The sequence below is a fragment of the Egretta garzetta genome, unplaced genomic scaffold (assembly GCF_000687185.1).
Source record: "Egretta garzetta isolate BGI_Z169 unplaced genomic scaffold, ASM68718v1 scaffold43, whole genome shotgun sequence".
Lineage (NCBI taxonomy): Eukaryota > Metazoa > Chordata > Aves > Pelecaniformes > Ardeidae > Egretta > Egretta garzetta.
The window spans coordinates 878,313-950,401 of NW_009259047.1; the positions used below are offsets into that span (position 1 = coordinate 878,313).

At 39.2% G+C, this 72,089-nt stretch overlaps 1 protein-coding gene across 1 annotated transcript; it reads right to left on the reverse strand.

The window, feature by feature from the left end:
* Window positions 1-9,359: 9,359 nt before the first annotated feature.
* HS2ST1 (heparan sulfate 2-O-sulfotransferase 1) lies at window positions 9,360-31,603 on the reverse strand. The gene is made up of 7 exons (XM_009635102.2): window positions 31,594-31,603; window positions 31,065-31,303; window positions 23,130-23,215; window positions 18,801-18,939; window positions 15,087-15,184; window positions 13,720-13,877; window positions 9,360-12,645 (listed from the first exon to the last, which is right to left on the reverse strand). The coding sequence occupies exons 1-7, from the start codon at window positions 31,601-31,603 to the stop codon at window positions 12,419-12,421; spliced, it is 957 nt and encodes a 318-aa protein (XP_009633397.1). The 3' UTR covers window positions 9,360-12,418.
* Window positions 31,604-72,089: the final 40,486 nt, after the last annotated feature.

Genomic DNA, 72,089 nt, shown 5'->3' on the forward strand with positions numbered 1-72,089 from the left:
GCCAAAGTAATTGCACACGTCAAAAGGAAAAGGCAACGCATGGCTTTCGTCCGCTCCCGATAACGATCAGATAGGGCTCTTCCTGTCTTCTCCAGCAGCCCTTCCTCCAGCATAGCATGCAGAGGAGGAAGAAAATACAGCTTTGAAGGCCAGGTAATGGCCTAATTAAAGCAGAATTCCAACTCCAACGCCGCAGCCCTGCCCTTTTAAAGCACAGCGCTGGGTCAGGCTGTCAGTTGTGGTTTAGTGCACCGGTGCTGTTAGCACACCCCTAGTAACATGCTCTTTGGCTTAACGTGGGTCATTTGACATGCAGGTTTCTAAATAATTGCAACAAGTGCAAAGAGACGCGTGTTAATTTTAAAGCAGTCATTGCCCTGCAAAGGGCGCCTACCCCCAAGCCCCTCTGGAGACAGGGAGAGCTTTCAGGGGCCATGAGAGCAAGTCTCGCCTTTAAAAACCAAACCGCAGAGCGTGTGATCAGGGACAGGGAGGAGAGAGTACAACAGCCTTTGCAGCAGTGGTTGGGCAGAGGTTAAACCTGTAGCTCGCCCAGAGCCCCAAAAAGCGTGCGGTGGTCCTGTGGGCATGGAAAGCCCCGAGGGCATCACTCTCTAAAGCAGATGTGATGCTACAGCCCTCAGCTTGCACAGGCACGTATTTACGGCCCAACAGTATTTCTTTAGAGCGTAGGGGAAGGTAATATTCCTTTTGACAGTGTTACTGCATGGCAAGGGCACAGGTGCTCTTGGGCATGTTTTTAGTTAAACATAGGCCTGGGTGTATAGCAAAAAAATAAAGGTGGGTTTTTTTTCCCGCATGATCTCAGTCCAGTATCCTCATGCTTTCATTTTGTATGACTAGTCCTTGCTGCAGCAGGGGAAGATGCTTGCTGGCTTTTTTGAAATGAAGCAAAAATAACCTGTCTTTACCCTGTTAAGTAAAGATTAGTAGAGTTTGGGCAAGACAGATGTTGGCCTGGGAACACAAGTGGGTAGGTCCTATATAATACGATGTTTTCTACATCTCCCCAGTTCTTCCCACTGGCTGCGTACTTCACCACAAGGCTATCTGAAATGTTCGCTTAGACAGGGCTCTGAAACACCACTGTTCTCACTGGCTACAGGTGCCTAAAAGGATCAGATCACCTTCTCTGATCTTTTTTCCTTGGTTTTTAAAGTGGCTAACACAGCAGCCAAACGAAGGCGGCAATCGTGGCATTTCTTTTCTCCAATCATGCAAAAGCTCAGAAGCAAGAATCAGACTTAGGGGACGAAAAGCAGGCGCAATTGCTGCACTTTAATCCCCTAACACTGCCAGCACAGCCAGCTGTGCCTGTTCTGACCCTTCTCCAAATGAGTCAAAGGAGTTCATTCCAACTTTCAGAAAGCTGTTGTATGTCGCTTTATTTCCCACTTCAGGGCTAGGATTCATTTTGGAGTCTCAAAGAACAACATCTTGTACCCTGATACGGCTTCAGCCAACAACAGCAAGTTTGAGGGATTCATAACTCACGACCAGTGCTGCAGATACAGTGCTCCCCATCCACCCACACCTGTTCTTTGACCCTTCCCAGTGCCCGAAACCTGACGGGCAACTACAAAAATTAAATTCTGTATTGAGACATAAATTACTCTTTTATTACATTAAAATGCTAGAGGTTAGCACACATTAATTGGGAGCATTAGTCATGCCAAGGCAGAAAGTTATATGGGAAGAAGATTAGCAAAGAGACATAGGAGGAGCCCTTGAAGGGCTCAGGAGGTCTCAGCTGAATTCCTGGCTCCTCCACAATGTTCTTGCATAGCCGTAGGCAAGTCACCTGTACCAACATCCTGCTACATTTGCAGGCACCGCTCTCCTGCTTTAGGAGTGCAATGAAAAGCCCAATCTTGCTGTTATCTCGGTGCGAATTGGTATCAAAACACCTCAGCAGGTGTACCCACCAGGTCAAGGCCCTGTTCCTCAAAATTGTTCCCGTTTGCTGTACCCGGTGGCTGGCAGCAGCGTTGTTGCTGCAGCAGAAATGGGCATCCAGCTGGGCCATTCCCTGCCCTGCACAGGGCATCCCTGCCGAAGTGCTGCCAGGCCCACACCGCAGCTGGGCGAGGGGCGAGCCTGCACGCAGGCAGCCGGAAGGCTCGAAAGATGCAGTTTCTTGGGACAGATAAATCCCACCTGTGTTTCAGTGCTGTACCTCTGATAGAGGATAACAGTACCAGATTTTCTAACAACATTGCAAAGGATAAGAGAACTCCATTCAATGCTATCTGGTAACAATCAGATATCATGGCAGCCACATGCAATACTGCTTACCAACACAGGCTTCCTTTTGATCTGCAGCACTATTGGTTTACGTGCCAATAAAAATATTTATGTGCGGTAATACTAACAACAGCTTTTACACCGTTATCTACAAAGAACAAGCATCTATACTGCTCCCAAGCAGGAAAAGAAAGCTCTTACCTGATAGAGGGACTTTTCTCTACTGATGAGGATGACGACAGATGCCCTGATGCTGGAAAGACGGGAAGCGCAAGATGCAGGAATTCACCTCCTCCATCTACGTTAGCCTGCTTGCTTCACGCGTGCAGGGTGAAAACATCTGTCTCTGGTGAGTAACTGTGGGGAAGTTGCTTTAACCTCTCAGTTAGGCTCTATGTCATCTGGCAGACTGGAAAATATTCCTAAAACCGGACACCAATACTCTACAACTAACCTTCCTGCTGCCTTCCGATAGGCAAGTCTTTGCCCAGCAGCTAGTTTTGCCCATCACCTGCATATTCTTCAAAGAAATTGAGGACATGAACAAAATTTGCTAAGAAATCTTATTATTTGATGCATTTATAGACAGCTGATGTTTTGGTAGTTGAAGCCTAGAAACAAATCTGCAGAACCCTCAGAAACACTCCTAATCTGAAGGGACGTTCGGAGACTGGAATCCTATCGGCTTTGAAGCGGTGTGGGTGAGTTTTTACCCCAGCTTTGGGCAGGTGGAGGATTTGGCTTTGTGTTTCAGTTACGTTCCTTAAACATTGTTTCTCAAAAATCTTTTTTAAGATTTTGTTCCTGTCCTGTTTTTTATGGTGGTGACATCAAATGAAAAACAGCTCTGTATTCCTTGAGGGTTCCCCTTCCCACTGCCTGGTTTGGGCAGAACAGCAGTATGGGGTTTTTTTTGATTTATATGGAAAGAGGAAACCACCCTGGGCAAAAAGTCTACAGTCAGCAGAAGCAGCACTTTGTCTTCAAAGACTCAGACACAAGACTCCCAAATGATTAATGTTCCTAATACACATTTTTCTTGCAGATGTGATTACAGAAGAGAATATGAAGAGGAAACGATTTAAAAAAAAAAAAAGTTAGAAATGTATTTTCATAACAAGGAGCAACAGAAAACAATTTTCTGGGTGGTTTTAAAAGAATAAAGCCAACAATTACAAACTCAGATGCCAAACAGTGGATGGATGTTAATACCTTGGCACCAAAACTAGATATTCTGCTTTCCTACAAAATTATTGATACTTGCTCAACCTGAAAAAAACCAACCCATAAACAATTTATTATGTAACTACATACTAACATAAATACCTAAATTCAGGCTCCACATCTGTAAAACTGACAAATGGTGTTATCACAACACGCAGTTTGCATTGCTTTAACCCTGGAGTATCATAGACTCCAAGAAATTTTAGAATATCCTGTATGGCTGCGATACCCAGGTCCCCATTTCCTTGTCTTCTGCGGTACCTTTGGAGCGAGGCAGCAAGACTCCCAGTTATCAATCATTACTTTAATTTGGATAAACAAAATGAGATTGGCACAGGGGAGAGTCTGCCAACACAGCATGAAGAGAAAAGCACATGCTTTGGGATCTGAACACATCTTTTTCATGCATATGAGAAAACGCAAGAAAAAGAATGAGTTTAAATCAAGACGTGTAAGCAAAACATAAAATGATGAAATACATTTGAACAACCAACTCCGCATCTATCATGAACCATGACATCGGGGTTTCTCCCTCCTCCCTCAGTCACAAGGTACACGGATTGTCTTGGAAAACACCACTGTTAAAGGAGCAATAAGCTTTAATATCAGGATCTTTCATTGCAGAAAGCTCTTTTAAGTTTGTTTCCTAGATAGTAGAACCAAGTAAAACCCAAACCTGACTGCTCAACAGATGCCGAGAGGCCATTTCAGATACACAAAGAAAAGGGGTTTTGAAAGCGCATTCGAGCGACCACCCGGGCATGCTTTGCTCCGACTACTGACAAGGTGTTCAAACTTCCAAAGCTGTCTTTGAATGACTTTTTGGCTTTATAATTCACTCTCCATTTATCTTGGTATGATCAAGCAATGAGAATTATGACTACGTATGTGTAGACACACATGCACACATACATATATTTAAGAGGACATTCCTGGATGGGTGAGGTGGGGAGGAGGGGTATGGAACTAAAGTAACACATGAGCCAGCCACAAAGCTTTTGTTAATAAAACCTGTTGATTGCAGCCCGATTCTCATCTTGTCAGGCACTTGTCCTGCACAAAGATTAAAAAAAAAAAACCAAACCCCACACCAGTTAAATATCCTTGCTGGAGTAAGCGACTGTTAGCTACACCGGGTAAATACACCCAAACCGTTGCACGCACAGTCACGAGCATGCAGAAGCTAAATCAGCACAACAGGCGAGTACCACCTCCGGCACACGGGACAGGGACCTCTATTGCCACCAGACTCTCAAAGGTGATCCTGAGTAAACACCACATTTGATAAACTCCGTGCCGGAGCGTGATCTCACGTCCTACAACAATACCTGCAAGATAAGACTTGTCCTGTGGAAGGCTTGTGAAGGAATGAAACCTTTTGCGCTATCTCACCGAGCCAGCTGAGAAAAGGAAGAGGCTGAACACAGATGTCACACACTCTCACACATTTTTCCTGCGGGGGGGGGTGGGGGGAGGGAAAAAAGGGGGCACTGACAAAGAATGTTTGCTGGGGTGGGTGTGGCACCGATGTTTTCCTGTTTTGCTCTGGTTTTAAACGACAAAAAAAATCCCTGTTTGCCTGAAGAAAAAATACCCCAAACCTTTGTTGAAAAGTTTCATGGAAAAGCAACGTTTACAGCAATTTTTGCTAAAAGTAAACCTCGGGTTTCCAACCATCTCCCCGAAGTAGCCTTTAGTATTAACAGATGTCTGGTTGGAATCAGCCTGAGCCAGTGAACTCATTCTGAACGGACACCAAAAAAAGCGCACAATTTTTGCTCCACATATTCTGAGCATAAGATGCTTTCTCCCAGACTTCATGGATTTGACTTCTATCATGCAGTTCCTGACTATTTTCTCTTCAAGAAGCAAGGATCTCAAATGCAGAGCAGACAAGCCTCCCATTCAATGTAATCTGCTTTTCCAGATCTATAGCTTTGCTATAAGTAGGGCTGGAGCAAAGTGCTAGAAGTAGGTATTTGGTCTGGGGTTACGAAGAGGAGAGCTTTCATTTGCTGGTCTGCAGGCCTTGTTTATAGAAGCAGTGGCCTTGATGGCTGCAACTTTGAATTCATTCAGCCAAGGGAAGGCACTGAAGACCCAAAGCAGATAATTAGGCCAAAGACAGCCAGTGTAGCTGCTAACCTAAGGAATTACTGCCATCTCCTATAGCGGTTTATATTTTGCCTGCACTTTGCGTTCTTTATGCACGTTAGCGCCGTATCAAGTGCTCTGCGCAACGTTTGCCCTCCCGTTCACTCCTCGCCACACGCTGCGCCGAGGCGGCCTCGACAGAGCCAGCCTGTAACTGCACACGTCTCTAGCAGTTAAGCATTCCTTCTCCCCTTGCCAATTCTCCAAGTCACGCAACATTTTAGAAGTTATTAAATTCTAAAAAAAGGAGATTAAGGATGCCAAATTCTATTCTGCGCTAAAAATGGCAATCAATATTTGTCAAGACAATAACGTCTTTAGGGCCAGAAGACAGTTATTCTCTAGACTCATTTTTTTTCTTTTTTTGGTAAAGAGACAGTTTATAATATTTTCCAGTAACTGCTGCATCAAACCCAGAGTTCTGGTTGAGTTAGAGCATTTAAATTATCCTCCCAAATTAGGTATGTTTCTCTCTCAAAACAGAACAGTGTTTTTCCGTACTATTACTGAATTTACATTTGAAATACAACGCTTTTTTAGTTGAGAAACACAGATGAGTTCAATAGCAGGGGGAAACAACACACGCACATATACAGCAAGGTAGCGAAGCATTTCTTAAAGCATCAGAGGAATGCAAAACCTGTATACTTGAACTATAACCACAATTCCCAGGCATCACCATTTTAATCTATTTTGTTCCGAGATACGTTTTTTTTTTTTTTCCAGTCGGAGGATGGGTAGTTTTCTTTGTGCAACTCTTTTGACAGTCCTGTTTATTATGAGAAGTTAATTTCTGTGTGCAGCAAATCTGAGAGTGGATTCAGGACCAGCCTTGTAAACGTGCAGAAAATGGGCAGAGAATGTTTATCACAGTATTTTCCATTTTTATGAGGATGCAGTTGGTTATTATGACAAGGTGAAAGGTCTCAAAGCCTTCATTTTTAGGCCACAGGTGTTCTTTGTAGAGGTTTTTTTTAATAAAGAGTATTATTAGTCCTTTAAATTAGCTCTTATTGAAAGTTACCACATCTGCGTTATGTGGTAATGAAGCCGGGGGGAGGTCATAGCAGGGGACTTGTGCTTGAAGAAAACATCTGGACATTGCTTTGACATTCACTAGCAACTTCTTGTATTTTATTAAGAAGTAAGGAAATTATACTGAAATCAAATGCAAGATTCAAACAATAAATAAAATGAAAAATACAGGACCTGGGGAAAAAAAAAATCTAGCTTTGAACAAAAAGCCCCTTTCCCTTCTTTCACTCCCCTCCCATGAATTCCAAGTGATGAGATTAATTACCTGTGCAAATGGCACCATCAGTTAAAAAACCAAAACAAAACACATTCAAGCAGTATTTAACATGTATCTGAAACGCCACAGCCATTCTGTCTTTCACAGGAGAAGCTACTGCCATTTTAAAGAAAGCATTTTTTGCATTGTAACTTTTTTTTGGCTGTCATTTTGTTTACTACATCATTTCAGAAAGATGTGCAGTGACCTTCGGAAGTCCTGAACCTTTATATCGGCAATTTTTTCCTCCACTTCCCCCTGGCTGATACAAGCAGAGAGACTTTGTTTCCTGTGCATGACTGCACCTATCACTTCCACCGATGGAAGTAAGAAGAGTCTACCTGCAACGAAGCGGGGATTTAAAAGCCATCACAATCCTCCAGTGGAAGTTGCTGAGTAACTGCATGGCAGTTCTTAATCATCAAGGCTGACAAATAAAGATTTAAGAATTATCGCATTAAGAAACTTGGCCGGGTGAGAGGAGTGTTCAGCTCCATGGTGGATGCGGCTAGGAATGTGGTTAGGGCAGCGGTTACGGCATGCGTCAGAAATCCTAAACAGAGTAGCGTACCCATGTTCACTCCATTTGCTTGTTTTAAGTGCTCGCTTACAAATGCAAAGGACATTTCCATTCTACTCAAGTTCCTCCACCATACTCATCCCTGCACAAACTGAGCGTCTCCCAGCACCGCAGTGATCGGTTGGGTCCGTTGCTCCCTCAAGCAGGGAAGTGCGTACGTGTCGAGGCGTTGTTTTAATGCCAGGTTGCCATTCTTACAGATCTCAATGTTAAGAAATTTTCATGGACTCTTTCAGCACAGCGCATACCCTCTGCAAATTTACTGCATTTCTGGCCAGAAAGCCCAATGCAAATTCTAAAGGCCTATGAATATATTTGGTTATAGCTATATGAAATTACTGCAGACAAACCACATCCCAGCTCGCCCCTCCCCTCCAAAATCCCAATAGCTGCAAACGAAGTTCACAACACCGCGTAACATCTTCTAGAAACAGAGCATTTCATGTGAATGTGACACGCAAATATTAAGAAAGGACACCAGGCTTCTTTTCTTTCCCCTTCCCACTGGGTGTTTTATTTTATAGCATTTGCATTAGGTAATCAACTGAAACACTTCAACAACAGAAAGCTGGCAGCATAGTAAGGAAAAATGGAGATTATTTCTCAAACAGCTGTGACAAAATGGTTTCAAGTTGGAATAGTATTGCACAAACGAATCAATTTACGGAGGGTGAGTGGGAGCGAGCATCTTCAACATGGATTGTGAGGAAAAAAGGCACTATTTAGCTGTGTGTGTGTTTAAAAAGAAAAAAGTCATGAGACGCACAATCCATGTTTTTCAAAATTACATTCAGTACTGCTTTAGAAATGCTCACAAACCTGTCTCTTTTTACAGAAGCTACAGAAAGCTGCTGATGTAAATATCAGACAGAACAAGTGTATGAACATTTATAATTATGCTCCAGAAAAGTCTCAGGAAGAGGGCTCTTTCTATAAATACTGCTGCAAAGGTTACATAGCTGCACAGGCTTACAGTAAAGGAAGCATCCGTGCAACTAAGCTGCCTTACAGTTCCCTTCAGTTTAATCTCTAGTAGTCATAAAACATGCTCTAATTTTGAAGAGCTAAATTGGCAGTGCACTTGAATCAGGCTTTTCCACTGACTGCTTAAGCAGCACAGTCCATCCATATACTTTTTGTCACATACACGTTTAGCAACGCCAGGTAAGCTTAATGGAAAAATTTAACAGAATTGTAACAGAAAATAACTGAATTTTCCCTGATATAGAACTGCTCTGAGACCATAAATAAGCAAATGTTTATCCCTGGAAAGTAAAAATAGAGAAGTATATTCAGAAAAACTAAGTACCCAGAAAAGGCATTTCAAATGACCAGGATGGGCTGCTGCTTCCTCTCCCGGATTGTATAGCTATAAATTTTTCTTGCCTGTTTGAAAATGAAGCCATGATCAGCGTACCGTTAATAGAAAGGCTGCTTGAAAATCAACCCAGAGCAAGCGGGAATATGCACATAGGACGTTCTGCGCCCCAGCCTTGCGTCTGCTTATAGACGCGCTAACAACGTAAGAGTGAAATTCCTGTTGCGTGGCTGCAGAATTGTTATGGGAAGGAGCTAAAACCACTGTTGCTCTCCTGTCAACACTGCCCAGTGTATCATGAGTGCTCCAGGCGTGCTGTGGTTATGGCTATGTAGCTACCAGCACAGCTGGACCTACCGCATGTACGTTGACGCCAAGAGTTTCAACAGGGCTACAGTTTTGCACAAAATCTGGGTGTTAATTTTGTACAAAAAGTACAGAACAGTGTAACAAAACCTACTCTCAACTATATATATATATATATATATGAGCATTTCAGCACCTTGCAAACAAACTTAGCCCTGCAAAAAGCCAATCTCGCTCCTGTGCGGAGACTGCAGTGACTTCAGTTAAAAGATCGGTGTTCAGGAGGCTGCATAGTAAGTTTACTGATCATACAACCTGCAACAACAACAATCCACGTATTGCTGCTTTTCGCTGTAAGTCATTAAGGGAAAATACACAAGATACATTCCATTTATATACTGTAAAATAGTTTTAATACCAACAATTTGGATTGTTTCCATTTCTGAATGGAAGATGAAAAGAGCAGGTTATTGAAAAATCTGTAAAGCTCCTTTTCCTAAACTGTCTTTTAGGAAATCCAAGTTTGATAGTTCTGAATTCAAAGGATTCTAAAAAGTTCACAGTTGACTTAATGGTTGCACTAGATATAAAAGTCTTGATTCCTTCTGTGTTCCACAGATAGTAACGGTTTCAGAGTACGTCTGGAATGAATACCTCTCCAACCATAGTTAGCATTTTTAAAAAAAGATTCCTAAAACTCTTGTTTCTCTCAACCCTGACAGTTCATAGCAAAGAAGAGGCAATGATATCTGATTAAATAAAATGTGCTTTCTTATATGAACTATGAAAAATATATTGCTCTTTTAAAAGTAAAATAAATTGCATTGTTCTATTATTTTTGTTACTGAAGACTCATAATTAAGAAATTCTAAATCCTGGAAGGAAAAAAAACCCAAAAAACCCCACAACTTTTAAAATTGCTTACGGAATAGAAGAGGTTCCTGTAGACCCTACTGAAATCAGCAAAAGTTTTTGCTTATTTTTTCCTTGTCAATACCGAAGCATTTGCCTACACACCTATTTCATTACTTAGATGAGTACTTTATGGTTTTATTTAGTAAACTTTTCTGCTCTCTTAGAGGTGCTCTTCTGACAAACCTGAAGGAGACTCAAGAAGGTGAACTGATGGGAATTATTCGGAAGGAAAACAACACAGTCAAAATAATATCTAACATAAAACTATCACTGAGTGGATAATCTTTCCTGGGATTATAAATGCTCATTTTGTTTCAAAAAAGTTACAGCTTTGTTATGGAAGTTTCTAGATCTCCGTTAGCTACTTCTTGTGTACGACTCCTCAGTTCCTTTTTTTCAGCTAGGAAACATGTCTTCATGTGTGAACCAACACATCCTATTCCCAAACATGTTGGCATTATTAATGACGTCAACAGACAAGAACTAGGACAGGAAATCTTATGCGTGGTTCATGCTATATAAATGGTAAGCTATCAGAAGGAACTTCCCTGATTGTTTGGGAAGAACAAAGAGAGATCTATTTTTAAAATTCAAAGGGAAAAATCCAAGAAAACAAAGCAAATGCAAGAGGTACTTGATAGTCTCTCATTATCCTCTCTGTAATTGGGCTGTTGCTTTTGGCTGCAGACATCCAGTTCACAGACCATTTTCCATTTCCTTTGTTTTCATTACAAGAACAAGCTGGTTAAAGAAACTCCACTTGGTAATTTTAAACTAAGCTTTCAGCATCATCCCTTAGGAATTTAAACCTTTACCACCGTTCCTTACTTTGTCTCCTCAGTGCCTTCCCCATTAAAGCCTGTGAAAAGCACTTTAAGAAAAGGCAGGTGTAAGATGTGTAAATACTCAGATCTTTAAGAAAGTTCAATAGGAAACCAATTCTTGTAGTTCTCCACTGCCATTTGCTATAATGCAGTGGCCCCAAGCATCTGTTCTCAAATTTCAATTTACTGCATCTACCAGGTGTTTCACATGGTTAATAATGGCAACTCACGAATTTACAATAGTCACATAAGGCAGTTACATACATACACTTATGTCCATCAAGTTCACTGCATCTTTCTCAACCAGACTACACATGACATTTTTCTTCTTTTCCTCTTACCGTAATAAAAGGATGAAGACTACATTTCTGTAAAGAGAATCCCTGGACAACATTCTGGTATTGAAGTCAGAGAGGTCACCGAAGTGCATTTCAGCAATGTCCAACAGTTAACTCAACTGGGAAGTAGATGTGATGTTTTTCACTTCACACATAACAGAACTGGTGCAAAACCCCCACTTTAAACTAGTTACTTTAAACCTTTTGGTCCAAATACATAAAATAAGCAGTATTTACAGCATTTTACTCCTTTTGTAAATGCAATGCTTTAAAACACGTTATAAAGCACCTTAGTAAAAATATTCTACAGGTAAAAGTATCGAAGTAGTAGGAAAACCCTAACCATACCACAGCTCACTAATGGAGTCATAATATGGATTCACCAATACCTCAGTTTACAATTATTACAAAGAATCCATGGAGAAACTTAATACTGAATTTACGATTTCATATCACTGTGGAAGGATCAACTAGAACTGCAGACAATACCAACTTTCTTTGTAGTTTTCCCAACCTCAATCAGTGGTGGTGGGGATAAAAACCAAAACAAAACCCCCACTGCTCTGATTCTTTAACTTTTTACAACGTTAATGTGGAAATGATCTTTTAATACTAATGATTAGTTGTAATTTTTTAATAAACCACATATATAAATGTGGGCAATTTCAGCAGCAGCAGCATTTCTCAGCAGAACATGATTAACCGTCCCAATTAATATCATGTGACATGATTCACAAAAACAAAGCACAGATGTCAACCAGTTATTAACACTACTCGTATACAACCAAAATTTCCATGTTGAAAGCTGGGAAAAATGATTTCCTCTTCACAGAAGTATAAATGAAAAGAAATTGCTCTGAAAATTGAAAAGAGCATCAACAGAAGCATTTTTTGTTTGTTTATATTTTCAACTAGAACTGCTGTGTATTAATTGCTCCGAATTAAAGTGTAGATTTCTTCAGGTAAAGGATATTAACTCCCACTGAAAGTATTAGTTAGATAAAAGAAATGAAGCCTTTGCTTCTGGATTACCAACATAATTAGCCAGTATCCAACGCCCTCGAGGTGATCCACAGCCCACTTTTTCTCAGATCTATAAGGAAACGTCTTGGATGTCTACAAGCAATCTAGTTTCCATGGCTGAGGACTAAGATGACGATGTGACCAAAGATTTAGGTCCATAAATCTAACAGTATAGTGTTCTTAGTTTGATTTAGGGTAAATCTTTTCGTAGAAAAAGTTTTGAGCCAGAATATACAATTCTCCATCTTTTTCCCGAACTGCATGTGCTCTGACAAACTGAAATTGCTCCAGTGCAAATTCATAGAACTCATTCTCCATTTTCCAGATTTCGGACTGTTGTAGCTTGGCAATAGTTTCTTTTGTGGGAAGTTTTTTCTCAGTTGTTTTCCTAAGATGAGACTTCTTTCCTAAATGCAAAATGAAAGCAATAACTTCACTTTAAAGTTCACGTGACTAAAAAATGTTTACAGTCCTTTTATTTACAGAGTTTTACACTCTCAGCATGTTGATAAACTGCATCAGAAGTGACAGAATTTAATCCAGAATTTATTAACATAACATGCAGGGTTGGAAAATTGCAGTCTCTCTTGCTAAATGTTAATGAATTTTGCATCAGTTCTTTCAATTCTTTCTCCTTACTCTAATAAAGCCAGGGAATGAACACTTCATTTAAGGAACACGATTACTCTACATAATGTACTTGGAGCAAGATTGGTCTTTCAAAATTAATTATTTAGATGTTAATCTGGTATCAAATGTTAGGAATTTTACAAACTGCAGAGACTTCTTTCGTGAGACAAAGATGACCAAAATGACAACAGCATTTTCCCTAAAAAGTGCCGTCTGTTGCTTTATTATAAACCTGTTAATGCTAAACATCTAGGCTCCACACCTCAGACTCTTTTCTCTCTCTATTTGCAGACAGAAGCCCTGCTAAGATGGACCTTTTCTTCTTCATAAGTTGCACAGCCAGCTCCCGGAGACTGAGCTACTAGCTACATAACAAATGTCTTATCACAACCCCAGGAAGATAAATGTGTACTTGGGCTTTTGTATCCCTTGGGCCTTTTTGCACAGCCAACCAGGTTCCATCAAGCACCATTCATTTCAGCAGGGCTTCTGAGGAAACAGAAATCTGCTACTACCAGCCATTTCACAGAACTGAAGCCCCTGCAAGACCTTTCAAAACTGTTATGATAAATATGTCACAACTTTTTAAGTGTGGTATACCTACACAACTGCCTTTACCCCAACCTTAAATATTTACAATTTGTGTAAGGCAGGAAGGTACTTGGGCTACCCTCAAAAATTTGTACTGAGAGTCTTCTGAAGAGTTTGTCTCTTCTGTAGGAACATTAGCTGAGAGGCAAACCTGGCAGAGACTTAAAACTATTCATCTAGGTCTAAAGAATTCACATTAAAAAAAAGTGCTAAGAGGATGAAAAATGCATGAAATCCATGGAAATCAACCATTTAAATACCTGTCCGGTACAGTTCTGTAGCACCCCTGAAGAACCGGGGCAAAGCTGCCTCCAATAACATGATAAAGTCTTCAAGCTCTTCAGTAACTCCCACTAGGAAGTATTCATTAATCAGATTGTATTTGGCTTGGTCCAAAGCCCATCTGCTTCCCACATTCCTAAAATGACAGAGAACAATTACAGCAAGCTCTGATGTCAGCCAACAATCCTTGGTCCCTAGATGGAGATTACTTCATAACAGGACGTTTGTATAGGAAAGGCAAGACTCATTTCAAGCTATAACGGTTCCTAACTTCATTTCCCTTTCCAGTTTCTCACCTCTGTGTTCTTATCTAAAAATTTGACTCTACTAGTCATTTCGACTAATAACTCATCCACAAAAACCCCATGTGTGTATGTGGTTACTGTCTCTATTAATGTGGGGTTTGGAGTATTTATATTTCTTAATGTCAATACTCAAGCTTCACTTTAGATACCAGAAATGGTTCTGGTAAGAACACGCCTTCCCTTTTGCATTCTACAAGCATAATTCTGAACTAGAAAGTCATTCGATATAATGGGAGGACTTCCCAACTGAACAACAGACAGAAATTAAACTGACATTTTTTTCTTCCTTTTTATAGCTCTAAACAGGGTGAAAAGATAGGTTCAGATTTTGTTCTCTCTCTGCTTCTCCACCTGGCCCAGGTGTAGATAGGTCTGACCAAAAGCCATGGAAAGAGGAGCTCCCAAGTGGCCATTTACTTTGCTTATGTTTGGATGAACAGTACCTTTGACAAACAACTGTCCTTGATTTCACTCAGAGTCCTTCAAATCATCTATGTCCTTTTTCCTCTTTTTAGTTTGCTAAAGAGATTTTTAAAGTCTGTGCTACTGTTATAAAACATGCTGCATTGACAGATGGACACAATTTGCTTTTGCTTCAGTTTCTACTAAGTAGCATTGACTACTGGATGTCTGGTAAAGGTTCACTAAGATAAATTTATCCTGATCTCAATTATTTTATTCTCCCCAGAAACTCTAGGAGCTTGAACAAAGTATCTCCATTCAGAAAGACAGATAGCCTGACTTAAGAGAAAAATGTCGAGACTCCAAATCTACAAAAATTATTTTTGAAATTGAAAACATGTGTTTTCCCTCATAGCACTGCTGATACAGCATCCTAACATATTGCTTGTTTAAAGAACTGCAAGACTGTTTCACTAAAATGCATCTTCAAAAGAAAATACATTACTAAAGTACCTGTTGCTTCACTCTGCCCAGTCCCTCACACTTTCCCCAACTGTGCTACATATTCAAATTTGTTAGGATTAGATTTTAGTGCTGACGTACTTAACTAACACCTTAAACTATGTTTATCTCCCTACCAGCATTCGGAGCTGTGGCCACAGAAGAACGGAATTTGAAGCCAAAGTTTCTCTGGAGCACAGTCTGAACCTCCAGCTGCCACACATTCATCAAAGGTCTGGAACAAAGACAAAATTGAGCTGAGCTTTCAAATCTAGTATACGTATCAAACATATCAACCTGGTTAGTTGCTAAATGTAGTGGGGACAGAAAAACATAAGATACAATGTGAAAGAAAAAAAAAAGCAGTTTTTTCAAGTCTTGCTTTCACAGTGTTATTGGGAGGACTTATTTGTCTCACTTAAAATAGTATTTGGACAGTCTTTTATGATGAGAACTAATGAGCAATTTGATCTTACCCGATATGTTTGATATACCTTTGATATAACCTTGGTAAAGGCTATATGTCAAAACAAGCAAAACCAGTCAATAAGTGTCGGTATCACTATTTTTCCCTTACAAAAGAAGTCACTAAAGATACAGCATCAAATGCCATCGGTATTTGTGTGATACTGGAACAGCTGGATCTTTATACCATAGAACATTGTGCATTTTGTGGTTTAGATTAAACAATGTTCTATTACATTTTAAATATTATGACAAATAACTGCCATTTCAGAGGCCAATTTGGTTTTGGCAATCAGAAGACGTGAAAGCAAATTGTTCACTGCATAACAGAATATTCCATACAACATCGCTCTACATGGATATTGTGCTGCAGCAACACAGAGGTTCAACTGCAGCAACACAGTTACAATAAGAACTCCATTAGCATTGGAAAGAATTTGTAAATATTCTACCCAGTCACCATAAAGAAATATTTATGATATTTCTAATCAGGATACAAGACATGTATCTAGGACAGATTTTTTTAAAAAATATTTAGTAACAAGTGATCACTGAGGCAACTTTTTAGACTGTGTCTTCTGTAGAATTATAAGTTTCTGTCCAAAATAGCTATGTAAAAATACATTTGCTTAATTATTTGGTGTTAGAACAAGGACAACATCCTTTGCTTTTATTTTGAGGTGAAGGTCTTGAGATAATCTGAAAAATTTACTGGTATCAGGCCAAGGCAGGGATTAACTTGTGGTGTCCTGGTCCACATTGCACTGAGTTTAGAATAGCTCGTACAGGTCACATATCACAGATAAGAATGCAGCTTAAGTAGGAAAACAAGATAGAGGTATGCTTTCTCTAGCACAGTTCTCTAGAGAAATTCTGCACTGATCTATCACGAGTACTTCATAACATCAACATTACCTAAGAACTAAACTGTTTAAATGCACCTCCTAAGTTATGGATGCATATACTAAATACAAACTGGCATCCGTCAAAAGAAAGACTTCTCTGCTTATACCTGCAGGTTATTTTATAGTTACTATGCAAAAGCAAACAAGTAATTTTCAAGAAAGATTAAACAGGACAGGCCTCCTTCCCCACTTCCTCTTACATACTTACCCTGGCAACTCCATCCAGAGGTTTTATTATAAGAAATACTTGTCTTTACAGACTCTGTACTTGGAGCCAAGCTATCTACAACTTTGGAAGCACAGGGATATAGAAAGAAAATGAAGAACTCTTCCATATAAATGCCGTGGTATGGACTGGGAGGGGGTGAGGGTGTAAAGTGTCTTGAGATTGCTTTCCACTTAATAAAGGAACAATTGACTTCCATTAGAAAGGTTGCATTTTTGACCTTCCCTGCTATTCATTTGAAGAGCTCTTAGTGAATCTGCTATAACAGATTAGAACAGATATCAGCGTTCTAGACACTGCAATTGGGTCGATCATCATTGAGCTTACTGAATTTTATATCTAATGTATGTAAAATTGACGTCATACATGCAGCTTTCTTGGAAACACCATGGAAAAATGGTATAACCTGATTTAAATGAAAGAAACCCTAAAACTTGGCATAGCAAGCCAATTACACCTCAAATGAACTAGAGATGCTTACAGGACAAATTAAATCTTTACAGCAACGACTAAGTCTCAGACCTAAATAGAGTGATATGATAGTAACAAAATGAAAAAAAGCATCTTTGATAGAAAAACGTAAAATTATTAAGGCAATGCATTACTAACATTATAAATAGGAATGCATTTCAACTTCTTCCAGGAAATCAGAGCTTATGGTGCAGTCTACCAAGCAGTAGCATTAGGGATTTTGGCTTAATGTTTCCCAGTGACTACCTAACAAAGCTGTCTGGATTATCATTCAAAACTAAATACTGTTAAATGTCATTCTTTTTAGTAAGTATTAAGTCCTACAAACAGCTTGGACTTGGTAGCGTGCTCAGCTTTCTAACTCATTGATCTCTATTGATCATTGATCTCCAACTCTCAACTGATCTCCACCAGGAAGGAATTCCACTGCCCAAATCATGCTCCTCATGAAAAGGAACAGAGTAGGTTAAAAAGATGAGATCCTATCTCTCTTTTTAAAAATACCATTATGATACCATATCACCAAATCGTCTCTGTAGCCAGTTCTACAAAGATACTTTGTTTTTTAAGCTTAATTTCAATTTGTTCTGTTTGAAGCTTCCCTCTGCTTGTGCTGCGGGATGTCTGGATAAACTGGCATGCAGCAGCAGAAGATGGCGCCAAATCCTAACCCACGGAGGAGCAGTTAGTTCTTAACTGGGAAGGAGAGAGGAATGGTCTGTTCCCAGTATCTAAAAACTGCTATTTGGACTGGGGGGGGGAGCACACAAAATGATTAGTCACGTTGATTAGTTGTTACGGTGTTTATAGACTAAGCTGTATTTAGTGTGATTTTTGCTTTGTTATTTTTTCAGCGTCTCTTCATATTCACACAGTGCTACACTAAATTGTCAGCATTACAGAAAAGTTTCATCAGTTTAAGAAAATATCACCACTGAAATTTTAAAAAGTGTTTGACTCTGTAAAGTACAAAACCCCCTTACATTTTCTAAAACCTTCTACACATTCTAACTATAGTTTTATAAACTGTATTCATATCCTTAATACCCTACTTTTCTCCCTCATTTAAGAAAAGTCCAAAGCAACACGCTCCAACAAATGTCTTTCTGCAAACCATGACACAGGGTGTATAAATTCTTTCTCTAATAAATATATTATGAAGCCTAAATGATGGTGCCATTCTGAAACTGTATTAGAGATCTAGGTTTGAATACGCCAACCTGAACTACTCCTACAGCCACCTAAGACAGATGGAGGAAGTATAGACGTATACTGTAGATATGCATACTGTATTTATGTATGATTTGTACGCCATAGTTTTCAAGCAGACTCTTTATACAATTCCATAGCAATACTGACATTTAAAAAAAATAAATAAATTAGGTTGCTAATTATAAAAAAAAAATAAATGTCAAAGCCAAAGCATCAGCAATTCTACAGCTTTTGGTAAAAAATGTTCTCTCTCGGTCTTCAACAAGAAGAGATGCAGATTTTTTACATAGAAGGATAAGCTTAACTTCATACTTACAACTCTGGATACCTGAAAACGTTATTTTATTTTATTTTTTTAACAAATTGCAGTATCAAGTCGATTTATAAGGTTACAAAGAACATTCTTAATGTTACACCCTGATCCCGTACCAACACAAAGAGGAGAATATAACAACTTACAAAGTTATCATCACCAAGGCTGCTACAAGAACTGTTTAGCTTTTATCAGGACGCTTTAGTTGTTTTCACATTAACTTTAGTAAGAACAACATATATAATAAAGTGTACTTTACCTTTTTATCCCCCTGTTTTCTCCTCCGTAGCCCTGGTCTGTAATCATCTCCAAAGCGCAGAAAGTAATAATAAGAAACTAGTCGTTCTATGGGATCTCTTATGACATTTATGTAAATTGGTTTCTTTTTAACACCAAATCTAAAGTAAAAAAGGAAAAAAAGTCTTTTAAAGGCCAAATCAAAGCTTGTCATCTAATACTTAAAAGCCTGTCTCTATCAGTACAACTGAAATCTATATACAGAGAAGATGATGGTGAGAAGTTTAATGATCACATCCTCTCATCCTCATATCTAATGCGTTACATAGATATAAAAATCAGTTCAATTTCAGTTTTCCTAGGACTGGGATTTTAGGGGTTTTCTTAAGAGAAACAAACCAACCTGAAATATTCTCACACAACAGATACTAAAAATGTTTATACAACCACCCTGACTCTGGAAATGCCTTAATTGATCTAACAGCCGTGTACGTGTTTACCATAAGTACGAGGAAGTTTGCTGTTGAGTTCCTGCCCTCCCGAACTGCGCTATGCAATGCTGCGAGTGGTTCTCCTGGCAGGTCTCCAGCCGTCAGAGACATGATCTCTAACTGAAGGAAGACAGAGCTCAGAGCCCATCCATTACCTGGGCTGAAGCCATATGGCTATGCTTATTAAATAGAAGCCTAAGATAGTATCTGCAACCATTTTCACTTCTCTATCTAAAAATGTAAAATTTTTCCTTAGACATTTATCCTAAGCAAATTTTGATTTACCGTGGTACAAACAGGAAACTTGATGAAATGAGGTGGTAAGCTCACGGGACACATGGGGAAGATTTAAACCACCAAAGCTGTTTTGTGCAAATGCTACCTTTCAATGATCTATGTTCAAGACAGCATTTACGATGCATTTCTCAGTTTTATTTTCTTTTCCATTTGAGGCATTACTGTGGCAAATAAATATGGTATCCGAACATTAAAGAGGTTATATCACAGCAGAAATTGCAAGTATGTCAAGTGCCCTGAAGTAAAGCTAGAAGCTGGTGGAAAAAAAAAAAAAAAAAAAGATTCTTTTCTGTTCCCATGCAAACTGGGAAAGCATCCTGCATCGATGGAGGGCCATCCAAGCCCCCAGCCTGGCTAAACCAGAGAGCGCTCGTAGTGATAAGATGCAGTAGCATCGTTGTTAAAGTGGTACTCTGTAAATTGTAATAGCAGATACTGCTCATATGAGGAATCTTAAGTTGAAAAGCTGAAGAACAGAATCATAGAATAAGCAGCAGAAAAAAGTTAGAAAAAAACCTCAAAACAACCAGTTAAAAGGCATTACTTTGGCAAAAGACCAGCACTACAGATACAGGAATTGTTAAAGGCTACAGAAAGAGCAATTGATTCTTCAGATGCTGCCAGCAGAGCACCCATGAATCGGATGGTAGCAGTTAAAGGCAGCATCGCTGACATCTGTCTGTATGCCAGCTCTTACTCCCCAAAGCCCGCAAAATAGCAGTGTGTGAATGGTTCAACCATTCTGATGCAAAGTCCAGACTCCGAACTGCACCCTCTTCCAGGTCCGCTGAAGTGCCTGAGACATGCGCGTGTGCCCCCTTCTGCAGACTCTACTGCGAGTGCTGTAGAAGGCTCTAAGAAATCATTTTGATATAGTATAGTAATATGTACCTGTCGGCTAAATGAGGCTGTCAAAAACCTTGGAAATATTTGTGCTGGATTGTACATTCATATGAATTTGCACATGACCTTGCAAAACTGGCTTCAGTTACAATACTTACTATTGTAACTTTATTAATAATGTAAATGATTTGGCCACTGCATTGTCAAAGAACTTTTTTTCCAACTGTTTACCAGAGAAAATAGGGAATAAGGGTGGATCAGAAATTAAAAAGAGGGAAAAAATTTTCAACTTTTTTTACTATAATTTCTACATGTATGGGTTATGATAACCTGTCCTCAATACTGTAAGTCATCGATTGAATCCAGTACTTTAAACTTCAGCGTAATTTAAGAGGTATTTCTGATACTTGACAGTGGACCTAAGTCTGAAGTCTGTGTTTAAGCAGGCATAGACTTTTCTGAAATATTTTTCATTTCTCAACTCCAAGAATGTTTACTACAAGAACACTCCTCACAGTCTTAAAAGTGTGGGCCTTGCCAAGCACATCCAGAGTGTTCAAGTACTATTTCAATAACAAAAACCCAAAGTATGAGATAGCAAGTGGTTGTGGGAGAAAAAATACATCATTTAGGTGAAAGGATAACAAATGACAAACACAAGGATAACACAGTCCTGGAGGGAAGATGCAGATGAAAAATCTGCGAAATTTCTTAGATGCTTTCTAGATGTAAAATAATTATTTTAATTTAAAAAGTTCCAGTATCCAAAAATGTTTTCAGCTTTATGAAGTGAGTAATGTATAAAATAAGATTCACCTTTGCTGTTCCAGAAATGTGTTATTCAGTTCAAGGGTTTATTAATGTTGCGGCATCTTAACTTTAAAAGGGCGGAAAGAAAGCTGATGAAATTTGATGCATTTTATTTTATTGATTGATTCGCAATTAAGACTTCTTGCCTGTTACTTTTTGTAAACTTCAAGCTTTTACTTGGTGCCACTGGTAATTTCCAGCTACAACTGGTAGCTTTTAGCATTTTCTATTATATAATAAACTGTACTGGGAATCTATGAGCTCTTGCTTCCCTTTCTCATTCTTTGTAATAAAAAGCCAGAATTAAAAATCAGCATACTTAACAGGACATAATAATAAAAAGCAATGACTAAACAAAAGAAATTCTTACATAAAAAAAGCTCATTTCATTAAATAAATGTTTTAATACACAGAAACGGAACATAACTGAGGACTGACCAGCAGCAAGAGTTAAAAGCAGTGGTTACCACTGTTTGTGCAGTCGAATACGCCAAGATCTGAAAAATCCACTTTCAATTTTAAGCCATTTTCCACGTGCTGCAAGGGCAAGATGAAGCACTGCCTAGCAAGCATCTTAAGCAAAACTGACTTGCCAGTTCAAGGGGAGGTTTCACAGGACTGAGCTACTGAGGATCACTGCTTTAGATCCAGAAGCAAAAATAAGACAAGAAAAGAAACACATGGAAACGGGAATACAGATACGATCCTGAACCTTTGAAGTCACTGGAAAGATTTTTTACCTCATTTTCTTTTAAAATAATTGTAGAAGTAGCAGGATTTAACTTCATAAGAATTATTTCAATGCTTTTTACAGCAAATCAAATTACTACAGGCCAGAGAAGTGCTTTAAAATGTAACTTTTAGTATTTTCATAAACTCTAAAGGGATACTCTGATAGGGAAGAACTACATGACTTACGAGGCAGGTGGTATTGCTTGTTGTATGAAAAATATCTGAGAACAGGTGTGCTGGTTTTGGCTGGGGTAGAGTTAATTTTCAACACAGTACCTAGGATGGGGCTATGGTTTGGATTGGTGCTGGAAACAGGGTTGATAACCCAGGGATGGTTTCGCTCCTGCTGAGCAGGGCTCACACAGAGCCAAGGCCCTTTCTGCCTCTCACCCCACCCCACCAGCGAGGGGCTGGGGGGGCACAAGGAGCTGGGAGGGGGCACGGCCGGGACAGCTGACCCCAACTGACCCCAGGGGTATCCCACACCGTACGACGTCATGCTCAGCGTATAAAGGTGGGGGAAAAAGATGGAAGGGGGGGATGTTTCGAGCAATGGCGTTTGTCTTCCCGAGTCACCGTTACGCATGATGGAGCCCTGCTTTCCTGGGGATGGCTGAGCACCTGCCTGCCGGTGGGAAGCAGGGAATGAATCCCTTGTTTGGCTTTGCTTGTGTGCGCGGCTTCTGCTTTCCCTATTAAACTGCCTTTATCTCAGCCCATGAGTTTTCTGACTTTTACTCTCCCGATTCTCTCTCCCATCCCACCAGGGGGGAGTGAGCAAGCGGCTGCGTGGGCTCAGCTGCCGGCTGGGGTTAGAGCACGACAACAGGTATCTCAAACTTCCCAGAATGGGAAGCCAATCCTAAGGCAGAATTGCCAGTGTTCCAGAGGAAAGCCAGGATTTTCAGTATAACAAGCCTATAATTCAGACAAGGAATACTAAACCTAGCACATAAATAGTTTTGAAATAAGACTCGGCTACATGTTATCATGCAAAAAGACAAGAGAAAACGCTGAAAATCAAACCCAAATATTGCTCATCATAGGAATATCAGTGTGTGAATTTTCCAGAACTGCAGGTGTCAGACTTTCATCACTAGAGGGCACCGATATCCCAGCTGGAGCCAAGCAACTTAAACTACTATGCTACTCAACAGATAAATCCAAGGGTAACGTACTTTGCAAAGTCCAAATAAGATATATGTCCATGGTAAAATCCTGGTTTCATTTCCTTCCAGGAAGTCACATTCTTCACAAACCGGACCTGTAAAAGTAGATAGCAGAAGTCTTTCTGTACAGCTGGAACACATTAAGCTTCCCCATACATGGCGTTTTCTGGCTTGTAAGTAAAACCTTATAAGGCATTAGAAAAAAAGTCTATTTTAAATATTACCAAAGAATTTCTGCCAGCTAAAATAGACTTTTCTGCAAGCGTACAGATGACTCATTTTAGATCATCGCAATTTAATGATCAGAAACTAAACGAACGCAGAATACAGCAATCAGAAGGGCAGTTCAAGGAAAGCTACCACAAGAACATTTGCAAGACAAACATTTAAATTTTCGTCAGCCGTTTTATATTTGCAGTTTGAAAGGAATGCAGAATTCCCTCAGCAATAAGTAGAGATGCAAGTACACCTTTGATGGAACTGTCTGGTCTGTATTTAGACCCTCACGTAAAACTGTACCAGATTTACAAGCATGTTCTTAGACCTATTTTACTGGGACTAAGAAACAAATCTGATGGCTCATTTGCTTCCCCATCCCAAAATGCTATGCAGGAGTAATAAATGTATATGGTATAAATTAGATCTATAGTTTACCATTTTGAATAGTTACCTTAAGCCTAACATTTCAGTGAAACTTCCACGTTAAAGCACAAAGTAGCCCTTAAAACAAGGTCTGATAAAGCAATTAGCGGCAAACTTCACAAAAATAGGAATAGCTTTACATTTCAAAGATAAAAACAAAGTAAGATACACGCCCCAAACCAGAAAGTACAATCAAATTAAATGGGACATGCAAATCCTGATAGAGCTTGGCTTTATTAGATGAACAGAATATTTTAACATCAAAGCATTTAACTCGGAAAGTTATTTCAAAACTATTGAATTGGATAATAAAAAAAAGATGATAAATTTGTACTGCCTGAGTTGTCTGACAATGATACGCCATTTCTGAGCTGAGAATTAGAAGAGAGCTGTTCCTACACATCTGCATCATCTTCTCTGTTATTATACACTGACATAGATAACCATGAAGATATTGAGGTGAGACAAGACAGTCAAAAAGGAAAGTTTGAGAGCTCAAGACAACACACTAACATTTGGTAAGGTCTAATGGATTAAGAGTGTCCTGAAACATTATGCTTATTATTTATTACAACCAACGAATTGAGGATTTTAACAGGCAAGACTGGCCTGCTGCTTTTTCTTCAAATGTGCAAAACTCGCAGTTTAGGATTTAGGAGGTTGATAACCTTTACTTATTTCTTCAAACATTGCCTCTTGGACTCTCAGGTAAAAGAAATGGATATTACTTTTTAATAACAGGCAGCATTCATTTTTTCAGTGTACAAGTTTCACAGTCTGTGGCATTTCACAATTTAAACCACATATTGCACATGAAAATTGTGGAAAATCTAGCTGAAAAGCACTGCACAATGTTATAAATGGTGCTTCAGTGGCCTTCTGTCTGGCTTTGTCACAGCACATACTGATAATATCTGAGATTTTGAATCCAGTTGAACTACCTTTACCGCTATGAGGTTGGCAAGTACGACGCCCATCTACAAGAAGGGCCAGAAGGAGGATCCAGGGAACTACAGCCCTGTCAGCCTGACCTCGGCGTCAGGGAAGGTTATGGAACGGTTCATCTTGAGGGCCATCACACGGCACGTACAGGACAACCAGGCCATCAGGCCCAGTCAGCATGGTTTCATGAAAGGCAGGTCCTGCTTGACTAACCTGATCTCCTTCTGTGACAAGGTGACCCGCTTAGTGGATGAGGGAAAGGCTGTGAATGTCATCTACCTAGGCTTTAGTAAAGCCTTTGACACCATTTCACACAACATTCTCCTGGAGAAACTGGCTGCTCGTGGCTTGGACGGGTGTACTCTTTGCTGGGTAAAAAAACTGGCTGCATGGCTGGGCCCAAAGAGTTGTGGGGAATGGAGTGAAATCCAGTTGGCGGCCGGTAACAAGTGGCATTCCCCAGGGCTCAGTACTGGGGCCAGTTCTCCTTAATATCTTTATCAATGATCTGGATGGGGGGGATCGAGTGCACCCTCAGCAAGTTTGCAGATGACACCAAGTTGGGTGGGAGTGTCGATCTGCTCAAGGGCAGGAAGGCTCAGCAGAGGCCAATTGTGTGAGGTTCAACACGGCTCAGTGCCGGGTCCTGCACTGGGGTCACAACAACCCCATGCAACGCTACAGGCAGGGGGAAGAGTGGCTGGAAAGCTGCGGGGCAGAAAAGGACCTGGGGGTGTTGGTCAACAGTTGGCTGAATATGAGCCAGCAGTGTGCACAGGTGGCCAAGAGGGCCAACAGCACCCTGGCTTGTATCAGGAATGGTGTGGCCAGCAGGAGCAGGGCAGTGACCGTGCCCCTGTCCTGGACACTGGGGAGGCCTCCCCTCAAATGCTGGGTTCGGTGTTGAGCCCCTCGCTCCAAGAAGGACCTGGAGGGGCTGGAGCGTGTCCAGAGAAGGGCAATGAAGCTGGTGAGGGGTCTGGTGCCCAAGGTTGCTGGGGAGCAGCTGAGGGCACTGGGGGTGTTCAGCCTGGAGAAGAGGAGCCTGAGGGGGAGACCTTATCGCTCCCTACAACTGCCTGACAGGAGGGGGGAGCCAGTGGGGTCGGTCTCTTCTGCCAAGTAACAAGTGATAGGACAAGAGGAAATGGCCTCAAGTTGCGCCAGGGCAGGGTTAGGTTGGACATTAGGAAAAATTTCTTCACCGAAAGGGTTGTCAAGCATTGGAATGGGCTGCCCAGGGAAGTGGTCGAGTCCCCACCCCCGGAGGTATTTAAAAGCTGTGTAGCTGTGGTGCTTAGGGACAGGGTTTAGTGGTGGGATGGCAGGGTTAGGGTAACGGTTGGACCTGATGATCTTAAAGGTCCTTTCAACCTAAACAATTTTATAATTTATGAAACAAACCACACTTTCATGACTGTACCTTTCAAAGATTAATGGCAAGATATTTTCAGTGGAAAGCCTCAGCTATGAATATTTCTATACCTGGGAAAGAAGCTTCCTAAACGCAAAGTATGTATTATCCTCCCTTCCCTCACCCCGAAACCCCAAAATGTCACAGTTGGTTGACACAACTCTACAAATAAAACTGGTTATGCTCTCTCTTGTGTGTAGTGCAGCATGCATATTAAAGCATATATTTCAGTTTCATTTCCCTGAAGAAACTTTCTGATGCACCAGCTAGATTTCAGTTTCTAATAGACTAGGACTAGACACAGGGAAACATTAAGTGCAAAATCCCAAGGATCAGTCCTGTCTTAGATCTCCATGCCACCATCTGGCATCAAACCTTAGATGTTCCAGTAATAGTTAAAAAAATCCTTTATTGTCTTTGTCTTACAATGTCGTTGGTCTGCTAAGGAAATAATTTTTATGAACATAGAATGGATGTTCTAGCCTTTTATTAACTTTAACATCAGGCAAGCTAAGAGAAGGCTAGGGACGCTTTATAAGGCAGCTGTGACATTTACATCTGCCTTAAGATGGACCAGAAACACACTGTGCCCCTGAGAATTTAAGGTTTTAACACCTATAACTAGCCTGCAGGCAAGAGATTATCCACACACCCCCACCCTAGTTTGCGGCATTCCAAAAATCAGAATTGTTCCAGGTCACAGACAGCCTAATGAGTCTGGATTCACACATTTTAGAGCAGATGAATATTGCTTGCTGCTTCATACTGCTAAATATGATCAATTTTATCTTTCTTTTTAGGGCTTAGCAGATACTGGAGCTTTCAAGAGACCAAGCGAGCTTCTCCATCTAAACCCAACTGAATAAAATTTGAAGTTACTTTAAAAGTTCAGATAGACGTGAATGGAATTCCTGTGAAGCTGTTTCATGGTGCTTTTATATAATCAGCTACAAAGTTGCTTCACAGCCTTTAGTAAGTGAGAGATCAGCTGAGCTTCACTGAATTAAAAAGCCAGATCAAACATACTCTGGGGGCGTAAGATGTCCTGAAAGGTAAGTTAAATACATTCAGTTTCTAGGACGATAAGAATTTAAAACAAGTCCCAGTGAGCCAAAAGGAAAAAAGAAAAAACCCAACAGCATACTTGGTCTAAGCAAAAAGCCCTGAGAAATCTGTGCATGCAAACCACAGTGATGTTGTAAGCTGTCATCTCTGTCCACTAACCCCTTCCATCAATCCCTCTTCCCTACAGTCTGAACGCACACATACACCCTCTTCCCCCAAAAGGTGGTACCGTCATTACCCTGTGGCTTGGAATCACATGGACTATTAGATACCAAAAAAGCCCCCTGCTTTTCATGTAATTATATTTTAGTTTTGCTTGTCAATTGCTGAATAACTGACTTAAAATTACAAATAACTGGGGGGGTTGAATACCACCAGTCCAGCCTGGTGAGGACACGTGAGGATTTTCCATCTGAACTACAAAAAACGGGCTCTCAAGCAAGACTGAAGACCAACGTCATTTCCCCATTAAAGGAAATCTCAGATTCAGATTTAAAGACCAAGCATGATGGGATGGCTGATTCAGAATCCCTCTGCAGGAAGGCACCGGTAGCTTCGCAATCCCAGTTGTCATAGAAGTTAATAACTTATAGTTAGCTCTTAATCAGAGGGTCAGGAAGGCTGGAACCAGGCTAGCAGCATGCCTTTAGCTGCACACCGTGAGAAACCACAAGCAAGCAGAAGTCAAGGGCAGCTGAGAAACAATTTTGTGAGATGGTGAAAAGATAAGAGTTCACCAATTCAGCCACGGTACAGCCAGGATACCCGCCTCGCATGAACAGTTCTTTCTCAGAAGGAAAAATACACTTGGCTCGTGTACAGCAGTGGACTCTAGTACTCACTAGGCCATCTAACTCCAAGAGAAAAAATCCTAAATGTTCAAGAGCACATGACAGTACTTGCACTTCTAACAGAGTTGCTGCAACCTTTTACTTGTTCCACTTCTGACAGCCATTGAAACCTTCACCAGCAGAGGAAACAAGTACTACTAAAGTCAGTAAGAGTGTGCTATCCTCTGAAAAGCCACTGCTTTAGATACATTTAGAGGCAAGATTATACAGTTTCAGGTGGCGCTTTTGAGAAAAAAGGAGAGAGAAACTGTGGGAAGAAAAAAGAACAAGGAACAGAAAACAGCAAGCCAAGGGAGTGAAATGCTGGATAATTCTACCATGGCTTTCCTATGTTCACAACACTACAGATAATGTGTTCTCATACCCCCTTTTCTAGTAATACATCAGGAATACATGCTGCAAGATGGAACGCTAATTTAGTTTTAAATGACAGCTTCACCATGTAACAAAAAAGCTAAAGTTTGGGGGGCTGGTATGCCATCCAACTGGCCACAACACAGGCATACCTGCATGGACAAGAAGTATCAGTACTGAACCATGCAAGCAACAAATAAAACCCAACCAAACAGCTTCTCTGATTTAATGAAAGCAAGTAGTTTTGTTACAGACTACACAGGTCAGAAATGGAACATGGGCAACATGGCACTCAGTTTGCTGCAAAGAAAAGGCCAAACCTGTGGAAAGAGGGAGCAGTTCCTAGGATCCTGCTGTCAGAAGCTGCAAAAGAAAGGAGAGGTGCTGGGACAAGCTCCATCTGAAACTAAACTGGATGTGTTAGGGACTCCTACCGGATCATCTCAAATCAGATACGGATTATATTTGGAGTGGACTTTAAATAGGGTTTTTTTTCAGATTGCATTCAAGAAGTAAAGGTTTCACATATGGGCAGAGAACTTAAAATCTGTTACAGAACTAGAATAGTTTGGAAAAAGTACAGCAGAAATAGTGCATAACAGGGGGCTTACAAATTTATGTCAGGCCCAAGGCAATCTTCACCTTGTTTAGGGAGATTTGTTTTAGCAAACAGTATCACTGATAAAACAATTTTGCCTCTATGATGTATTTATGTATGCATATATATGCACATACACCTAATGCACTCCCGTCAGCTATACTGATGAAGGTGGCACGTCAATATTCCATGCACATCCAAACCCACAAAGAGCAAACCCACATCCACCACTACTCAGCACCCCCACCATCTCCAGAATTGTGTTATACGACTTACAATGCAAGTTGCTACCTTGATATGCTAAAGGTAAATAATTATTTCTTCTTCTTTGAACAACTATGCTTATATATAAAGTTTTTCATTGTCAGCATCTCCCAGTTAATGGCCACTGAAGAAGAGGAGTATCAATTGTCAACAACGTTATTTATCACCTTGGATAATAGCACAGGATCACGTCGATGTAGGACTGCTAATATTGTATACATGCCCAGCATTGATGGATTTTCATTTTTCAGTAGCTAATTATTAGAGGGAAGGTAAGGAGGAGAGGTTCTCTTAAACAAAACTAAGCCCCTAAAGAATATATTTGATTTGAATGATATTCAGGCAAAAGCAGAAATTTAAGGCAAGGTTTGCCCATGTTTAATTTATACCATGACTAGCTCTCCGGTCCTTCAGGACAGACCACTACAATTCAAAGAGACACCTTGACAGAAACAGCATCTGTGTTCGGAAGCGCGGCACTAAGTATGACTGACTTGAGCAGGATTTTTAATTAACAGAGATAGGCTTGTTAATTCTTTTGAAAAAAATCACTGCTGTTGGTGCGTAGGTCTTTAGTACTTGTTCTACGCAGTCGACAGGACTACAGGGACGGCTACCAAATTTACTCTTTGTAATCTGAGTAACCAGGTATGACAAATTCACCTTCATATTTAGGAAAAGATTTCACAAACGCAAAAACCCAAGAGTAACACAACCCCACTATCAGAAGACAGGTTCCCAGTCCCACCCCACGTACACTCTATGTCCCCTGCACCAAGGTCCCTACCTCAATCTTTCTCCCACATACAGAACTGGAAGCGGAGGGCCCATTACCATCCCCTTCCCGTGCCCCGCTCCGGCAGCTGTGCTGAGCTGCTTCTGCCTGTAGGCACGCACTTAAAGGAGCTGGAAGCCTCAGTGCTGACATGCTGCAATGCAGAACAGCTCTTGCCTCTCCACTGCGTATCAACTGAAGATGATAAGCATTCAACCGGCAGTACGTATCCGAGAATTTGGAAACATTTGTTTTACAGACAGGGATGATGGTACAGTGATGTTTCAGACCTCTGACCCTGGCTCCTTGCATGTGCACTCACGATGAGCAAAGAAATACTATTTTAAAAAATAAACCAAACCCCCTACTCCGTCACCACACGCCACCCCAAGAAAAACAGAGCACTGATCCTCTATCATCTTTTTTTAATACCCATCATCTGATGCAGTGGTAGCCATGATCATTTCTAGCCTGGGACTACACTGATTTTAGTGAGAGCTTTAACTGGAAGCAAAATGACCCATTCTTTGGAGTGCAAGCTATTTACAACTACTCCTTTCTACCTGTTTTTTATCACCTGTGAGACCTGACCAGAGCTAGTACCAAAGACAGAAGTGTAGCCCTGACAGCATGGCACAGTGCCTGCGCTACTCGGAGAGAAAAGCACGTAAGACTGCATTCACTGCAGATGGAGATGAGAGGCAAATATTATTACACAGCCGAAAGGGAAATAGTTGACAATACTCAATAAACTTTTACAGTTGTAACAACGGTAATTTCTGCCCTAGCTGTATCCCTTTTTAGCTTTGTTTTTGTCTGATAAATAGATACTTATCACCTCCAATAGCCCAAACACCTAAACCTATTATTTAATAAATAATATGAATTCTCTACAAAGAAGACATAAACACATTAGAATTCATTTCTATTGGAAAATGTGACATAAAAGCCAATTCCATCAGACCAAGTCTGCAATAGCTAAAAAGTTTTCTATACTTTCCCCTTGTTTAATAAAGACTTCCCAAATGCAGCAGCTTACCTGATCTTGCAGAGACATAACAGGATTATTTTTGGTTGTATTGATATGTAGAACATGATACTTGTTCTTCGCACAAAGATCATAGGCAATATTTGTGAAGGATGTGCTGGCAGTCTTAGGTACTCTGTTGTAAATAATCACCACATCATCTTCTTCATCCAGTGTCACATCTTGTCGGGGGCCATCTACTGTATGACGTTGTTCTATTTCTCTGACTTCATGTCTTGCAATAGCCCTTTCTGTTAAGGATGACAAATACAAAATTTCAATGTAAATATCACCAATTTTGAAGTTCAAATTATAGAATGCAGATAACCTGGTGCAAAGCAGTAACTCCTCAGCACAAAGGAAACACTTGTTGTCATATATATTTCTGACACGTCCAAAGCAAAACAGAATCTATAAAATGTGTGAATGCTATAAGGTCTGACAGAACATGAAGACCAGAAAACGATATCAGAACATGAAGACCAGAAAACTATATACTTAGGGAACACGTACTGTATTCCATGACTCATGCTAATGTTACCGAAAGCCATTGTCTCTAAAGAAAAATGTCTACAAAGCGCTATCAAAATGGTGACGTCCCCAAAATATCCCAAATAATTTCTATAGAACAACAATTTAAAAATTACAATGAACGGAATAACTCAAGCAATTATGGAGAATATGAATTTTCTGAAGACAGTAGAAATACTGACACTAGAGATTTAGTCAATTAGCTGTGTGGAGGCACTGAATTCAGATGAAACCACTGTTTTGTTACTTCAATTGATACAAGCCCAAGCGTAAAGCATTACAATAAAGGGGTTTGCAAAAATTCAATTAGATTTATTAATTTCAAGTTTGACAAGAACAGAAGAAAGAGGTGCTTATGAAACAGTTAACATTAAGGTGAAGAGTGGTCTCTGAGTACTAAAGTACATCAAATACATCAAAAAGAAAGAAACATGGAAAAGCAAGCTATGAGCAAGACATTTTGGCAAGGTGAGCACATTGCAAATAAACCATTTTTCCTTTTATACAAAGGGCAATACTCTGAGTAATTGAACTCTGCTTCAAGTGCTAAAAGCCTATTTGGAAAATAAAACCCACAGTATTACAGCATTTTTTTTTTTGCTGCTGCTGCATATCAAATACTTTGTGCTGATTCAGACAAAGCTTTGTTCTGTTCCAGATAAGTATATACTTTAATACGATTTGTAATACAGATGTCAAAGCATCTTTTCCAATTCATTTATTGTGCTACCGCCTTTAATAATGTATTCAAAGAAATCTGCGTCGGCCAACAGTGCAAGCTGAAGTTGGTACCACAAGAGTAACCTGTAATTCTCTGTATTATGTTCTCACCCGGGAATTCTCTGTATCACGTTCTTCCACAGGGTATAGCTTCTCCTAGATGACACACTTTTAAGAGCAGCAGCTCCTGGCCTTTACTTCCCTTGCTTCTTGTAACCCAGCTCCTTCTATTCTCTTTCACCACATCTCTTTAATTATAACATAAAATCACTTTTAAAGCAGAATCATTAAGCTGTGAACACCACTAGCCTGTAATTCCACATAAATTGTCTTCAACCACAAACTTCCATCTGTCTGAAATGCTTCAAAGCTTAAACTCGCTCACTCTCTCATATGCTCGTATCTCACACCCCATAACTAAGTTACATCAGTATGAAAATGTTTGTAGAAAATGCTTATTGAGTATATCTCAATTTTCCACATGACATCTGTTGCTCCCCACTACATCAGTCACAGTTTTTGCTCCTTCCCTTCTCATTTGCTACCTCTCCCATCGCTGCTGGCAAACGTCCTTATTTTGGAAAGAGATGAGGCAACAGACTCAGGTTTCATCTATCTGGAGATGGCTACAACAAAAAGGCACGGGCAATTCTCCCCTTCCTGCCAGTAACAGATTAGAGGAAGCATTTGGTAGGGGACATAGTTAACCACATGGCTGCCCAAGGCTACATGGCTACTGAATACCACCTAGAGAGGCTGAAATGAAACAAATTTAATTTGTGTTTTCTATACCAGAGTAGTAGATCTCATCTAGATTTGAATCATAACTGCACAGAACCCCAGGGCTGATGAGGCTGGCTGGTGCAGAGGGAAGCTTCTCCTTTTACATATAAGAAGTAAACATTTGTGAGAAACGGGAGCGATGAGAAGCATTCCTCTAATGAGGTATTTGAAACCGTGATGATTCAAGAATTAACGTGATAAGTGCACTTTAAAGGCTACGCATAAGATGTAAAAGAGGTATGATTAAATGCAATTAGCAGGAAGGCTATTGCATACAGTCACCTTCAGCTTTGTACGGTGAGAGGGGAAAGCGAGAACCCACACAAGGGGAAGAACCTTCACAAGTACAGAGTACACAGTCGCATTATCAAAGAGTAAGGAGGCTTTAAACTTCAAATTAAAATCAAAACTAAGCTTTATCATAAAGAACCGCAATCACCTTTTTGAAAGAACTGCATAGTTAAAACCTGAAAGCTGTGATGAAGTGAGGGATATGAAGTGCTGAAGTGCAAGGGCAGCTAAAGCTGGTGAGAAGCAGGTGAGGCACCTGAAAGCATCTAACGGGGTCAGCCACCCGATGACCGATGTCACTGCACTCTTAACAGGACAACAAGGAAAACTGCAAGTTTTTATAAAAACGCACGGTTTTTCCCAGCCATGAGCAGTTTGTAGTTTTTCCTGTGAAGGAAGAATTTCCCTGTGTGTTCCCTGTGAAGTCAGGAATCTTTTTTGTTACTTTCTGCAAATTCAGTTTAACTGTTAAATGGCACCGTGATTTGATCCATACACATTTTATTTATTTATTTATTTATTTATGGGGCAGGGGGGGAAAAAGTCCAGTAATTGTAACAGGCAACTCTGACTAGTCTTTGGCATAACTATGTTAATCAGGAGTTAGAGAATTTGAGGAGTTGTTGAGCATTTGATTAACTGTTTCATTTGCTCTTCTATAAAATTTAAATCATCCTGGAAATAAAAGTCCTGTAACGGTTGAAAAATGAACATTGCTTATATGTTTTCAGAAATACAGTAGAAAATGCAATGTGTGCTTTAGTGACTCTTTACGTGTGGAAGATGAGGAGGAAAAAGATGCTAGGTATTTATTAAAGTATATTTTGTTTAGCAAAAATCTCCTTAGATGTCAGCCCTGCAAATTTAACTTTGATTATGAGAACTTGTCTACATAAGGTTGGATTGGTTTCAATGAAATAAATTTTAAAAAATAATCAGGTTTATTATTATTAAAAAAATAATAATTTCTTTCCCATCAGAGATCCTGTGGACAAAATTATGTCCTACAGTCTCATTGCTTTCACTGCATTCTGTTTAAACTTCATTTTGTAACAAAAACATCTAGGCAAAATTAAGAGCCAAATGTCTGGGTTAAGACTGTCTACACTAAGTTTTACGCTAATTAACAATATCAATTTTAAAAGCTAAGCAGCATTTAAGCAAGTGGTACTTTGCCTACAAGACAGTTTTTCATAGTAATATAATACAGGATCATTTTAAGGCATAAAATATTCTGTCTTGCGCTTTTTTATTACTGCCTCTTTAGGTTCACTGTAATGAATGCTATAATTACCATACAGTTGGGAAAAATGCTGTTCTGTCGTCTGCAGTTGTCCTACATGAAAACTTTCATCAACTGCAAGGACAGTTTACACCCAGGCCATACCATATATCATCAGCGTGATAAAGGTTGCTACTCTGGTTATTTACCAGCAGATGACTTGTTTGCAGAAAGTCTTCAGTTGGCAGAAGTAGCTGTTGTGCAAACAAGAGAACAAGCTTCTTTTCTCACCCATTTGCCTACGTGTTCTTTGAAATCCTCCTTTATCCTGCTTCTGTATCTGCCAGCACCTTCCCGTGACTTGTGTTTCTTGAGCCATCCTCTTGCAGCAAGAACCCACGAAACACCATGGCTAGTAACAAGTTGGTTTGCCAGTCAGATGCTACCAGAAAATAACCTATAATGGGCAAGTTAGGTCTTCTCCTTCAGCAGAAGCACTAATAGCAGCTTTTGATCTGTATGCCACCACTAATTATGGAAAAAATTAAAATTATTTATCTTCAAGATTGCTGCCCTTTCAAGTCAAAGCAGTTTATCAACTTGGAGAGAAACGGACAGACCACGTTGGATCGCTTAGCCCTATTTTGTTAGGGTCTCAACTAATAAAATCACCTGTGAAAATACACTAGCCACATACACAGCTATAAAAATATTTAAAAACCCAACTGAATAATATTTATGCAATTATAGAAACAAATAACCCAACTGAACAATTTTTAAATAATTATAGAAACAAATCACTGTGATCATAAGCAGTAATTTGTCTATAGTCCTCGCACATTCAAATAGATGAATGTCTTAAATAAAACAAGTTTATTAGCATTTCCTTCAAATCCAAGTGTTAACTGCATACAAGATATTATCTTCCCAAACAAAATAGTGGCATGGATTTTAACAACTTAAAGGTTAAGAAAACCAAATATTTCAAATTCCTTACATTTCTCACAAAAGCACAAGAACCTCCTGGGATTTCTTAATGAGAAAATCTACCAAAGCCAGAAACTCTTCTCTCCCCTATAGCTTAGCACTTACCACTCTTGATGAAGGATACATTTTGAGCCTCACTGACTGTCAAAGTCAAATTAACTGAGTATCTGGAAGAATAATTCAGAGCATACCGCCCTACTTCCCCAAACTATGCTCTTTGTCCTCTACGTCTACTTTCCTTCTGTATGTACCTACGGATATTATTTCGGCTTGCTCTTCAATATGTCTTATGTGCCTGCCATGCTTCCTTGTGAAACCTCCCACTCAGATTTGGAAAGGCTTGGTCTTAAAATAAATTTTAGCTCAGTAGCATTCAAGTGATGCCCAACAGAAAAAAAAAAAAAAGATGTGGACTCAAACTTCACTCGCACTGACTCGATGGGAAGGAACTGGACAGCTCGTGGCACTGATGGCACCATCCCTCAGCAAGCAGTTGCTGCATGTCGGTGACACTGGATGCCACTTACAAACCAGTAAGCAGGTTTCTTCCAGTTGGGAACAATATTGCAGCCAGCTGACCTGGTGTCTCAGCTTTCTTTCCACTGTGCTCCCAGGCCAATTAGGCAAGCAGCTGGTAGCCCGAGGCACTGCGCAGCTCTCAAGCTGTTTCCCTGCCCAAAAGCTGCATTAAACACAATTGTCCTAAATACTGCACCCGAGCAGGACCGAAAACCTACTCGCTATTGACTCCATTCTCCTCCGATGAAGAATGAAAACTGAACAGCAGCTTCAAAATGAACCATAATTATGTAGCAAAGTTAATGTCCTGATTCATTTTCAAATTACAGACACCCACCATATACACGTAGCCTTCATCCTTTGCTGAAACGCAGCCTCCTCTGGGGGCTGTCTAGCAGCCTGCTACTTATAAACCAGAGCAGTGCTGCTGTATGTGGATATTGATGCTTCGGGGATGGAGAGGAGGAGAGAAAGAATCAATGGCGCTATGGCAATTTATGGCCATGGAGGATTTGTGTCACTATACCCAATTAAAACTGCAGGAAAAAAATAGATCAAATTAATAAAAAACACCTAAAGTTAAATTTGTTCCAGGTGTCAGTATTAACACCCAAACTATTTCAAAGACCTTTAAGAAAAAAAACCTAGAGCAGGATACAGTTGTTAAAGTCTTACTAACAGCAGAACTACTACGTTGGTTCTTTAGAGACTTCATGACTTAAAGACCAACGTGTATTTTGGGCAAGCCTTTGGGTTCTCCTACTTTCTTTTCCTCTGTAAAAGTATTCCATGAAGCCTGCTGTCTCTTTATTGCTGATTAATGAACGTTTACTACTTTCTAAGGCAATTCTGGGTGAGCCATTGGTGGTGGTGGGGGGGGGTGTGTGTGTATCAGTGAAGTGCAGCAAACTCTTCCAGCTCCGGTAACTACAACACTCCCAAAACCAGTCTGGGGGACTTCAGAGTCTCTCAGGTGTGACTCCTTACAACTTTTTAAAAGTGACCATCCTTAAAACTATAATTAACTATTCTGACCACCATTAGCAGAGGTTAATATAAATATTACAATCAACGTTAAGATACAAGGAAAGCAAAACACTTGCTAACTGATAAAAGTACGGACCGATAGTCTTGTGAAGTGCCTCGGCTTAACAGAGCTGAGTGACTTTCTACTGCTAAAGCAAATACAGCTTAAGTGTGAAGCAACTCAACACAGGCACACTTACCCCCACCTTACCAAATTTTTATTAAGAAAAATAATATAAGGATTGGTAAGAAACAAACCTGCCATTTTAGTTAAGCTTTTTCCATCACCAGTGAAATATATATATGGAACCACTGCCCTTAGGCAGAGGCCGGGCGGTCCTTTTGCCTCCCCAGTCCCGTCCCGTCCCCCCCCCACCAATCGCTTCACATCTTCATAAATTTTGGTTAACAAAGATACCATTCCAGGAACCACACTTGTAGAAATCCCTGCTAATGCCATATGCAATAGCTGTAACTTATTCTAGCTAAAAAGAGAGTAACTCAGGCACCTACTAAACCCTTTAATTTAATATTTGTCTTTAAAATGTCCTCAAATTCCAGGATAGTCTCAAAACATATCTGCCCTGAGCCCAGTTCCGAACCACAGCAAGGGCAGATCATGTGCAAAGTACATACAAGGGCAGAAACAGAGCACAAAATTTAAAATAATACCAGAAAAGTTATTTTATTTTTTTTCAGTCAGGACAAAAAGCCCCATCTTTTCCTTCCCTGTCTAAAAATTCAGTTGCCTTAGTGTCGGGAGATTCTAATGAATAATTTTAGAAATTTCCTTCCAGATTGTTTTTTCCAGTAAGGCATGAAAAGAAACAGGTATAAAAGATCTTCTGTAATAAAACCCAGTACTTCAGCGAACAATTAAAACTCACTAACATTGTCAAAACATTTTCTTTAATAGTGGTTAATGCATTTTCAGAACAGAAGGAAAAAGAACAGTCTAGACGGAAGAGACTTGTTTTTAAACTTCAACAAATACATATTGGAACTTGTTAAAAGCAAAGATTAACCTCCCGAAAATCCCCAACACGGACCAGCAAGAAGGCACCTCCAGCTAGGCACGGAGATCGTTAACTAAAATCTAATGCAGCAGCTGTCTGAAAATTGGAAGTAGTGATGCTGAAAAACCTGCTACAGTTTCGATAGCATTTGATACTCATCATTTAATTTCAAGACAGTGTTTATGCCAGGGCTTTATTTTGAACATGTAAGTAAAAGCATATTGATTAGTATGTGATATTGTTGAGGGTATGATATTAAATGAAAAAATAAAATAAAAAAAACCCAACAACTTTATCCAACAGTAAAATCACTACCCCACATATACATCCAAGCTGGTTTTAACATCAGAGCCTTCATTTCTCATTTTTTCTGCAAATCTTTTTTAGTCAATAACTGCATTTGTCAGGAAGAAAGCTTAAGCTCTGATCAAGTATTTCCTTTTGTACCTTTTTTTTTAAAAAAAAAAAAAACCAAACCCTACAATTAACACACAAACCATTCCATTGGGCAGAATATTTTAATGAAAGACTATGTTGTGGACCTTTTTTGATACAAGACCAGACATACTATGCATGTACTATAAAGTCACTCTGCGTTTTAGTTACATGATACATAGGACAGGTAAGGGCCTGCTTCTCAAGCTGCCCCAGGAAGGGCAAAGCTAAACAAAACCCATGAAAAGTCACAGACCAGACGAACATGCATGCAACAAGCGTGGTTACTCTCAGAAATAAAATATGGCCGACAGCAGACATTTTTGTGTAATAACATCCAATAAAACAGAGAAAAGGAGGTTTCATTCCACCAAATGTGAAATTTTGGAAAATCTTTAAATGCTTGAAAAGGTGCACACTGAAAGCATATCTTCAGCTTTAACTACAGCATCACTACTATGACTCCTGAATATTGCAAATAATACTAATTAGAAGGTGACATAAAAATTCACAGAAATACTTTAGGCAACATGTTGTAGTAGTAGGATTTAAAAATAAGCGTATGTCAAACAGCCCCATAAACTCCCCAAGTTCAGCCTGAACTGTTTCGCTTGACGCAAGTGTTGAATTTGAGTTAATGAATTAACATGAAAGCAAACGCAGTAGACACCATTCATCTTTTTTTCCTCCCAGCCACATGCAATTTCAGGTTTCTTTACGATGAGGAAACTCGAATAACAGATAGCTGTAAAGAGAAGGACGTCATCACACAAGGAAAAGGTTTGTGGCCTTTCAGGACCCCAAAACTGTCAGTAAACTGTTATGAAGCACTGTGACTACCCTAACGGCAATGAAAAATACTTGCAAATCAGGGATTTGTTCTCTAAATAATAAACCACAGCTGAGTATGTAACAGCAGGGCTTGCTCTTATTTATAGTGCCTTGATATTGTAATGCAGGTCTTCAGTGTTAGCAAGAAAAGTTAATGGAACTGTTTTATACATGGATACAGTTGTCACGAGCGTTCCACTATACAAATGTGCATGTCGCTCCTTCAAGCAAAATCCAATTCAAATAATGAAAGAAAGCAAGATCAATATAGATCATCTGACTCCATTTAGTAAGGCAGCCTGGAGACTGTTGTGTTATTTTATACAAGCTTTCTCCAGACATACAATCATTTACTTTTTCTAAAAGGGTACCGGCTAGCATAAAAGCAAACAGGATCACTAAACGGTCTATTAAAATCACTGAGAGATCTGTAGGTATGGACAGTGTCGTATTAAAGTAAGTCACCATCACATTTAATAAAGCTAATTGGTACGATATGCTGTTATTTCCAACATATTACGCTTATACACCAGCTTGCCTTCACACTTCTTGGCTAAACTAACTGATCTGGAAAACAAACTATTGCCAGCTCGTCTAGCAGCCAAAAAAAGGAAAATGGCAACCAGCATCGCCGTCTGATCAGAATGGCATTGGCGTGGTTAAGGTAGAAGATCTAAATCTTTTATTAGGAATTTTAGGAAGTTAGGAGTACTAAGAATAAGCTCATGATAACTATGTAGTACCACCAGATACGGCACGGTATTTGCTCAATTAACGTTGGCTGTGTACAGACGAAGCATTCACAGGGATAAACATGATTTCTAACCTTACTATAGTTACAGGAGTTTGCATGAAGTCCTTTGAAAAACCAGAAATGAGTCTGCATGCTGAATGAGCCCCACTGTTGTTAAGTCATAACAGAATTAATTTTAATTACATTTTAAAATACTGACTAGATAAGCTCTTGATTATGTTTTTTTGTTTTCTTTGTGAAAACCATTTATCTTGCTCTTAGTTTCATTTTAAGAACTTCCAATTTAATTCTATACTCTGGTTGTTTTGTATACAAATCAAAAGTATGTCTTATTTTCCCCCCCAAATTGCAAATTGTTAATTGAGAGATTTGCTAGCTCATGTAGCTTAAATAACAATATATATACATAAAAAATACTGCCTTATCTTTTATTCTGATCTCAGGCTTGCAGGCTGAAGACCTCATCTGAGATGGACATGAAAGAGATAAGCATGAATAAAGATAATCTCCAACAACACACGGACCACTCAAAAAAATTACATTTCAGGAACCTCAAAGCCATTTTAAGTAAATGAAAGTACAAGAAAAACTCTTTTAATTAAATGCTACAACTACAATGAACACTAAATTAAATAGCTTTTAAACTACCTCTGGAAAACTCTTCTTGCTATTTCCTACAACTCTTCACACCTGGGGGTCCAAGCTATTCTCAGGCAGAACCAGGAAAATAAATACACGCAGCATCAACCTGGTTCCTTTCTGAATACAAGAATCACCAGCCTTAAAGGTCGCCCTTCCACTCCGATTTTCAGAGGATTAAAAGGAGCAGTGGCCCAGGGGACTCAAGGAGTCAGCAGAGGGAATATTACAGAGGAAAGCTCACCAAGTCCTCGCAACGTGTACCCTCCCTGGTCCTACCCTGGAAGTTCAGTTGGGCTTTCAGGACAGAAGCCCAGATGAAATCCCCAGGATTATCTTGAAATCAGGCATTAGAGAACACTTTGGACACAGCTAGCCAGCTAACGCAAGCCTTCCACGTTCATTCTCTCCGTGCTAAGGAACAGTGGCAGTCACACTCAGTTCAAATATGCTTGTGGACCAACACCACTTCTATAAAACCTCTTCGCAGCAGATACTGATTAGCAAAATCAAAATTTCACAAACAAGAGCTTTATTTAGTTTCACGTCAGCACGATACAGAGCTCCCTGTCCTCGGCAAACCCAGCAACAGTCCAGGATCGGGGAGGTGTGCAGTAAGGAAGGTGGCCAAAAAACTTCCCAGCGGTAGCCAGAGCCAGCTGCTTACTGAAAGCCCCTGGGTGTTAATCTTGATTTGGATTGTGTTAAGCTTTTTAATTAAAAAGAATTCTTTTCCTACATGCATGAGAAATATTTTGTTCTCTCCCCAAATCAGTCCTTTTTTGAACAAGGACGACTATTTGATGAAAATCTGACCAGAACAAAAGGGCAGGCAATTCCCTCGCTGCATCTTAGGCGAGCTCTTGCAAAAAAATAAAAACAACTCCAGCCCCTTGCTCAGACCTTTGGTCCCACAGCAGTAAGGGATACAATAATTCTGTATTCAATTTATAACAATCCATCCTGACTATAATATAGTGTAATTATTCACTATCAGAAAGTACATCATCCCTGAGCTTACTAAAAGTCAGAATTGCAGAAAGTTACACTGGTTAACGCAATGCCACTGAAATAAAAGTTAAGAAGAATTCCTACAGATACCCCCCAGTAAGACCACAGAAAAAGGAATCAAGATTCTCTTTTCACTATTTCAGGTTCATTAAAATATTAATTTTATGAAGGTCCCTGGAACAACGAGAAAGTTAATTTAGCTTTACATATCATTTTGTTGGCATTTGATGTAGAATTGCACAGTATATAAAGAACTGACTGTTCCTGGGGAAAAAAAAAAAAAGAAAAAAGAAAAAGGCCAAACTCACCACCAGGAACACCCACATATTTGGTCAGATTATCTTTTGCAGACATTAAGACTTTAAATTGTCAGATTTTATTTTATAGAAGCAAAATAATCTGCTTCCAACAATAGTCAATAGCCTAAAATCTAGCATTAACCCATTTCTAATATGGCTGAAACCTGTAGAGCTCTGTAAGGGAATAATCCTTTTGCTGCCGCTCAGAAAGTGGTTTGAACTGTCAATACCGAGCCACTTAAAATACTTTAACTTGATTTTAAAGAATGTATTACAGATTTCAAAGAATATATTACATGGTCAGCCAAGATAAGAGTACCAGTGCTAAAACTGCATTTGGAAGCAAAGATATGTTGCAACTTCATGGCCCATGTTCCCAAAGAAAGGTGGGTGACGATGAGAACTTCAGGCTCTCGCCAGAGGTGCAGGTACAGCCCTCAGCTCAGCTTTCCCCCCAAAAGGCGTATGGCTGTAATGCTCCCTTCCTATGCCAGCTTTAAAGCTACCAAAGAGTCATCTAAAACAAGGTTTTACCCTCTCTGTTCTTCACATCTCCATACGTGAACTGCAAATTCCCCAAGTTGCTTTTGGCTTAAGTCTCCGGTGACCACAGATGGTTTCCATATGTATAAATTAAATTTGCCTTGCTTTTGTATTGTCATCATCCTCAAATTCCATTAGTCTCAAATACTATTTTTGTGTATACGAATAGTAAGGTTGAAAAGTTCATTTTTTCCGTTAACAAGCTGTAACCATGTAAGGACATATGTATATATTAATATCTGTTGGCAATTCAAATAAAGAATGTGTGGAAAAACACAAGCTTTCCTTTTTGCCATATGAAGTGGAAGTTTTTTCTTTGGAGTGTTAAGTCAAAAAGATTTTTCAATCTGAGCCATTACTCTATGGGGGGTGGGACTATTATAAACTTCTGGGGGGGAATATATCAACTGATACATTTTTTTTTTTTTTTTTTGTAAGAAATAGCTTATTGATCTGGGATACTTCAAAGCAAAAAATACCACTGGTGAATTCTGTTTCCAGGGAGATGACATATTACCTTCCAGAAACACACCACACGCTGAAGTTATTTCTTCAGATTGAGTGAGCACAGCAAAACACGAACAGGGCTCCTTTGCCATGACACAAGACTCTCTGGCAACATGGTTATATAAAGAATAAAATTAAGTTAAATAAAGTAAAATAAAAGGAAATACAAGGAACTTTGACTCATGATCCCCAGCAAATGTAGTTATTAGAGGTAACTACCCCTGTATCAACAGAGCTCTGAAGACATCGTATCGCGGTAGGAACTTTTCAGACTCAAGTTTGGGTAGAAACGAGGGGGAAAAGCCAAGAGGCAACAGCCCGTTGTACGACGGCGTGGTTCAAGGGAACCTGCAGGGTAAGTCACAGTGAGAATGAGCGTGCCCCCACCCTTCATCTCCTCAAAGCCACTGCTCTAGATCCACCCCATCTACAAGTCTTGTCAAGCTTTAAGGTTATCCTCATCTTTTCATGCCCTTTTCTCTTCACTGGACTTTTCTTAAAGGAAGGAACAACATCATCCCTTCTAAAACAGCAAGCAGCTGTGTAGGGGAAAAAAGAATGACAGCTCCCACACAAGGAGTTCAGTAAATTGGTACTCAGAAATAAATAATAGACAAACTTATACTGTTTGGTAACAAATAATTTAGCAGTACAGTATGCCCATTAGAGAATAGCATCTGCATACCAGTCTCCTTCAATCGCGTTATCTCATGTCTTCTGAAACCTTTCAGGTTTTTGCCACATCTTCTTCTGAACCTTTCAGATAGCTGTAGTCTCTCCTCATACTCCTCGCACCCTGCTAATAATCATACGCCTCTGCTCACAGTTTCCAATGAATTATTTAGACTTACACAGACCTGTTAGGATACAGCAAGGATCCCCTTCCTACTGCCTCCTTGGAAGGCTAGTGCTAACGCACTTCACCCAAATCCCAACATCTACAAATGCTTTCTAAAGACATACACAAAAGTCACATTGCTTCTGCACATTTTTAAAATGCAAAGTCACTTGGCCTTTTGATTCAAGCACGGGGTTTTTTTTGTTGTTGTTTTGGGCGTTTTGTTTTGGTTTTTTTAATACACAATTTATCCTTCAAAGGGAGAAAAACCTTTGGCTGCGTACAAGTTGTAAACAAATACCTCCATGGCTCATACTAAAGTAACTTCTGAAGTATTATTACTTTTACGTTCCCAGATAAAAATTAACTTCTCAGTTTCTGATAAATTGCCTCAAAATGTTTTCACACCTCTTTTGATACCTAGTTCATACCGCACTATCTTCTTCTCAGGAAGGAGAGGATATCATGGGCTGACATCAATTTGCAGGATTAAAATTAACTCAGGGTACAAATTCTCACTATGTTTCAAACATCACCGTATCAATGAGAAAATGGGTCACTTTTCGTCAAAAGAAAATCCTGTATCAAAACTGTTATAGATCAGGACTTCACATCTCTGTGCACCACTCACCTATGGCCAGCCGAGAAGACACGAGCACCCTCAAGCAAGATGCAGAGCTGTACTTTGGTACATGTGTATATCTTTTTTTTTTTTTCAGCAAAATTACGTTAAATTTAAGAGAGGTTATTCTGATTCTAAGTGGCCTCCTCTCGATGTTCCCAAATGTGGACAAATCATCCCAATGATACTTTGGTTAAAACAGTAGCTTTTTCTTCCAGAGGCTACAGAAAAAGTTCCCCTCCGTAGTCAACGTTACAGACCTGCAAATTCAACAGGTGGCAGAAATTTCACTCTACTTTACATGTGCCACTTAAAAAACATTTGGAACTTCAGTAATTTTTGCATGCCCCATAAACTGTTTTTAACCTGTTCTTCAACCAAGGTGTGATTTCTGCAATATATTAATTTCTACAAACTATATTTAGAAATGTACATAGTAAGGTTTTTTCCAAAATGTAACATGTTTCCAAACAGCAGGTTCCTGTTGAACAAAAAAGCTGAGCTGCCATAGCTCTGTTCTTTGTGCATCTTCCAATTGCTCAGAGGGGGGAAAAAAAAAGTTGTTTTAAGAGTTGTGGGGGTTTGTTTTTGGTTTTAAATCACGCCTCTCAACATCTTGGAAGCAAAGGAGTTTCACGCTGCTTCTCTCCGAGGAGGAAAACATGACTCTGCATCAGAACGCCACAGACGTCTCTCCTGACATCAGAGGGAAGATGTCGCAAGCTGCTGTGATGTGACTGGCAACGGGGTGACTGACAGAAGTTTAATGGCGCTGCCGAGCCCGGCGGAGCTGTGGGAGTCAGACTAGCTGTCTCTGCACATCTGCTGTGGATAGAGGCATTTGGGAACAGTCCCTGCTTTCAGCCCGTACTGACTCGTTCAGTATATTCATCAAAAAAAAATAAAAAAAAAAAAGTTGAATCCAATGGCTTTCATTTTACAAAATGAGAGATCCATACTCCCTTGTGCCTACGTACACGAACACTTCCAGCTTCTGAACTTCAGATGGATTACTACCTCCTCCGCTGCAAAGGGCTACCCTGTGCAAAGCAGCCAGCCACAGGAGGCAAACCAGAGGAAGGCAGCTTATCTATAGAGAATATTTTTGAATTGATAACAATGGAGCTGCAAACCCCACAAAAATTCATGTTCGTGCCGTTAAAATGCCGGCAACAAACTGTCTTGGCGAAAGGAAATCCAACATGGATACAAAACACATTTCTTTTTAGGAAGCGAGAGCTCTTTATAATAATTATTTAGGCTATTACAAAGCTAATCCCCACTAGGGAGGCTGGGCTCTCCATCTCGGAGGCACTTTCAGCCCAATTTGGAAGTCACAGACAGCATCCCAGCTCACCTAACACACAATACAGTTGTCTCTAAGTTAGTCCTACGCTGATAAATATTAAAACAATTTTCATTTTAATTTTATTATTCAGATTATCATTATATGTGAATGATGGAAACTCCCAGGCAGCAAAGATATTTAAAGGCAACTTGATTGCAAAGCTTATAAAGAAAAGCAACAATAATTTACCAGGTATCATAGAATCATAGTATGGTTTGGGTTGGAAGGGGCCTTTAAAGGTCATCTAGCTCAACCCCCCTGCAATGATTTCCAGTCAGTTGTACAAAAATCAAGGCTGACAAGTGATGACGAGCATGAATCACACAGGTAAGGGGGGTTTTTTATTTGCCTTCTTGTTTTCCCACCGTACAGACACAGCTGGTTCCCATTACCAAGCCCTTCCTCCCAGCTGTGAAGGATGGAAACTTTCATTGTAAAACATATGCTGACATACATCTTTCAAGAGCCAGTGTTTTAACAGTTCTATCAATTACTCTTAATACTTGAGGAAATCACCCGAGTTGTCAAAATTAAAATGATACCTGTTACCGTAAATGCTCTTTAATCTAGTCCTCGCTAGCTGGGAAACGCACCACAGAGATCACAAAATTAGCTGCTAAGAAACATTTCAGCGACAGTTTTTCTGTTCCTACTGCCTACTTCTTCTTTCCTTCTGAATCCAAGGATGCATTTTATTTTCTTATTTTACCATGGTAGTACAACTATTCAAACCTTGCTTTTAAAAAATACTGGCACTAGAAAAATGAGGCACTAATTAGTTAATTAGTGGCAATTTTTGCATCAAGGAAGTTGTCTTTAAAATGAGTTACTTTTCTTCAAAATTAAATGAAGCACTCATTAAAAAAATAATTAGTATGTACAACAATCACTCGAAAGCCTGTCTCCTGCTATAGGACATTTCTACTGGGCAGCAATCTGGACTGCATTATAAAACACTATTATACATGAACAGATGGATATCATAAAATGATATTTAGCTACAGATTTCCTGTCAGAAACTTATATAAAAAGAAGGGGGGGGGGGAATATGCTCAACATTATCCATTAGCCAACATCAAATCGCTGAAACAAAAAAAAAAATTAAAAAATCAGAGGAATCCATGTAATGCCTATGACACAGCAACCTCTTTTTAATCCATATTTTTTCAAGTCCCTTGCATATGAGATAGGCATAAATAAGACTCTGTACTCACCTTTAAGCACACAGTCTAGGATCAAAACCAATAAACTCCCCACCAAAGAACGCACACACGTAAATGTATTTCAGTCACAGTTAATAATTAAGACTCGTCAGGGTTGAATTCTTACTTTTGGCTGAACACCACTGGAAGTCAGCGAAGCTCCACAGAGCTCTACAGAGCTTTGCAGACTTGCCACAAGAGCTGATTACAGGATCACGGCACAGAAAGGTATTAAAACTTCCCATTCTAAGCTGTAATGAACTGTCTTGGCTAGAACAGCAAACCCAGGGTTTATTTCATCCAGACACAAAAGTTACTCGAGTTGCAAAGATCAAGGTGTCTAACATCAGCTTAGTATGAAAATAAACTGCTCCCTTAGTTTAAGGGCAAAGTATTATCAGCTTGGTGCAATCAATACAACTGTTTTGAAATCCAGTCTTGTCTTGGATTACACTTAATCAGAATCTTTTGCTTCATTGCCAGGACTTAAAAAAAAATTAATGCTATTAAAGCACAATATAAAGATCATTATAGAAAGGTTATAGTAAAAATCCATGTCAGAATAACAGTTGCTAAACATGCCATCCAAGAGGAATGTGGGGGTACGGGAGGTGAGATACAGACATGAAGAGTGAGGCACTCCTTGAAATACTTAGCATACCTTATTAAATAGAATGTGTTCAGTTCATTGTGAAATACAACTCTGATGACAGATTCATATTGAACAACTGATAAATCGACAAATAAAGCTATCTGAAAACTAGCAAATCTCCAAAATATTATTTCACTGAGGCTCCAGAACACATTAAGTACTACACAAATGTTTCCTTTTGCATGTAAGTCAATAGTTGCATAAATTTTTAGTCTGTACTTAGACTGAATTTTCTATTTACTTCCTAGAGTCACCAATAAAAGCTTTTAACATTATTTTTCCATACATTCAGCTTCTTTCATTTGACTTCTCTTTCTGCACAAATGCAACACAAGCAAAGGAATATATATGGACTCCCTTCTGTTTCAGTGGTCTTAAAGACAACCCGACCTTCAAGCTCACTGATGACCTCCAAAAGGATTTAAATAACAGAGGGCCTTACTATTAATTACTCCAAGCTAACAACAGTTAGCTTAGTCCAAGCTAACAGCAGCTTCAAGCACATCCAAGACAACATTCTTAATTCCCCAATCAATGTGGTGAATTCAGGAGGTCAAAGCACATTACACATGGGGAGGACGGGAGGGAATTGGAAAGAAAAAAATAATATACAAGTTGGCTATCAATTAGAACATGCTGTATTATTCTACACTCCACTAAAGAACAAACTTTGTATTCAGAATTTCTTATTTGTACGTACATACACATACACCTGCATAAAAGTTCAAAAAGTCTAGGTTATTTTGGTGAGAACTGGGAATAGAGTCTACACAGAAAGTAAACCTGGCAGCTCACAGCTATCTCAAACTTACCCTTGGGAAGGGCATCAGAATTCTGCAATATATGTCTGGACACAGTTAATAAGGCTAGTCATTTATAATTAACAATGTTCTCCTTTTATTTTACATTATGCAGCTGAATAACAACTCTCCTGTTAACCCAAACCGGAGAGGAGTTGTCTTAGGCTTTATTGAAAACCACTGTTAAAACAGAACCGTAGATCTAGCAAGTGAAGCCAAAGAGAAAAAAAAAAAAAAAAAAAAAAAAAAAAAAAAAAAAAAAGACAGACAGAAAACCACTAAAAAGGTGGGAAATCATCTCAGAGAGCAGAAAAATATACCCCAGTACAGTACAACGAGAGAACACCAGACACCCTTGAGGTCTAACCAGGTGCACTGGAGGTAAAGAAATGGTGCTAGTTCCATACCACAAAAAAAACCCCAAAACCAAACCAGCAGTTTCAGAAGCTTTTAAAGTTTTTAGATAGCTTTTAATAGACTTGAACGAGAACAGTCTGAGGCCAGGCAGCAGCGAGAGACCCAAGGATCCCATATTCCAACCATCAGGCTTATGCAATCAACTGCCTCTGCCTTTACTCTGTGGTTGCTTTATCAAAGAATGAGCACAAATGCTTGTTTATAAAGCCTCGGGAATTTGAGGGGGAATGGACGTTTGGCTTTCTCTATACAGAAGAATGATAGTCTTCATCTAACTTTTTATATGTAAGGCAGTTAAGGTCTTGTCTTAATGGATTTTGTTTTAGTATCTTCCAACTCAGAGGTAATACAACATGACATACAAAAGGCTCGTGAAGCAGGCTGAAAACACTGGGGACATCACTTTAGCTCCCCTTAAACGCCCTCCAAGCACAAACTTCTGCTCTACAGAATGTACCTATTTCTGTAAAAATAATCAAGACATTTCTTTGCCCATTTATTAGAGGCTGAAAAAAGAACCAAGCATACGGAGCCACTGATGTGTTAAGAGAGAGTATACTAGTATTCAGCGATATATCAAAGCGAGGAACCAGAGGATCTTTCAATACACTTGGTATTTGTGCTGGCAGACCAAAACAAACAAGTTTTTTGATTGCAGACCCCCAAAGTAAAGGGGAAGAATATATCATCCAACCCCTTTCTTCTCAAAGCTCTGCCAGTGGGAAGAAAGAGCATTTACTTCTTTGGGGGGCAAAAAGATAAAGTACTCAATTACAGCACCTCCTAAAAACAAAACAAAAAAACCCAAACCTCAAACCACCCCACCCAAAATAATTCCCTGCCACCAACATCAAAAACTGCTCACCGGTACACAGTTATGCCGAGAATTTTGTAATTAAGTCCATGATTATGAGTTTTCAGCTACGACGGCCCCATTTGTATTCTTTTCACAGCTATTAGTGTCTTCTCAAACATACCCTGCCACCCTTCACTGCCTTCAGTTTAAGCCCCAAGCTCTTCAACTTCCAGTGTCCCCAGTATTCCCTAAACTCTCCTGCTTCTTATTCAGCACACCGCAGCCCTACTCCTCTGTCGTAAATATTCCCAAACGTTATGGAGCCCGCATCCAAGTCGCTGCTGCCTAGCTTCCCTTTACACTTAAAACCAAACTAAGAGGAATAAAGCAGCTAAACGCTTCCAGTTAGAAACATTATTCTTCTTATCTAAGAAAATCCACATTTCATTTATCAATGTGGAAGCAGTCCCCAGATTAAGATAATGGCAGTTTTAAGATAGCTCCCCCAGGACAAACACACCTACACAAAATAAACAAAAATTATGCTTTTTTGCAGTTAAAAAGAAGAGTTTTGTTCTACTTCACATTTGACAGATTCTATCCTGTAGCCAACATTTGCTACAGCAACTTTAATTTTTAAATGTTTCGTTAGATATTTATTTTTGGTAATACATGGATGCTTCCTGGAATGATTTCACCTTCACTCTGGAGAAGCTGTGAACACTCGACAAACCAGTATCACTTGGAAATGCTTGTTCTCAAGCTCCCTTACATATATGCCAAGATCCGGATAACCACTACACTGTGACAAATGGGTGTTTTTCAGTTTTGTTTTTGTTTTCTGCTCCATGCTATCTTTTTAGAGATTTATCCCCCAATCCAAATTAGCCATATGCACTTTTATGCCTATATTTTGCTAAAAAACGTGGAATAGAATGCAAAATTCTTACATTATACAGACAGGAATTGACAGGAAGCATGCCAATGACTAACATACAGACTAGATGTTTGAAACTGGTACTTCAATCGTAGTTTCGCTATTCAACAATTCCCTAAAATGAAACCAACCCTTGACTGACGAAAAATGCAAAAATGTCAAATTGAAAGAATTTTTCAAGTTCCAGACATGTAATATTCTGCTGCTTGTACTGGTGGTCTATAATTATGCAGCACAGATATAGCATACTTATGCAAATGAAACTTATGCTAAGGGATCAATTTCTCCATCCTCAAAGTGCAGAGACCCAGTGGAATATCTAAGGACGCCAAAATCAGAACTGCCTCCGAGTGGAAAAAAATTTTGCCAGTAAAAAAAAACCCAAAACTAAATAGCGCTCACGTATATTTGAAAGAATGAGTTAAAGACACTAAACCTCTGATTTCAGAGTGAAAGTACTCACTCTTCCTTCTCTCACCAGGAGAGTCCATTCTCCATCTCCATTTTCGAAGCAGCTATTACGCATCGGCTTGCAAAGTTCTTCCCAGCACTGAATGGATTTAAAGATTACTCAGACCCTTCAAAGGTTCACCGCAGTGAATTGCTAATTCATTTCCTTTCAGGAGGAACCTGGAATATCAAAACATTGCAGTTCCTCCTCGAAACAAAATCTCCGCATTATACACCATCATATTCTCATTATACAACTTCAGCTACTATGTACACTTCGTCAACCAGTCAAACTCTCTGTAAAATCAAAACCGGTAATTGTCTTTACAAGGCTGGTCATTAAACTCGTGCTTTACTACCAGAGTGTCTGCTTCTGTCAAAGTATTTGTGGTAAAGGTGGTGGCAGACATCACGTGCTTTTCTTTGGCTTTCCTAAAAATCCAGATGTCAATGCAGTATTTGCCAGTTCCCTTGAACTCTCAGCTATTGTACAGATGTGGGAAAGTACTGTTCCATGTCAGGGATGAGGACTGGGCCATGTGGCTGCTCCTCCTCAGCTCTACTTCCCACGAACCCATCTCCATCGGTGGCTGAAGCCAGGACGGGAAACCATAAACAAGTGCCATAACGTTCAGTGAAGACACAGCAGAAAGCTCAGAGGAACTGAGGACAGATGTGCTTTTTCAACAGCTGCATCAAAATACAGCAAAATTCATCTACCAGGACCAAGAAATGATTCTCAGTTTGATCCTCTTATGATTTTTGCTTTATCTGGGAAGCAACGCTAAGGGTGAGGAGGAAATTCTCAGAGAAAGGCATTTTGTCAAAACTGCCTGGCACTAGGGAAATGTCATAGCCATTTGGACTAAAAAAAAAAAAGTTTGGGATGACAAAAACCAGATCGCTATTTGTTTTGCGTAAAAGCAATCAAGGCAAAATTTGAAGTTTTCTCAGTAAATCCATGGGCTCTAATCAAACAGTTCACAAAAATAAAGTCACCAAATATAGATTACTATTATCAAGAGAAAGTAAATTTTTTTTTTTTTTTTTTTTTTTTTTTTGCTATTAAGCAGTATTGCTTCCTCCTCTTTCCTGCTGTTGTCCTACACCTGGCACACACAGACATGCTATTTTTGCAAAAGAAAACAAGTTGTGTGAGCTTACTGCGGAGTAAAAGGTGCAGCCTGAAGCTCTGTGTTTTAACACCGATAACGGATGATTTATCTTGGTGAGAAGCTGACAGAAAACAGTGGTTTCTAGCTGTGAGAACCAAGATCAGGGACAGAGTTGCTTCATATGGTCTGCGTAGATTTTTATGACAATTAGAAACTACGAGACAGTTGGACTACTACATGAAACGATGCCTGATTCAAGTCATGTTGGAAGTGCACCGACATTTCAAAGCAAGCCCCAAAGAACCATTAGGGGCACAATTAGTGCCGGTGGATGGAAGAGGCTGTCACAGAAGCACTCTCACCACAAGCCGGAGCTTCAAATCCCTGGCTAAGCACTGTGCAGGGATCTCTTGGACAAAATGCAACAGATTACACAGCGTGTTTGTACTGCTGATCATCTCCCTCATAATCCAATTCTTACAATGTGCCTGAAAGCATACGACAAGTCCCTGCAGTCTTGCTTTGTTTGCAGTGAAAAATGAGAAAAGCACATTTTAGCTGGTTTTGAAAGATGGGGTGGGGGTAGAAAGATCCATAGTATACGTTGCTCTTTTTTTAAACGAACAAGGGTACCGAAGAAAGCAAACCAGCATAGTGGTCTTTTTTTTTTTTTAGCCTCACCTCTTTCTCTTATATTCTCATCCTTCATATTTCTCACCTTTGCACTTTTTGGATTTTGCACCTTTGCACTGCAACATCATCTTTTGGCCAGAAGATTCCATTCTCACCGTGGGAGCCACCACACATTTCTCTCACCTCAAAATTTCCCCCGACAGAAGCTTTTTTTTCCCCTTGGTTCCAGAAATGTGAACGCTAACTTTTGGGCTGTCAATTAATAAAACAATGAAACGCCTGATGCTCTTGGAGTAGGAAGGGAAAAAAAAACCACCTCACCACCCACACCAAAACTAAAAAACCCAACAAAAAAAAAAAAACCACCACCAACCCCAAAACCAACCAAACAAAAACTAAAAGGAGGGGAAAAAATTACGTAGTCAAAATAGGTTGCCTACAACTGCCATTTTCTTTTTCAACCAAAGTGTCACAAATTATTTTCTTATGCTTCATCATCTTTTATACAAAATATTATTACCAGGAACACAGGCAGCAAGCAAATGAGAACAGACAATACCTTGTCTAAAATGAACTATTTCTAACTCTGTATCTATTTCTCTTAATTTTAAGCTTAAGACTGGAGAAATTAAAAAAAAAAAAAAAAAAAAAAAAAGACTCTCTCCTTTAGGTTCCCTGACAAACATCTTTATAGATGTTAAGCACTTGTTATTCTCTGGTTCCACAGATGAACTGGCACCAAACTAGCAGAAAAGAATTATCACTCCATTAATAGCTAAAAATGGAAAGTGATCATCTAAATTAAAAAGGTTGAGAAAGATTAGGGAAAGTTCAGATAAGATTTATGTCTTGAGAGCAAGCAATAGGAATGAGTTATAAAATATCAATCTATAAAACATCTTAAAAGAACATTTAATATAGAGCTTGTAGAAGGGATAGTTAATACCAGTTTTCACTGTGACAGCAACTTGTAGTTTAAACTAGTTGTTAAATTTGTGTTAGAGGCATGCACACACTAAAAATTAAATTTAAGTCCTGCCCTTTTCCAAATGCTAAGAACAAGTGCTTGATTAACATTATGTAAATGTATTCCTATTTTGATCATGACCAAGCAGAAAATGTTCATTAAGATGCAAACACAATATGCTGAGAAAGTGTCAGTCCACTTCTTTTGCAAATTATTCATTAGGAGTCAGGCACTACATTAACACAATTAAATTTCCATGACAATAAATACACATAGATCTGAAGCTTAATGCGGGATGAAATGATGGGAACACTCGCATTTTGAGACCAACTTTAATATACTGCTACATAAAGTTTCACGACTGGTCATGGTCTGATTTACATTTTGTGAAACATCATATTAGAATTTTTTGCCTCTTCCCTGGCAGTGCTCTTAATTTAGTCAAAAGTTTTTATCAAAATATGTCTTACAAACTGCTGCAGATTTACAATTTTTATACAATAAACAATAAAACTACCACTGCTACTGTTAGAGTTTTAGTCTGAGGTTTACACAGCACTGGAAAATAGAAATCAAATTAAACTTTTTACAGCTTTTTCTGTTTTAAAATAAGCTTATAAAGATTAAATATGCGTGTTTTCATAGCTTTAAATGAACATTAAAAGAAGAGAATAAATGCCAGTTACAGGACAGGTATTTCAAAGTAACAGAAAAATTAACACAGTATCAGGCTTGGAGGTTTTTTTTTTCTTGTAAAAAATTTCATAGGTGTGATCAGAGAAGCCATTTACCACGTCAAAGGATTCTACCCATACGCTTTTAAAAGGGATGCACTAGGTTTTCATGTTTAGCCGAGCCTCGTATCGACTCATCATACGGAGCGGATTCCCTCCCTGCTCCTTTCGCCAGCCACCCTCCCAGATTCCACAACTGGGAAAGCAGTTGGAGGGAATGTACCTGGCAAGAACATTACTCCTTGCAAAACTAATTCCTGTCTAGGTTTCTGATAGCTCACAGCCCCTGATTGCCCAACTCTGCTCTTAAAAAGGTCTCTTCAAATCTACAGTGATTTTTTTTTCCCCCCTTTGGAATACCACAAAGGGCTGGAATATTGCAATGGAGCTGTTCTTTCCCCCCCGGAATCTGCTCGCGTTTCTTCTCTTTCACTTCTGGTGAGAGGGAAACAACCCACCGCAGTGTAGTTACCAAATTTAGAAAAGAGTCCAACTATTTACTAAATGAATATTGGCCTCAAAGCTTCAATTCCTAGCAAGGAGAGTGTTTTTAATGTTGAACAGGGACCGTTTCATAGAAGGAGTGAGAAAGAATAACACAGCTGATGCCAAGAAAATTTCATTGCGTTTATCTATAACTATTTGATGCCAGGCTGGTATAATCCTAAAATGAAGGATCTTCTGCATAAAAGATTTTTAAAAGTACAGGGGAAAAAGGAAATATTTCTAAAAAAAACCTAACAGGTATGCAATGGCCCTTAACTTGACCGTTGTGTTTAGAGCGTTTTGGTGCAGGGTGGTGCTTTCCTGGATCTTAGGAGTTTCTGGAAGGGCCATGATGGCCACATCTGCCATGAAATCTGCATGCCTCCAGGATTTATGGATTTAATCTCCCAACACTCCTTTGAGATTGGAAGATGGATCTTTCCATTTTACAAACAAGGAAGCATAGCACAAAGAAGCCATTTGCCCATGCGCACAGCCTCACACCACAATTTAAAGCTGAACTGCATATATCCTGGGCTCGGACCTTAATCGCAGTATCAGCTTGCCTCGTCATAGCTCTCTGTAGCCCTGACTCATTCAAAAGAGCAGCTGATATTTCAAGAAGGGTGGCTTGAAATCTTATTCAAGTTTGTTTCTCAGAACAAAACCTTCAGCTGCACACCAGAACGCACATTTTATTTTCTACTCCCTCACCAGAACGTTTTGTCAAATAGCTAGATAGGATTTATTTTGCTGCAGTATCACCTTATGCCCCATTTTGCTACTAATGCAGTTCTCTAATACGCATAAAATTACCTGTTTGGGCACTTGACACTGAAGTAGCTGGATTAAAAGGACATATTGTGCGAGGCTTGAATCTTGCATACTGCAGAGTCAAGATAGCAACGGAGCCGACACTCGGTGCAGATAATTGAATTACATTATTGCATGAAGTGCAATATCTTATCAAAATCAGTTAAGTCACTGGGGCCCTCTGAGGATGACAATAGACATTAGAGACAACTAGCAGAAAAAAAATTCTGTCATCAGAAGTTTACCTTTCCTTACTCATTTCACAGGTACACTTCAAATTAGACAAAATTATATACTTGAGGGAAAAAAACCCAAAACAAACAGGTGGGCAAGTGTTCAGTCCCTGAAGTGTCAGGTCTGACAAGAAGTGACACTTTCCAAACTCATTACAGTTTTAGAGAATTGTGCTTAGTTAAACTTAACGATACTAATTAGGTCCCTTGAGACAAAAAGGATAGCTGGCTTTCAAGGAGTTTATTAGCATGGGACCAAGTTGCTAGTACCTCTATAAGGGGATGGAAAGATTGCTGTGTACCTGTTAGCAAAGGGTTAGCAGGAGGAAAAAAAAAAAAAGTGATAAAAATCAGTGTCTCTGTGAAGTACAAGGTTTATTCAACCAATTTTTTTCCTTTATCAGACTTATCTTACATAGACATCTTGTAGTTTTCCCTGAGAGTAAGGCCCAAGATATCAGTGATACGGTACTACATTGCAATTAGATGTTGAATTTGAGAATTCATCCTCGTATTTTAGTTCCACCAACACGGTTTCCACATGGACAAAGAAAGTATCAGACTAAAATATACAGTTGCGACTGTACAGACACAAAATTTGTGTACTTTGATGTATTTTTCCAAGTGTTCCTTGAGAGTTGCAAGCTTTAAAGTTATTGCTCTAGCAAGGTCTGGTACTAATGCGATGTTTGTTGCTCTCTCTCGGTAATGATTTAGTGGAGCAGTCAAGCTGTTTGAAAGCCAGGTGAAAGAAGTTCTGGCAGATTCATTCAAGATACGTGTTCCTCCTCCCCCCCAATACAAGTAGGAATTGTGTAATGATTTTTTGAAGAGATTATTAATTAGGGAGTATGTGACTATCAGAGATGAGCATTTGGGGAAAGGGCATCTTTCTCTCCGGTAGTAAATTTGTACACAGTATTTATGTAGCTTGTTAAAAAAGGGAGCTTTATTTCCCTAAAAGAAGTGAAAGTCATGCCAAAATTGCAAAGGAGAATGTCTGCAGCGTCAGCCTCAAAAATAGATGCAGTGCTACAGAAGAACCTGGCTGTATTCCCCCGCTTGCTTTGTGGACGGCAGCTAGTTTTGCAGAGGTAGGTTTGCTGGCCTTCGTAAGCATCCCACTTGTTAGACTGAGCTCATTAATGCTTTGGTTTTCCACTTTGATACTCAATGTTAAAATTGATCTTAAAAATACTTCAATCACTTCTTCATGCTTCTGGAGATGAAAACAATTCTTTGCATCTTGCAGCTTCCACAACCAATATTATTATCTGTCCTTTCTATCGCATACACATTTTTTTTTTTTTTAGAGGCATTGGGTAAACTCATATTCTAAGCATTAAGCATTGTACGTTCACCCTTCACAGAATTAAAAACTGAATTAAGAGCTTTAATAAAAATTTTAAAACGTATCTAATACTGACCACAGTTCATCATCAATCAGTAGGTTCCACTTGCTGGCTAGAATAAGAAACCATCAATCCACAATCTAATCTATCCAATAAATTATACAACATTAACTAATCAGAGTTTTAGAAAATGAAATCACAGAAGATTAAGATTCTGGAAATACATGCTCTCTCTCAAACTATACGTTTTATCATTCAAGATACTCTGAAGTCTAGCGACAGAACTCGGGAACGTAACCTACTCCACCCGTTCCCAGCTCCCACATTCACTTCAATGCCTGAAGAGTTGTAGAACTCTTACAGCAGTTACTGCTCTAAGGACTTGATAATCTAAATTATTGTTTTGAAACTACATGTCCCAAAAGTGGATTTTTCTCCTAATATTTCGATGAATGTAGAAGTTTATGACAGCTTTCCCTATTTTCAGGTTTTTCTACAATCCTGCTAAGAAACATTTACAAGTAGGAATCGATAGTCCCACAGCAGACCCGATCAATGAGATCAAGAATTATAATTTATCTACCTGTGAACTACCTTCTGTACCCAGCAGTCTGCACCTAATTACCCATTTGTTGTTTAAAACAAATACAGCCTTACTGTAATGGATGTCATCAATCAGCACCCAACCTCTGTCTATGCAAATCAGCCCCAGTTGACGTCTACATGTTACAGACACATTATTTACAATAATTTTTTTAATTAAGGATTTAATGGTATTTATAACGCACTATACCAACACACCAGCACAACTAACATAGTTGGAAATACCGCTATAAACTGTACTGAATTTTTCTGGCAGCAAAAAGAAGCTGAGTTGGTAACGTCAATGTAAAAACCAGGCCTTAATTCACCACTATTCTCATGAGAAAATATTGTTATGACTAGTTTGCTGTACATTTTAAAGTAATGGAAGATACCCCAAGGAAAGCAGCAAGCGCAGTTTTAGTGCAGCCTTACTGATGCACTGAAGAGACTGTCAATGTATTCTGGAATTCCATTAAAATTTATAGTAAAACAAAAGGTCTCTCTTCTCATCTCATTTTGTGCAAGAAAGATAGCCACCTAATTTAACTTTATAATCCAAAACTCTATTAAGAATTTAAGTGTTCCTATGTACCAAATATGATCTGAGTGTTCTTATTCATCTCTTCCTCCCTCACATGAATGGAAACAAGGGTAAATATTCCATTTATATTCTATAATACATTTTTAAAAGAACTTTAATTTTTTGCACTATTCCTGGGCAAATCAACTGTAAATGTGTCAGCAGAAAAAGCTGACATTCCATCTCTTAAATTGAAAGGAAACTAGATTTTATAGAAATCACAGAAAAAAAAAAAGAGGAAGTTGCAATAGGAGTCGGGTAATAGTCTATTCTTCTATTTGCAGCAAACATGTAGAGTATCTGTTTCATAAATACGTTTAAAGCCAAGCACTTCATCACTGACCAAGCAGTTCCCTACCAGGGATCCCCTGTTCACCATTGCAATAAAACAGTATTTATAGCCATAAATTAGAGTGGTTTCTCTCTTCTTTATTTTCCATTATGTTTGGGTTTTTTTCCCCAGAGATAACTTCAGTGATTTCTTTCAAGAGTTGAGTTGTTTCCCCTGTGTCATATTATTCTTTACCAACAGATGCATCAGAGATATTCCTGTGTTACAAGACGGGATAAGGGGACTTTTTTCAAAATACTTTCCCTGGAGACCGAGGGAATCAGTTCATATGGTATTAAAACCAATAGTCAGTAATGTGATCATCTACAGGAAATGCAGAGTAATAATTAAAAAAAATTAGCAAGCATCCTCCAAGGGAGGCAAAGTGTCCTGAGGTCAGGGGCATTCCTATTGCTAATAAATTAAAGGTGTTTCCAGAATCTTTATAGCTTTATTCTTGCAACCAAATGTTGAGGGCCATTCTTTGCTATTGTTACACTAAATCAGATGGAAACAGAGTAACATTTGATTGTAAGCACAGAGGAAAATGCGAGTTAAGTAAAGTATGCATTAGAACATCTTCAGGATCACTAGCACCAGTAATGAATAACAAAATACATTTGCTACCCAGACGAACATACAGCACTCAGCAGCATACTTTTACAGGTCAATGGGTTTTCTACAGAGCTAGTGCTGAGAAATATTTCTAAAGTACCTTCTCAAATACGCTTGTCTAAGTCTGTATGTCCAACTGCACAAGTAAGCTGTCAGGCCATAAATAAAGCGGACTATTTGGCAAGCTATTTATTTATTTCCTCAGACACTGTTTATACTGTTGCATTTCCTTTTAAAGTGCTATATCTGTAAAGGTATTTCAGGTTATGTCTGTAAGGAGGTACTACTCAAAGGATCAACAGTTAAATTGGCTGTTTTCTGCTTTTAATGGCAGTCACAGTATTCATAGACCTTACAAAGTTCTAAAGCCTGAAAAAAAGACTGACGTTAGGTTTGAGGGTCCTGGGGGGGATGATATCAAGTGTGCATAAAGAATCCATGAATACCATTTTCAGCAGCTGCGAATTCCAGATACAATCTCTATACTCTATTATTTTTACTGCTGTCATAACTGAAGCCTTATTTATTAATGAAGTGCAGAACTTCAAATATTTTCAGAGGCTTAAAAATAGTACAATTCTAACCATAAGTAACTGCAAGAGACACTACGAGTTGCACGATGCAAAAACCCAAGAACTAAGGAAGATCTGCTCAAGCCAGAAAAATGTAAGATGGGAAAGATCTCATCAAGAAGGCCAAAAAAATTACTAATCCACATAGACAGCTCAGATCAATGTACCATGACTTGGAAATGGCAAGATTCAGGTTCTCATGAAAACCAGAGTAGTTTTAATTGAGCAGGCTGCTGGTGTGTCCAGATATATATCAATATATGCCCCATAAAGTCAGTCTTTGGTTATATGAAATGTCAGATAATCAAATACTAAGCAATTCCAAGAGCAAACCTGTAAATAATGCAAAATGTAGAGCATGTTAGGCTAGCAAGCCCAATTACAAGCAGTTTCACTTGGAAATGCTGATTAGAGCAAAATGTCAGGCATAAAGCACGTAAAGAAAATGTGTGCTATAGTAATCAAGTCTAAAGATGGCAAAGATGAATACCTGCAGTTTTGTTCGAATCCTCAAAGAAAAGCTGCAATCACTTGGCCAGCTGGAGACAAATATATTTTCCCAGCTACCCAGGCTATCCAAAGAACAAGCAGTAAATCTCTCGCAGCTCAGACTGCAGTTCACCTTCACAACTGAAGGCCTTATGCCTTCAAATCAAACTGTGCTTACCAATCCAGCTAATTTCTAAAACCTCTGCATCTTCTCCCAAAACCATCATTGCCTTTAGCGAAACTAAAGTGCATGGCAGCTAGTTTTCTGGCTTACTCTCTTTTTTGGATTCTGGGAAGACAAAGAATGTTGAACAAATAGATGAGTAGTATGTATGCGTATGAGTAGAGCATCTCTACTGACTTCCCAAGGAACAGTTACTATGGAAGATGCAAATGTCTGTGATAACACAGAGAAACGTATGAAACCATTCCATAAATGATCAAACAGGGAATACAGAATAACCTATATCTAATGCCGAAGTGAAAATGTAGAAGAACAATTAAGACTCTTTCCTGTCCCAAACTGCAATCTTCGGTCTTTTATGAAGTCTTGATTCCATTGACTTCCAACATGCCAACTTAAGACACAGGAAAAATAGAAATAAGCATCAATCCCTGTTACTTTTCTGTCCCCTTTACCTACCAGTTTTTACTCTTCATCAGAGCTCCTATACAATGTGATAAAACACACCTTTAACCATGCTTTGATTAACAGCTTAATTGTACACAGTGGAGAGGGGGAAATCTAATCCTGCAGAGCATACATATTTAAACTAAGTTACTTTCGGGGTATATCTTTTCATCTTCTTCCTGCTACCCCTACTGTAGGATCAGCTTTGTAATCTCCTGTTCCAATGTCCAGCAGCAATACCTCAGAAGCTATCTTCTCTCTATGGCAAAGTATCTACTTTCAGAGAAATAAAAGAGAAACAGAAAAAAACCCCACCGATATACAGGTATTTAAGCAATATCCACACTCTCCACTGCTCCTTCTGTCCTTATGCCTCCCAGTGCCACTTTTTGCTACGTGGTAAACCAAGTCTCTGATTCAGTTTACCTCTGTATTCTACAAAGATTATACAGAATTTGGAACAAGCAGCAAGGGAAGGAGGCGTGGGGTATGCCTAAATCAGCATTGCTGCCAGAAATAATGCATGTCAAAGTATATCCCTGAGACATCTAGAACATTGAGGGATGAATAAATAATATGCCTGGATTCTAGGCCGCCTTTCAGAAAAGCAATATTCTTCTCAAAGCCTCTCCATCCTCGGTTTACTATTAAATACAACTTATGGGATACCTGAAAACAGAATGTAACAACAGTTGTCTTAAAAAAACCAAAAACCAAAAAACAAAACCAAACAACAAAACAAAAGACCAAACCCACACAATTTTCGAACAAGATCTACATTTCAGTGTAAGATGACTCAGCTTTCAGGAAAAAGCCTTACCAAAAACCAACAACTATTTCACAAAATAAGTGACAAACATTTTAATGGAAAAGTAAGCAAATTTAAGTTGTGTATTTCAAGATGTTTGTAGCATTACTTCCTAATATTAGAAATTCTAAAGCAGTAACATATAGCTAAAGCAATTTTGCAAGCTACAATTACTTATCCTAACTGGAGAAAAAAAAAAACCCCACCAAAAAAACCCAACCACAAAACAGCTCGGCTCAGTGTTCCAGAAAAGGAGGAGAACCCAGTTAGCACATTCACCGACAAAATGCCCCAGGAGTTTAATTCTTGGACCTCTGCATGTAAGTGAGATAAACATCTAATTCTGTACGGGTTGAAGATACTGCTAATAGCTCAGTTTCCAGTTCAACAAGATAATTAAGTACGTGAGTATTTCCACTCACTTGTACACTCCCACAAACCCGCCAAGGCAAGCGCCGTGCGCTCACCATGGTGGAAGCAACCACCGGATGGCTGGAAACACATTGTGCCCCATACAACCACCTGGAACACTATCCTGGGCCTTGAAGAGCAAGTCCTATGCCAACATGGCATCCCAGAAAGAACCGAGTCGGACAATGGGATTCATTTCTGTAACCACCTCATAGATACTCAAGCCAAAGAGCATGGCATTGAGTGGGTATAGCACATCCCTTATCATGCACCAGCTTCTGGGAAAATTGAACGATACAATGGACTGTTAAAGACTATGCCGAGAGCAATGGGTGGTGGGACATTCAAACATTGGGATACGCATTTAGCGAAGGCAACCTGGCGAGTCAAAACTAGGGGATCTGCTAACCAAGCTGGCCCTGCTCCATCAAACCTCTTACGTACTGTAGAAGGGGGTAAAGTCCCTGTAGTGCACATAAAAAAAAAATATGCTGGGAAAGACAGTCTGGGTTCCTTCTGCCTCGAGCAAAGGCAAACCCATTTGTGGGATTGCTTTTGCTCAAGGATCTGGGTGCACTTGGTAGGTGATGTAGAAGGATGGGAAAGTCTGATGTGTTCCTCAAGGGGATTTGATTTTGGGTGAAAATAGCCAATGAAGTGAATTGTATGATGTTAATTGCTGTATAATACTGTATGTAATCACTTTTATGGTTGCTATATGCCATACCTATGGTATTACAGCAAGAATCGCCCAGATTAATGAAGAATGAACTTTGATGAAACCAAGCAAGTGCAGTGGCAATGGAACTAGAACTGGCTTCAGCATGGAAAAATCCAACGCCACACACCATCTCCTGCCCTGAAAGACCATTACAACAGATGGTGCCCAAAGTCATGGACTAAATTAACTAAACGGACATTTTAGAGGGACGGCCCGTAGACTAAGGGAATGATATCTGTATGTATCTCTGGAAAAATCATGTTTAAGGATTGCATGGGCTCTCCTAAAACAACCTCAGGCAAGGTCAGGTGAGTTAGCTTGTATCGGCCTTTATCATCTGTTTAAACTACCAGCCTAAAGCAGATGAGCAAGCATGCACGTAATCCCCTTTTTTTCAGCAAAACAGTGAGAGCACCAACCTCCAGCTGGGCAGCAGCAACATATTCAATAAGCACAGCTAGATCCAGAGAAGGACCTCTGTCCCAGGCCTTAGGCATCTTCCCCATTAGCTACATAAGCACCCAAGATTGTAAAACTACAGTGCAAAAAGTCCTGGCTGGGAGTCCCAATACTGATAAAAAAGTTTGAAAAGTTGTCAAAGTGCATGAAGAGAAGCAATGTGTGTCCTTGCTTAAAGAAGAGCACATCTTTTCAGTACTCATCCATTCCTTCTGAGCATCGCTATTGATCGTATGTACTTAGCTACTCCCTTTCTCAGGGCAGAGCTTATATTCCTTTTTTTTTTTTTTTTTCTCTAAATCAGAGCTCTAAAGCCACGACTGCCTTGTGATTTACTCTATATTCCAGAAGACTTTGTATTCTACTTTTAATGGTAGTGCTTCTCAGTGACACCTACTGACATACACAAAGCCCTGGACTCTTACCCTGTGTGAAAACACTGAACGTTTAAAATAGCGATACAGTTTAAAGTAAATAGCATCTGGTTAATTTACATGCATAAGGCATTTGTGAGGACCACATACCTATATACCTCCTATTGCTTCCTCTCCTCCGCCTCCACTTCATTAGACCTCATTGAAACAGGAAAACTGCTTTCACAGCAGGGTTCTAGCTCTTTAGACTAGTTGCCCACATAAGAACCTCTATCCCTGTTTCAGTAACTGCAACTAGAATATATGTTCTACCCTATACAACCACACCACAAAGTCTTAAACACACTATAATGCATATGAATCAACATAATAGCGATACTCTGCGTGTTCCTTACCATTGAGTCATGTCACACACAATTAAGAAAATTACACTAAGCTTTAAGCCAGACTCCCAAAATCTGACAAGTGCTTTTATGTTACACTAACTCTCCCAATATTTAAGCCATTTTCTTGTATTTATTCTGTATTAACTAGGAAATAGTTTCTCCTCCACACTAAAAGTAACTTCCAGATCTCAAACTCCTTTTGTCACCCTTTTTTTTTTTTTCCTTACAAAGACTTGCTATATCCCTAGCTACTGTAAAGGACTGCTACAAACGTTGGATAATCAAACTAATACTGATGGAAAACAAATTTTACCTTAAGGAATTTTCATCCATATTATTCTGGTTTAAATCCAGACTATACAGAACCTAGACGCTTAAACCATGAGAAACAGATCTAACCTCCATGAAAACACCTGCACAACCTGAAAAGGTTATTAGGGAAATACATTCTGAACTGATTTATGTTAAAAAGATATTCTTTACTATTGCTAAAGTAAAAAAGCCACCCAAAACTAACTGAACAAATCACAGTAAGCAAGAAACTGTTTCATATTCACCTGAACTCCCATTTACTAAATTGCATCGAGGGAGAAAAATATAATCACAGTGAATTGATTATGCAATTATGATATGATTATGTTGCGTTTTCCCTCTTGGTACAATTTGGTAAATGTACGTTTATGCAAATGTTAAGCAATATTCCACAGGTAATGTAAGTTACACTTTTTTTTTTTTATGTAACTTTAGTGGCAGTATCACCAAAAAACCAGGAGTCATGACTGCACATTTAATGTCTTACTATAGCAGATTATTTTAAATATATGTGACTGTGAGAAGGGCTAAACTGTCTAGATCATTGCTATTACCTCTTAGTTAATTCGTGCTTGTTTTAATTTTTGTGTATGATACCCATTTTAAAAAGTTGAAATTCACAGGTCTGCCGTAAATTCAAAAGTCAGAAATGGAACAAAGGAAGACCACAAAAGTGGAGGTGAAAGGATGAGTTGGTTTGGGGGTGGATGGGTGGTTTGGGTTTTGGTTTTTTTTTTTTTACTAGTAATACACAAAATTGTTTTTGTTAACAAGTCTGTCTGGTCTGCAGGCAGACTGAAATGCCCATTTTCCTCATCTCTTTGCTTCTAAAAGCATAGAATTGTAAAGTCCTAAAACAAAAATAAAAGAGATCTACAACACAAAATCAGACACATCATCATCAGTATGAAATATAATAAAGTCATTTCCAAAGATCTGAAAAGCACACTTCACATTTTCAATTTCTGCTCTTAAGAGAAAGCGGAAAATAAGCCGGCAGAGAGTTTTCAGGGCAACTGTTTTCCACTATCCTCCTTTCCAAATACCATTAATAAATATTTGTTCTTTGCTCGCAAGTTTTTCTTTCCCATACTAATTAGAACCACTTTCTAGACTAGTCAAGGAACGTTTATAAACACTTTTCAGCTGAACTGTGATCATCTTCACTTCATCCCTTTCTCTTCATCCCTTTCTTCATCCCATCCTTATTTAAACCAATACAACCTAATACCAGAGCTACGAAGCGTTAATTTTTTATAAAGGCGATCCCAAGTCACAGGACAATGTGTTTTTACATGACCCTAACCTAACACACAGAGCAATTAGTTACAATGGTTTAACTAGCAGTTTGAGTCTTTGCCCAGAAAGTTGGAAGCTTCATTCCATGTCCTCCCCCAGGATGTAAGCTCAGGCGGGCCAAGGGTACGGTCAAGTGAGTGCATTATTTAGACGGTGATCACCATTAAAAAACAACTCACAAAGCATAAACTTGATCGACCCAGACTGTTATTAGAAACCTCGTAACTTGTCCCCGCATTAAATATTTCATTTTCAACCTCAGCTAGAGGAAGCCCCAGGCTAATCTTGCCAAGATCAAATTGCTATTTAGAAACAGCATTAGATCATATAAGTATTCCAAGATATTTCAATGTAACTGTCCCATGCAGACTTCCAGGACTTGAAATAAAACCGGTACGCTTGTATCGATTATACCAGACAACAGCGAAGCAGTTAATCTACATCTGTAGAAAGAATTCTATTTAGCAAAAGGCCAAAGATTACATCCATTTATTTTTTTCCCCACTAACTTGCATCAACATGTACCATTCACTATTTAAGTCTGTGTTTTAGTAATTTATTTTTCAATGATTCACCTAACCTTGACTTGCTTCAGAAATAATGAATCACATTATCACCGGATTTCTGCTCAGGACTGAAGCTTGATGGACTTTATTGAAAGAACTCTTGTAAATAAAAAGTCCTATATCATATAAAGAAAAATTCTATTCCTAGCGGTAAATTTACCAAGCACCATGATCCCACTGTAGAATGTGCTGGTCGGCAGAACTATGTCAATACCAGCAACTTGCTGCGTAAATATCAGTTCTAAATAAAATGTTTAGTCGCAACTACTTAACTAACAAATACGCTTCTGTTACAATTTAAAACTATGGAAAATAAAGCTTTTGTATTCTAGTTATCTTTCAGTTTATAATGTAGAAGACAAGTTTGGAATCCAGTCATTATGCACTTTTAAACCTCTAATAAGCAAAAATATAGCTTGATTTTAAATATTTTGGCCAGACTTCACTAACACCAATTAGAAAGATATGGATTCTGAATTGTAAAATGATTCCGCATGTGTTTAGTAACACCCCAAATATGGATGTGAAAGATTTAAAAGCCATTCTCATTTACATTCTCCCCCAGGCAAAAATCACTCTTTAGGAAATGCCTGAAAGCAACTGTAATAGAACATTGGAGTTGTTGGACAGTTGTATTTCCATAATGAAAAACCAAAACAATAATAATAGGAGAATATGGAAGCCTTAAAGGTAAAAGGGGGAATGGGATACATAAAGAAAATTTTCTCATGGGAGAAAAATCTGATATGCCAGAGTAGCAGTTTGTTAAGAAAGACCTCAGAAAAGGGAAAATACTGCACATACAGAACTTTGGGGATAGAAGGTTCCACTCAATGCAGTAACTCAAGATCATCTATGCTTCCAGTACTCAAATACAATGCTAACAGTCTTGTCAATGGCAATTACTTCTCTCTCGTCAACCCTCCTCGCTTGTGAATTAGCCTGGGTAAGATAGGATTTGTCTCTTGCTAATCAATGTTTAACCATTTTAACAGAGACACTTGAATTCTACGTTTAAAGATTACTTTCAAGGGAAGTTTATCAATTATATATACCTTGCTAAAACAAAAGATCATAAGCTATTCTCAAAAGACTTTTGATTTACAAAACGGAGCCCAGGAAAGCAGTCATGAAAAGTCCATTTTGAAATCTAGCAAAATGCAATGATTTTTTTGCCATTAAATGAAAACAAAGAAGAGGAAAAATTATGCTCTTCTGTACAAGTACCTGCAGAATTGTGACAGATGACAGAGCTTGCACAATCTAAAACCTTATGTTGCTCAGAAAAATGGGCAACTGTGCTGTGATGTGGTCTCACGTACTTTATAGAAATTGAGGAATAGAACCTGAGCTTGGAGGCAAAGAAAAATTGAAGTAAAAGGCCATATTTTCCAGGGTGCTGGTTCTGAAAATAGCATTTAAGAATTTTGGTTCAGGAGCACCCATGTTCAGTCTGTGATACATCTGTAGCGCTTAAAGAACCAGAAGAAAAGTGTTTCATTTGGGTGGCATTTTTTCCAAGAATGCCATCTACAAATTTGATTTCAAAACCTGATGCACGAGCCAAGATTTCAATGACAGAAGTTGAAGCACATTCAGTTATTCAAGTAATAACAAAAAATTTAACCGTAAAACCATTTGTCAAGAAATACAGCTCCATTTCTAAATATGTCCCCAAAAATCAATGTCACTTAAAAAGCCAACTTAAAACTTCTATTGCAATCTTCATCTATAACATATTAAATCAAGAGGGTGCCCTCACTGGTTACACAAACCACTGATGTAAGGAGAATGGGGGTAAGTGGCATTGTCCACAAACCTTTTCCAAATTGTGGAAAGCAGGAGATAATCCGTTGCTAGACATTTGCTAGTATTTTAATGCTTTTCCTGATATTAATAAAGCTTTATTCATTAATTCATATCATATTTGGAAATTTTTGACCAGTGAATCTAGCCCGACAGTTCACATGGTCATGCTCTGCCTGTGAAGCCATTCTCTACCCTCACCCCCAATCCCCTGAAATAAGTAGTTAGTGATAAAAATTGCCTGAACATATCTGAGAGTCCAACCCAAAGCCCAATCCACGTGTTCTACGCTGTTCCTTCAGCCAAGAGACTCTGCTTCTGCTCTAGCCTAGAGTTCATGTAAAACTTTGAGGGAAATTGGTGTAAATGGGTCCATGAGCTGGTGCAAAGCCCCTTCTACCTGCCAAGGAACACTACCTCTTGCAGATGGGAAGGTCAGGCCCCTGGGACAGAGAATCACTTAAACCAAGACAGCAAAATCCATCTGGGAATATGAATCGGACCTCCTTTATGAAGGAAGGGCACCGGATTTCTAAACACTTAGCTTCCATCTACCGCGCTAACATTGCCTGCCAACCACCACCAGCTCAGTTCTCACGTGGATTTATAACAGCACATTTGGAAAGGCTAACTCATATCACCAGAGGATCAAATTTTCTTGAATTACTATTCCAGAAATATGATGATCAAACTGGATTACTGCCACTGAGATACGTTAATACAGAGGAGCCAGAGCAGAAAAAAAAAAGGAACAATTATATTATTATGCAGGCTGTCCCAGTAGGAAAAGTTTGAACTATTCAAATCAAAGTAATGTCAACCAGTTACAGTACCGGGGTTATTGAAAGTTCAATTACATTTTTAAGCATTTTCATGAATTAAGTGTTACTTCTTAATTGGGAAAAAATTACAGCAGTATTGTTATTATTTCCTCCCTTTTTAAGTAATAGGGCTTTTGTTCACCAAAATTGAAGTGTCCAGATTACCCGTTTTATAATTTTAAACTAAAGATGTTTAGATGGAATTGGTGACTAGCCAAAAAAAAAAAGACTTGAAATATTTGCTTCAGTTGAGTAAAATAAAGCTTCTCTGCTGGGTAGCCTGGATGAAGGAAAATTACTTGCAGCCAGATTTGGTTAATCCACCCTTGATTTATCCCTATGTCTGGGTACTCAAAAACGGGTAAATAGTAACTAATCTCATAAAATTTCAGTACCAGTATCAATCTAAAATCCAAATTAAACTGCAGTTAAGCACAATAAAGACAGCAATGCAACCCTACGGTTACAGAGACCTGGTCATACTTAGGATATTGGTTCATTCGCTTCAGTACCTTGACTGACTGTAGCCAAGACTCACTTTTCTTATTTTGTGAAGACATCAACAATTAGCATCAGAGGGAAGAAAAATTAAATTTCCACCTGACATGACTGAAATGTAGTGGCACTACAGCAGAAAAATTGAATAGCCTAATTTTTCCTGTAATGAAGACCAGAGAGTCTTTGTACAAAAAGCATCTGGTCATGGGCAGTCATATAAACAATTTGGCTCAGCAAAAGCTGCAGATCAGAGCCCGCATCATTCCCCGCCCCCAAAATTAAAGATAGAAACGCTCCTATTTTCCATTTAAAACTCCTCTTTGCCAAGGTGGTATTACTCCTTAGCTCGCAATTCCCATCTGCAACATGTCAGACATATCAATTAGATACCATAAAAACACTCTCCTCCCATCAGAGTGTTTTGTAGGCAGTGGGAACAAGTGACACTCTAAGTTACAAGTGGATACAAACATAAATAGCACCTCCTTGGAGATCTATATGTGGACCCTAAAGCATCCTAGGAATTGGGTTCCCAGACTCTGAACTTTAGCTGCACACGGCTGCTGTCTTTATGAAAAGAAGTCTTTGGCTCAGCTACGGTTGTCATGGAAACAGCAACTTTGATTTTTAGATCTTTGGTATACGTGATATTTCAGCCATATGTTGCATGCGTTTAAGTTCTCTACATATCTATATATCCCTCTTTAAAACCGAGGGAAGTAAAGGAAACCAAATGATTCCAACGTTCAAGTAAATGCACGCAATGTACCTCTCAACGTGGAGAAACGCGTTTGCCATCCAGAATAATCACAGATTTAAGCTGCTATGAGCATCCTTGATCATCAGTTCCATGTTTTTTCCTCTCCCCCAAACAGTTTCATTTGTGACAAGACTGCACTTGAAAAATTAAGTCTCTCTTCCTGATAAAGCCATGAGATGGGCTTAAGCTTGTTGTGCATTACTTCTGCATGAACAGCGGCTGAGAAGTTCTAATACCGATCGTGCAAGTGGTACTGCTGGGCAAAAAGCAAGGTCTCCGATATCCCGATCGCTTTGTCTGTCTCTTTCCAAACTGGGACCAGCGTGGTACTTCCCAGCACCTTAGAAGGCACAGTAGATACAGTCTTGGCCTGATGGCACGCTGATGCTATAGTAAGCATCATATACACATGCTCTTCTAAAAATACCCCTAATACCCACTGGCATACAAGATGGAGCTACGGTCTTGATTCCAGAAAAAAACCCAACCAAACCCACAGGGATAGCAAAATACTGCTTAGCTTCTAAAAAACAATTAAATAAAATAGTGCAACTGCTCGCACACTTGGCATTACAACCATGATCACCTGTGTTTCTGTATTTTCGGCTTTAAAAAAAAAAAAAAAAAAAAAAAAGAGAACAGAACTATTATAGCTGCTCTATTCCTTCATCACTCCAAAAATCTGGAGAGGCAACCAGAGAGACAAAGAGCGCCCCCGCTTCTATCACTCAGGGTGCCCAATGCAGAGTCCCAACCTCAGTCCGAGCAAAGAGCGCTCTACCAATATTCTTCATAAAACAGAGATTACTTTAATAATGAGGTGGCAATCATTTTCCCAGCTACATTCAAGCTCTTCACTTCAAAAGCCAGGAACACAGATACCTGACCAGTGATTCTAAGAGTTTACATCTGAAGAAGCAATAATTAATTGAGGATAATTGGGAACAAGGTGAATACTAATGGTCAGTATGGGTAAGATCCTTTCCAACAGCTGAACACTGTACTGCCACTAACTCACAGCTTCCTAGATTAACGACAAATCCCACTCTCACAATATATATATTTGAACTTTAAAGAGATGCCCTTGTTATATTTTGCACATTTTCATTAATGAGGCGCAGTTCTAATTAAAACTATATAAATAAACGAGACCCAGAGGACCCTGGTCTTTTGAACTCCAATGCTATTAGGAAGCATACTCCTAAATGAAGGCTTTTTCACTCTAGATTTCTTCCTCCTCACTCCTGGGGATAAGTAAGCAAATGGATCAATCAATGGTGAAGAAAAAGACAAGACAGCAAGTTACTTTGCCATGGGAACAACTCTTAAAATTCAAAATAGATCACTTTCTCCTATTTAAATATAAATGCAGCGTAAAGCAGCTGCTACGATGAATGACATGTTCCCACTGTAGAGCTACTACCACAAGGGTTTCCAACCTCTAATGTGTGATAATATCAGCTACAGAACAGAAATACAAGCTTCGAGCCACTTTATCTCCCGC

Bases quoted from the DNA above. Each gene is read 5' to 3' on its own strand.
- HS2ST1 (XM_009635102.2), bottom strand. The intron at 15,185-18,800 runs GTAAAGTACACT...TCTTTGTTCCAG, and splicing joins GAAAACAGGGGGATAAAAAG to ACCTTTGATGAATGTGTGGC. The intron at 13,878-15,086 runs GTAGGGAGATAA...CTGTCATTTTAG, and splicing joins GGCCACAGCTCCGAATGCTG to GAATGTGGGAAGCAGATGGG.